We start from the raw sequence: 72,089 nt of genomic DNA, 5'->3' as shown, positions 1-72,089 counted from the left end.
ATATCTCGAAAACTACGCTTCTGATCAAAAAATATCATAGAACATAAATTGTACGAAACATAATTCTCTACAAAAAACGTCTCTTAACATTTTGCCATAGCTCGCTTCGTTTCCGAGATATTTGCAGATTCATCTCAAAGGAACGGGCCTGACGGACATATTTCGAGATATTTCTTCTTCTTGTTGTTCTTCTTCTGCACAGCTAAGCTGGAAGTGGCATTTGCAGCTCGCAATAGTGCAGAGTTATCTCAAAGAAAGGGGCCACGGTGTTTCTGTATCTCTATTATGTTGGTGCGGCTTCGGAACTTTCAAATATCTTGATATATCTCGAGAACTACGCATCTGATCAAAAAATATCATAGAACATAAAAAGTAGGAAACTTAATTCTCTACAAAAAAGGTCTCTTAAAATTTTGCCATAGCTCGCTTCGTTTCCGAGATATATGCAGATTTATCTCAAGGGAAGGGGCCTGACGGACATATTTCGAGATATTTCTTCTTCTTGTTGTTCTTCTTCTGCACAGCTAAGCTGGAAGTGGCATTTGCAGCTCGCAATAGTGCAGAGTTATCTCAAAGAAAGGGGCCACGGTGCTTCTGTATCTCTATTATGTTTGTGCGGCTTCGGAACTTTTAAATATCTTGATATATCTCGAGAACTACGCTTGTGATCAAAAAATATCATAGAACATAAAAAGTAGGAAACTTAATTCTCTACAAAAAAGGTCTCTTAATATTTTGCCATAGCTCGCTTCGTTTCCGAGATATTTGCAGATATATCTCAAGGGAAGGGGCCTGACGGACATATTTCGAGATATTTCTTCTTCTTGTTGTACTTCTTCTGCACAGCTAAGCTGGAAGTGGCATTTACAGCTCGCAATAGTGCAAAGTTATCTCAAAGAAAGGGGCCACGGTGTTTCTGTATCTCTATTATGTTGGTGCGGCTTCGGAACTTTTAAATATCTTGATATATCTCGAGAACTACGCATCTGATCAAAAAATATCATAGAACATAAAAAGTAGGAAACTTAATTCTCTACAAAAAAGGTCTCTTAACATTTTGCCATAGCTCGCTTCGTTTCCGAGATATTTGCAGATTTATCTCAAGGGAAGGGGCCTGACGGACATATTTCGAGATATTTCTTCTTCTTGTTGTTCTTCTTCTGCACAGCTAAGCTGGAAGTGGCATTTGCGGCTCGCACTGGTGCAGAGTTATCTCAAAGAAAGGGGCCACGGTGTTTCTGTATCTCTATTATGTTGGTGCGGCTTCGGAACTTTTAAATATCACGATATATCTCGAAAACTACGCTTCTGATCAAAAAATATCATAGAACATAAATTGTACGAAACATAATTCTCTACAAAAAACGTCTCTTAACATTTTGCCATAGCTCGCTTCGTTTCCGAGATATTTGCAGATTCAGCTCAAAGGAACGGGCCTGACGGACATATTTCGAGATATTTCTTCTTCTTGTTGTTCTTCTTCTGCACAGCTAAGCTGGAAGTGGCATTTGCAGCTCGCAATAGTGCAGAGTTATCTCAAAGAAAGGGGCCACGGTGTTTCTGTATCTCTATTATGTTGGTGCGGCTTCGGAACTTTCAAATATCTTGATATATCTCGAGAACTACGCATCTGATCAAAAAATATCATAGAACATAAAAAGTAGGAAACTTAATTGTCTACAAAAAAGGTCTCTTAACATTTTGCCATAGCTCGCTTCGTTTCCGAGATATATGCAGATTTATCTCAAGGGAAGGGGCCTGACGGACATATTTCGAGATATTTCTTCTTCTTGTTGTTCTTCTTCTGCACAGCTAAGCTGGAAGTGGCATTTGCAGCTCGCAATAGTGCAGAGTTATCTCAAAGAAAGGGGCCACGGTGTTTCTGTATCTCTATTATGTTGGTGCGGCTTCGGAACTTTTAAATATTATGATATATCTCGAGAACTACGCATCTGATCAAAAAATATCATAGAACATAAATTGTAGGAAACATAATTCTCTACAAAAAAGGTCTCTTAACATTTTGCCATAGCTCGCTTCGTTTCCGAGATATTTGCACATTTATCTCAAGGGAAGGGGCCTAACGGACATATTTCGAGATATTTCTTCTTCTTGTTGTTCTTCTTCTGCACAGCTAAGCTGGAAGTGGCATTTGCTGCTCGCACTAGTGCAGAGTTATCTCAAAGAAAGGGGCCACGGTGTTTCTGTATCTCTATTATGTTGGTGCGGCTTCGGAACTTTTAAATATCTCGATATATCTCGAAAACTACGCTTCTGATCAAAAAATATCATAGCACGTAAATTGTGGGAAACATAATTCTCTACAAAAAACGTCTCTTAACATTTTGCCATAGCTCGCTTCGTTTCCGAGATATTTGCAGATTTATCTCAAGGGAAGGGGCCTGACGGACATATTTCGAGATATTTCTTCTTCTTGTTGTTCTTCTTCTGCACAGCTAAGCTGGAAGTGGCATTTGCAGCTCGCAATAGTGCAGAGTTATCTCAAAGAGAGGGGCCACGGTGTTTCTGTATCTCTATTATGTTGGTGCGGCTTCGGAACTTTTAAATATCTTGATATATCTCGAGAACTACGCATCTGATCAAAAAATATCATAGAACATAAAAAGTAGAAAACTTAATTCTCTACAAAAAACGTCTCTTAACATTTTGCCATAGCTCGCTTCGTTTCCGAGATATTTGCAGATTGAGCTCAAAGGAACGGGCCTGACGGACATATTTCGAGATATTTCTTCTTCTTGTTGTTCTTCTTCTGCACAGCTAAGCTGGAAGTGGCATTTGCAGCTCGCAATAGTGCAGAGTAATCTCAAAGAAAGGGGCCACGGTGTTTCTGTATCTCTATTATGTTGGTGCGGCTTCGGAACTTTTAAATATCTTGATATATCTCGAGAACTACGCATCTGATCGAAAAATATCATAAAAGATAAAAAGTAGGAAACTTAATTCTCTACAAAAAAGGTCTCTTAACATTTTGCCATAGCTCGCTTCGTTTCCGAGATATTTGCAGATTTATCTCAAGGGAAGGGGCCTGACGGACATATTTCGAGATATTTCTTCTTCTTGTTGTTCTTCTTCTGCACAGCTAAGCTGGAAGTGGCATTTGCAGCTCGCAATAGTGCAGAGTTATCTCAAAGAAAGAGGCCACGGTGTTTCTGTACCTCTATTATGTTGGAGCGGCTTCGGAATTTTTAAATATCTCGATATATCTCGAAAACTACGCTTCTGATCAAAAAATATCATAGAAGATTAAAAGTAGGAAACTTAATTCTCTACAAAAAAGGTGTCTTAACATTTTGCCATAGCTCGCTTCGTTTCCGAGATATTTGCAGATTTATCTCAAGGGAAGGGGCCTGACGGACATATTTCGAGATATTTCTTCTTCTTGTCCTTCTTCTGCACAGCTAAGCTGGAAGTGGCATTTGCGGCTCGCACTAGTGCAGAGTTATCTCAAAGAAAGGGGCCACGGTGTTTCTGTATCTCTATTATGTTGGTGCGGCTTCGGAACTTTTAAATATCTCGATATATCTCGAAAACTACGCTTCTGATCAAAAAATATCATAGAACATAAATTGTAGGAAACATAATTCTCTACAAAAAACGTCTCTTAACATTTTGCCATAGCTCGCTTCGTTTCCGAGATATTTGCAGATTTATCTCAAGGGAAGGGGCCTGACGGACATATTTCGAGATATTTCTTCTTCTTGTTGTTCTTCTTCTGCACAGCTAAGCTGGAAGTGGCATTTGCGGCTCGCACTAGTGCAGAGTTATCTCAAAGAAAGGGGCCACGGTGTTTCTGTATCTCTATTATGTTGGTGCGGCTTCGGAACTTTTAAATATCTTGATATATCTCGAGAACTACGCATCTGATCAAAAAATATCATAGAACATAAAAAGTAGGAAACTTAATTCTCTACAAAAAAGGTCTCTTAACATTTTCCCATAGCTCGCTTCGTTTCCGAGATATTTGCAGATTTATCTCCAGGGAAGGGGCCTGACGGACATATTTCGAGATATTTCTTCTTCTTGTTGTTCTTCTTCTGCACAGCTAAGCTGGAAGTGGCATTTGCAGCTCGCAATAGTGCAGAGTAATCTCAAAGAAAGGGGCCACGGTGTTTCTGTATCTCTATTATGTTGGTGCGGCTTCGGAACTTTTAAATATCTTGATATATCTCGAGAACTACGCATCTGATCAAAAAATATCATAGAACATAAAAAGTAGGAAACTTAATTCTCTACAAAAAAGCTCTCTTAACATTTTGCCATAGCTCGCTTCGTTTCCGAGATATTTGCAGATTTATCTCAAGGGAAGGGGCCTGACGGACATATTTCGAGATATTTCTTCTTCTGCACAGCTAAGCTGGAAGTGGCATTTGCGGCTCGCACTAGTGCAGAGTTATCTCAAAGAAAGGGGCCACGGTGTTTCTGTATCTCTATTATGTTGGTGCGGCTTCGGAACTTTTAAATATCTTGATATATCTCGAGAACTACGCATCTGATCAAAAAATATCATAGAACATAAAAAGTAGGAAACTTAATTCTCTACAAAAAAGGTCTCTTAACATTTTGCCATAGCTCGCTCCGTTTCCGAGATATTTGCAGATTTATCTCAAGGGAAGGGGCCTGACGGACATATTTCGAGATATTTCTTCTTCTTGTCCTTCTTCTGCACAGCTAAGCTGGAAGTGGCATTTGTGGCTCGCACTAGTGCAGAGTTATCTCAAAGAAAGGGGCCACGGTGTTTCTGTATCTCTATTATGTTGGTGCGGCTTCGGAACTTTTAAATATCTCGATATATCTCGAAAACTACGCTTCTGATCAAAAAATATCATAGAACATAAATTGTAGGAAACATAATTCTCTACAAAAAACGTCTCTTAACATTTTGCCATAGCTCGCTTCGTTTCCGAGATATTTGCAGATTTATCTCAAGGGAAGGGGCCTGACGGACATATTTCGAGATATTTCTTCTTCTTGTTGTTCTTCTTCTGCACAGCTAAGCTGGAAGTGGCATTTGCGGCTCGCACTAGTGCAGAGTTATCTCAAAGAAAGGGGCCACGGTGTTTCTGTATCTCTATTATGTTGGTGCGGCTTCGGAACTTTTAAATATCTTGATATATCTCGAGAACTACGCATCTGATCAAAAAATATCATAGAACATAAAAAGTAGGAAACTTAATTCTCTACAAAAAAGGTCTCTTAATATTTTGCCATAGCTCGCTTCGTTTCCGAGATATTTGCAGATATATCTCAAGGGAAGGGGCCTGACGGACATATTTCGAGATATTTCTTCTTCTTGTTGTACTTCTTCTGCACAGCTAAGCTGGAAGTGGCATTTACAGCTCGCAATAGTGCAAAGTTATCTCAAAGAAAGGGGCCACGGTGTTTCTGTATCTCTATTATGTTGGTGCGGCTTCGGAACTTTTAAATATCTTGATATATCTCGAGAACTACGCATCTGATCAAAAAATATCATAGAACATAAAAAGTAGGAAACTTAATTCTCTACAAAAAAGGTCTCTTAACATTTTGCCATAGCTCGCTTCGTTTCCGAGATATTTGCAGATTTATCTCAAGGGAAGGGGCCTGACGGACATATTTCGAGATATTTCTTCTTCTTGTTGTTCTTCTTCTGCACAGCTAAGCTGGAAGTGGCATTTGCGGCTCGCACTGGTGCAGAGTTATCTCAAAGAAAGGGGCCACGGTGTTTCTGTATCTCTATTATGTTGGTGCGGCTTCGGAACTTTTAAATATCACGATATATCTCGAAAACTACGCTTCTGATCAAAAAATATCATAGAACATAAATTGTACGAAACATAATTCTCTACAAAAAACGTCTCTTAACATTTTGCCATAGCTCGCTTCGTTTCCGAGATATTTGCAGATTCAGCTCAAAGGAACGGGCCTGACGGACATATTTCGAGATATTTCTTCTTCTTGTTGTTCTTCTTCTGCACAGCTAAGCTGGAAGTGGCATTTGCAGCTCGCAATAGTGCAGAGTTATCTCAAAGAAAGGGGCCACGGTGTTTCTGTATCTCTATTATGTTGGTGCGGCTTCGGAACTTTCAAATATCTTGATATATCTCGAGAACTACGCATCTGATCAAAAAATATCATAGAACATAAAAAGTAGGAAACTTAATTGTCTACAAAAAAGGTCTCTTAACATTTTGCCATAGCTCGCTTCGTTTCCGAGATATATGCAGATTTATCTCAAGGGAAGGGGCCTGACGGACATATTTCGAGATATTTCTTCTTCTTGTTGTTCTTCTTCTGCACAGCTAAGCTGGAAGTGGCATTTGCAGCTCGCAATAGTGCAGAGTTATCTCAAAGAAAGGGGCCACGGTGTTTCTGTATCTCTATTATGTTGGTGCGGCTTCGGAACTTTTAAATATTATGATATATCTCGAGAACTACGCATCTGATCAAAAAATATCATAGAACATAAATTGTAGGAAACATAATTCTCTACAAAAAAGGTCTCTTAACATTTTGCCATAGCTCGCTTCGTTTCCGAGATATTTGCACATTTATCTCAAGGGAAGGGGCCTAACGGACATATTTCGAGATATTTCTTCTTCTTGTTGTTCTTCTTCTGCACAGCTAAGCTGGAAGTGGCATTTGCTGCTCGCACTAGTGCAGAGTTATCTCAAAGAAAGGGGCCACGGTGTTTCTGTATCTCTATTATGTTGGTGCGGCTTCGGAACTTTTAAATATCTCGATATATCTCGAAAACTACGCTTCTGATCAAAAAATATCATAGCACATAAATTGTGGGAAACATAATTCTCTACAAAAAACGTCTCTTAACATTTTGCCATAGCTCGCTTCGTTTCCGAGATATTTGCAGATTTATCTCAAGGGAAGGGGCCTGACGGACATATTTCGAGATATTTCTTCTTCTTGTTGTTCTTCTTCTGCACAGCTAAGCTGGAAGTGGCATTTGCAGCTCGCAATAGTGCAGAGTTATCTCAAAGAGAGGGGCCACGGTGTTTCTGTATCTCTATTATGTTGGTGCGGCTTCGGAACTTTTAAATATCTTGATATATCTCGAGAACTACGCATCTGATCAAAAAATATCATAGAAGATAAAAAGTAGGAAACTTATTTCTCTACAAAAGGGTCTCTTAACATTTTGCCATAGCTCGCTTCGTTTCCGAGATATTTGCAGATATATCTCAAGGGAAGGGCCCTGACGGACATATTTCGAGATATTTCTTCTTCTTGTTGTTCTTCTTCTGCACAGCTAAGCTGGAAGTGGCATTTGCAGCTCGCAATAGTGCAGAGTTATCTCAAAGAAGGGGGCCACGGTGTTTCTGTATCTCTATTATGTTGGTGCGGCTTCGGAACTTTTAAATATCTTGATATATCTCGAGAACTACGCATCTGATCAAAAAATATCATAGAACATAAAAAGTAGGAAACTTAATTCTCTACAAAAAAGGTCTCTTAACATTTTGCCATAGCTTGCTTCGTTTCCGAGATATTTGCAGATTTATCTCCAGGGAAGGGGCCTGACGGACATATTTCGAGATATTTCTTCTTCTTGTTGTTCTTCTTCTGCACAGCTAAGCTGGAAGTGGCATTTGCAGCTCGCAATAGTGCAGAGTTATCTCAAAGAAAGGGGCCACGGTGTTTCTGTATCTCTATTATGTTGGTGCGGCTTCGGAACTTTTAAATATCTTGATATATCTCGAGAACTACGCATCTGATCAAAAAATATCATAGAACATAAAAAGTAGAAAACTTAATTCTCTACAAAAAACGTCTCTTAACATTTTGCCATAGCTCGCTTCGTTTCCGAGATATTTGCAGATTGAGCTCAAAGGAACGGGCCTGACGGACATATTTCGAGATATTTCTTCTTCTTGTTGTTCTTCTTCTGCACAGCTAAGCTGGAAGTGGCATTTGCAGCTCGCAATAGTGCAGAGTAATCTCAAAGAAAGGGGCCACGGTGTTTCTGTATCTCTATTATGTTGGTGCGGCTTCGGAACTTTTAAATATCTTGATATATCTCGAGAACTACGCATCTGATCGAAAAATATCATAAAAGATAAAAAGTAGGAAACTTAATTCTCTACAAAAAAGGTCTCTTAACATTTTGCCATAGCTCGCTTCGTTTCCGAGATATTTGCAGATTTATCTCAAGGGAAGGGGCCTGACGGACATATTTCGAGATATTTCTTCTTCTTGTTGTTCTTCTTCTGCACAGCTAAGCTGGAAGTGGCATTTGCAGCTCGCAATAGTGCAGAGTTATCTCAAAGAAAGAGGCCACGGTGTTTCTGTACCTCTATTATGTTGGAGCGGCTTCGGAATTTTTAAATATCTCGATATATCTCGAAAACTACGCTTCTGATCAAAAAATATCATAGAAGATTAAAAGTAGGAAACTTAATTCTCTACAAAAAAGGTGTCTTAACATTTTGCCATAGCTCGCTTCGTTTCCGAGATATTTGCAGATTTATCTCAAGGGAAGGGGCCTGACGGACATATTTCGAGATATTTCTTCTTCTGCACAGCTAAGCTGGAAGTGGCATTTGCGGCTCGCACTAGTGCAGAGTTATCTCGAAGAAAGGGGCCACGGTGTTTCTGTATCTCTATTATGTTGGTGCGGCTTCGGAACTTTTAAATATATTGATATATCTCGAGAACTACGCATCTGATCAAAAAATATCATAGAAGATAAAAAGTAGGAAACTTAATTCTCTACAAAAAAGGTCTCTTAACATTTTGCCATAGCTCGCTCCGTTTCCGAGATATTTGCAGATTTATCTCAAGGGAAGGGGCCTGACGGACATATTTCGAGATATTTCTTCTTCTTGTCCTTCTTCTGCACAGCTAAGCTGGAAGTGGCATTTGCGGCTCGCACTAGTGCAGAGTTATCTCAAAGAAAGGGGCCACGGTGTTTCTGTATCTCTATTATGTTGGTGCGGCTTCGGAACTTTTAAATATCTCGATATATCTCGAAAACTACGCTTCTGATCAAAAAATATCATAGAACATAAATTGTAGGAAACATAATTCTCTACAAAAAACGTCTCTTAACATTTTGCCATAGCTCGCTTCGTTTCCGAGATATTTGCAGATTTATCTCAAGGGAAGGGGCCTGACGGACATATTTCGAGATATTTCTTCTTCTTGTTGTTCTTCTTCTGCACAGCTAAGCTGGAAGTGGCATTTGCGGCTCGCACTAGTGCAGAGTTATCTCAAAGAAAGGGGCCACGGTGTTTCTGTATCTCTATTATGTTGGTGCGGCTTCGGAACTTTTAAATATCTTGATATATCTCGAGAACTACGCATCTGATCAAAAAATATCATAGAACATAAAAAGTAGGAAACTTAATTCTCTACAAAAAAGGTCTCTTAACATTTTCCCATAGCTCGCTTCGTTTCCGAGATATTTGCAGATTTATCTCCAGGGAAGGGGCCTGACGGACATATTTCGAGATATTTCTTCTTCTTGTTGTTCTTCTTCTGCACAGCTAAGCTGGAAGTGGCATTTGCAGCTCGCAATAGTGCAGAGTAATCTCAAAGAAAGGGGCCACGGTGTTTCTGTATCTCTATTATGTTGGTGCGGCTTCGGAACTTTTAAATATCTTGATATATCTCGAGAACTACGCATCTGATCAAAAAATATCATAGAACATAAAAAGTAGGAAACTTAATTCTCTACAAAAAAGCTCTCTTAACATTTTGCCATAGCTCGCTTCGTTTCCGAGATATTTGCAGATTTATCTCAAGGGAAGGGGCCTGACGGACATATTTCGAGATATTTCTTCTTCTGCACAGCTAAGCTGGAAGTGGCATTTGCGGCTCGCACTAGTGCAGAGTTATCTCAAAGAAAGGGGCCACGGTGTTTCTGTATCTCTATTATGTTGGTGCGGCTTCGGAACTTTTAAATATCTTGATATATCTCGAGAACTACGCATCTGATCAAAAAATATCATAGAACATAAAAAGTAGGAAACTTAATTCTCTACAAAAAAGGTCTCTTAACATTTTGCCATAGCTCGCTCCGTTTCCGAGATATTTGCAGATTTATCTCAAGGGAAGGGGCCTGACGGACATATTTCGAGATATTTCTTCTTCTTGTCCTTCTTCTGCACAGCTAAGCTGGAAGTGGCATTTGTGGCTCGCACTAGTGCAGAGTTATCTCAAAGAAAGGGGCCACGGTGTTTCTGTATCTCTATTATGTTGGTGCGGCTTCGGAACTTTTAAATATCTCGATATATCTCGAAAACTACGCTTCTGATCAAAAAATATCATAGAACATAAATTGTAGGAAACATAATTCTCTACAAAAAACGTCTCTTAACATTTTGCCATAGCTCGCTTCGTTTCCGAGATATTTGCAGATTTATCTCAAGGGAAGGGGCCTGACGGACATATTTCGAGATATTTCTTCTTCTTGTTGTTCTTCTTCTGCACAGCTAAGCTGGAAGTGGCATTTGCGGCTCGCACTAGTGCAGAGTTATCTCAAAGAAAGGGGCCACGGTGTTTCTGTATCTCTATTATGTTGGTGCGGCTTCGGAACTTTTAAATATCTTGATATATCTCGAGAACTACGCATCTGATCAAAAAATATCATAGAACATAAAAAGTAGGAAACTTAATTCTCTACAAAAAAGGTCTCTTAACATTTTGCCATAGCTCGCTCCGTTTCCGAGATATTTGCAGATTTATCTCAAGGGAAGGGGCCTGACGGACATATTTCGAGATATTTCTTCTTCTTGTCCTTCTTCTGCACAGCTAAGCTGGAAGTGGCATTTGTGGCTCGCACTAGTGCAGAGTTATCTCAAAGAAAGGGGCCACGGTGTTTCTGTATCTCTATTATGTTGGTGCGGCTTCGGAACTTTTAAATATCTCGATATATCTCGAAAACTACGCTTCTGATCAAAAAATATCATAGAACATAAATTGTAGGAAACATAATTCTCTACAAAAAACGTCTCTTAACATTTTGCCATAGCTCGCTTCGTTTCCGAGATATTTGCAGATTTATCTCAAGGGAAGGGGCCTGACGGACATATTTCGAGATATTTCTTCTTCTTGTTGTTCTTCTTCTGCACAGCTAAGCTGGAAGTGGCATTTGCGGCTCGCACTAGTGCAGAGTTATCTCAAAGAAAGGGGCCACGGTGTTTCTGTATCTCTATTATGTTGGTGCGGCTTCGGAACTTTTAAATATCTTGATATATCTCGAGAACTACGCATCTGATCAAAAAATATCATAGAACATAAAAAGTAGGAAACTTAATTCTCTACAAAAAAGGTCTCTTAACATTTTGCCATAGCTCGCTTCGTTTCCGAGATATTTGCAGATTTATCTCCAGGGAAGGGGCCTGACGGACATATTTCGAGATATTTCTTCTTCTTGTTGTTCTTCTTCTGCACAGCTAAGCTGGAAGTGGCATTTGCAGCTCGCACTAGTGCAGAGTTATCTCAAAGAAAGGGGCCACGGTGTTTCTGTATCTCTATTATGTTGGTGCGGCTTCGGAACTTTTAAATATCTCGATATATCTCGAAAACTACGCTTCTGATCAAAAAATATCATAGAACATAAAAAGTAGGAAACTTAATTCTCTACAAAAAAGGTCTCTTAACATTTTGCCATAGCTCGCTTCGTTTCCGAGATATTTGCAGATTTATCTCAAGGGAAGGGGCCTGACGGACATATTTCGAGATATTTCTTCTTCTTGTTGTTCTTCTTCTGCACAGCTAAGCTGGAAGTGGCATTTGCGGCTCGCACTAGTGCAGAGTTATCTCAAAGAAAGGGGCCACGGTGTTTCTGTATCTCTATTATGTTGGTGCGGCTTCGGAACTTTTAAATATCTTGATATATCTCGAGAACTACGCATCTGATCAAAAAATATCATAGAACATAAATTGTAGGAAACATAATTCTCTACAAAAAACGTCTCTTAACATTTTGCCATAGCTCGCTTCGTTTCCGAGATATTTGCAGATTTATCTCAAGGGAAGGGGCCTGACGGACATATTTCGAGATATTTCTTCTTCTTGTTGTTCTTCTTCTGCACAGCTAAGCTGGAAGTGGCATTTGCGGCTCGCACTAGTGCAGAGTTATCTCGAAGAAAGGGGCCACGGTGTTTCTGTATCTCTATTATGTTGGTGCGGCTTGGGAACTTTTAAATATCTTGATATATCTCGAGAACTACGCATCTGATCAAAAAATATCATAGAACATAAAAAGTAGGAAACTTAATTCTCTACAAAAAAGGTCTCTTAACATTTTGCCATAGCTCGCTTCGTTTCCGAGATATTTGCAGATTTATCTCAAGGGAAGGGGCCTGACGGACATATTTCGAGATATTTCTTCTTCTTGTTGTTCTTCTTCTGCACAGCTAAGCTGGAAGTGGCATTTGCGGCTCGCACTAGTGCAGAGTTATCTCGAAGAAAGGGGCCACGGTGTTTCTGTATCTCTATTATGTTGGTGCGGCTTGGGAACTTTTAAATATCTTGATATATCTCGAGAACTACGCATCTGATCAAAAAATATCATAGAACATAAAAAGTAGGAAACTTAATTCTCTACAAAAAAGGTCTCTTAACATTTTGCCATAGCTCGCTTCGTTTCCGAGATATTTGCAGATTTATCTCAAGGGAAGGGGCCTGACGGACATATTTCGAGATATTTCTTCTTCTTGTTGTTCTTCTTCTGCACAGCTAAGCTGGAAGTGGCATTTGCGGCTCGCACTAGTGCAGAGTTATCTCGAAGGAAGGGGCCACGGTGTTTCTGTATCTCTATTATGTTGGTGCGGCTTCGGAACTTTTAAATATCTTGACATATCTCGAGAACTACGCATCTGATCAAAAAATATCATAGAACATAAAAAGTAGGAAACTTAATTCTCTACAAAAAAGGTCTCTTAACATTTTGCCATAGCTCGCTTCGTTTCCGAGATATTTGCAGATTTATCTCAAGGGAAGGGGCCTGACGGACATATTTCGAGATATTTCTTCTTCTTGTTGTTCTTCTTCTGCACAGCTAAGCTGGAAGTGGCATTTGCGGCTCGCACTAGTGCAGAGTTATCTCGAAGGAAGGGGCCACGGTGTTTCTGTATCTCTATTATGTTGGTGCGGCTTCGGAACTTTTAAATATCTTGATATATCTCGAGAACTACGCATCTGATCAAAAAATATCATAGAACATAAAAAGTAGCAAACTTAATTCTCTACAAAAAAGGTCTCTTAACATTTTGCCATAGCTCGCTTCGTTTCCGAGATATTTGCAGATTTATCTCAAGGGAAGGGGCCTGACGGACATATTTCGAGATATTTCTTCTTCTTGTTGTTCTTCTTCTGCACAGCTAAGCTGGAAGTGGCATTTGCAGCTCGCAATAGTGCAGAGTTATCTCAAAGAAGGGGGCCACGGTGTTTCTGTATCTCTATTATGTTGGTGCGGCTTCGGAACTTTTAAATATCTTGATATATCTCGAGAACTACGCATCTGATCAAAAAATATCATAGAAGATAAACAGTAGGAAACTTAATTGTCTACAAAAAAGGTCTCTTAATATTTTGCCATAGCTCGCTTCGTTTCCCAGATATTTGCAGATTTATCTCAAGGGAAGGGGCCTGACGGACATATTTCGAGATATTTCTTCTTCTTGTTGTTCTTCTTCTGCACAGCTAAGCTCGAAGTGGCATTTGCGGCTCGCACTAGTGCAGAGTTCTCTCAAAGAAAGGGGCCACGGTGTTTCTGTATCTCTATTATGTTGGTGCGGCTTCGGAACTTTTAAATATCTTGATATATCTCGAGAACTACGCATCTGATCAAAAAATATCATACAACATAAAAAGTAGGAAACTTAATTCTCTACAAAAAAGGTCTCTTAACATTTTGCCATAGCTCGCTTCGTTTCCGAGATATTTGCAGATTTATCTCAAGGGAAGGGGCCTGACGGACATATTTCGAGATATTTCTTCTTCTTGTTGTTCTTCTTCTGCACAGCTAAGCTGGAAGTGGCATTTGCGGCTCGCACTAGTGCAGAGTTATCTCAAAGAAAGGGGCCACGGTGTTTCTGTATCTCTATTATGTTGGTGCGGCTTCGGAACTTTTAAATATCTCGATATATCTCGAAAACTACGCTTCTGATCAAAAAATATCATAGCACATAAAGTGTAGGAAACATAGTTCTTTACAAAAAACGTCTCTTAACATTTTGCCATAGCTCGCTTCGTTTCCGAGATATTTGCAGATTTATCTCAAGGGAAGGGGCCTGACGGACATATTTCGAGATATTTCTTCTTCTTGTTGTTCTTCTTCTGCACAGCTAAGCTGGAAGTGGCATTTGCGGCTCGCACTAGTGCAGAGTTATCTCAAAGAAAGGGGCCACGGTGTTTCTGTATCTCTATTATGTTGGTGCGGCTTCGGAACTTTTAAATATCTCGATATATCTCGAAAACTACGCTTCTGATCAAAAAATATCATAGAACATAAATTGTAGGAAACATAATTCTGTACAAAAAACGTCTCTTAACATTTTGCCATAGCTCGCTTGGTTTCCGAGATATTTGCAGATTTATCTCAAGGGAAGGGGCCTGACGGACATATTTCGAGATATTTCTTCTTCTTGTTGTCCTTCTTCTGCACAGCTAAGCTGGAAGTGGCATTTGCGGCTCGCACTAGTGCAGAGTTATCTCAAAGAAAGGGGCCACGGTGTTTCTGTATCTCTATTATGTTGGTGCGGCTTCGGAACTTTTAAATATCTCGATATATCTCGAAAACTACGCTTCTGATCAAAAAATATCATAGAACATAAATTGTAGGAAACATAATTCTCTACAAAAAACGTCTCTTAACATTTTGCCATAGCTCGCTTCGTTTCCGAGATATTTGCAGATTCAGCTCAAAGGAACGGGCCTGACGGACATATTTCGAGATATTTCTTCTTCTTGTTGTTCTTCCTCTGCACAGCTAAGCTGGAAGTGGCATTTGCAGCTCGCAATAGTGCAGAGTTATCTCAAAGAGAGGGGCCACGGTGTTTCTGTGTCTCTATTATGTTGGTGCGGCTTCGGAACTTTTAAATATCTTGATATATCTCGAGAACTACGCATCTGATCAAAAAATATCATAGAACATAAAAAGTACGAAACTTAATTCTCTACAAAAAAGGTCTCTTAACATTTTGCCATAGCTCGTTTCGTTTCCGAGATATTTGCAGATTTATCTCAAGTGAAGGGGCCTGACGGACATATTTCGAGATATTTCTTCTTCTTGTTGTCCTTCTTCTGCACAGCTAAGCTGGAAGTGGCATTTGTGGCTCGCACTAGTGCAGAGTTATCTCAAAGAAAGGGGCCACGGTGTTTCTGTATCTCTATTATGTTGGTGCGGCTTCGGAACTTTTAAATATCTCGATATATCTCGAAAACTACGCTTCTGATCAAAAAATATCATAGAACATAAATTGTAGGAAACATAATTCTCTACATAAAACGTCTCTTAACATTTTGCCATAGCTCGCTTGGTTTCCGAGATATTTGCAGATTCAGCTCAAAGGAACGGGCCTGACGGACATATTTCGAGATATTTCTTCTTCTTGTTGTTCTTCTTCTGCACAGCTAAGCTGGAAGTGGCATTTGCGGCTCGCACTAGTGCAGAGTGAACTCAAAGAAAGGGGCCACGGTGTTTCTGTATCTCTATTATGTTGGTGCGGCTTCGGAACTTTTAAATATCACGATATATCTCGAAAACTACGCTTCTGATCAAAAAATATGATAGAACATAAATTGTAGGAAACACAATTCTCTACAAAAAACGTCTCTTAACATTTTGCAATAGCTCGCTTCGTTTCCGAGTTATTTGCAGATTTATCTCAAGGGAAGGGGCCTGACGGACATATTTCGAGATATTTCTTCTTCTTGTTGTTCTTCTTCTGCACAGCTAAGCTGGAAGTGGCATTTGCAGCTCGCAATAGTGCAGAATTATCTCAAAGAAAGGGGCCACGGTGTTTCTGTATCTCTATTATGTTGGTGTGGCTTCGGAACTTTTAAATATCTTGATATATCTCGAGAACTACGCATCTGATCAAAAAATATCATAGAACATAGAAAGTAGGAAACTTAATTCTCTACAAAAAAGGTCTCTTAACATTTTGCCATAGCTCGCTTCGTTTCCGAGATATTTGCAGATTTATCTCAAGGGAAGGGGCCTGACGGACATATTTCGAGATATTTCTTCTTCTTGTTGTTCTTCTTCTGCACAGCTAAGCTGGAAGTGGCATTTGCAGCTCGCAATAGTGCAGAGTTATCTCAAAGAAAGGGGCCACGGTGTTTCTGTATCTCTATTATGTTGGTGCGGCTTCGGAACTTTTAAATATCTTGATATATCTCGAGAACTACGCATCTGATCAAAAAATATCATAGAACATAGAAAGTAGGAAACTTAATTCTCTACAAAAAAGGTCTCTTAACATTTTGCCATAGCTCGCTTCGTTTCCGAGATATTTGCAGATTTATCTCAAGGGAAGGGGCCTGACGGACATATTTCGAGATATTTCTTCTTCTTGTTGTTCTTCTTCTGCACAGCTAAGCTGGAAGTGGCATTTGCGGCTCGCACTAGTGCAGAGTGAACTCAAAGAAAGGGGCCACGGTGTTTCTGTATCTCTATTATGTTGGTGCGGCTTCGGAACTTTTAAATATCACGATATATCTCGAAAACTACGCTTCTGATCAAAAAATATGATAGAACATGAATTGTAGGAAACACAATTCTCTACAAAAAACGTCTCTTAACATTTTGCCATAGCTCGCTTCGTTTCCGAGATATTTGCAGATTTATCTCAAGGGAAGGGGCCTGACGGACATATTTCGAGATATTTCTTCTTCTTGTTGTTCTTCTTCTGCACAGCTAAGCTGGAAGTGGCATTTGCAGCTCGCAATAGTGCAGAGTTATCTCAAAGAAAGGGGCCACGCTGTTTCTGTATCTCTATTATGTTGGTGCGGCTTCGGAACTTTTAAATATCTTGATATATCTCGAGAACTACGCATCTGATCCAAAAATATCATAGAACATAACTTGTAGGAGACATAATTCTCTACAAAAAAGGTCTCTTAACATTTTGCCATAGCTCGCTTCGTTTCCGAGATATTTGCAGATATATCTCAAGGGAAGGGGCCTGACGGACATATTTCGAGATATTTCTTCTTCTTGTTGTTCTTCTTCTGCACAGCTAAGCTGGAAGTGGCATTTGCAGCTCGCAATAGTGCAGAGTTATCTCAAAGAAAGGGGCCACGGTGTTTCTGTATCTCTATTATGTTGGTGCGGCTTCGGAACTTTTAAATATCTTGATATATCTCGAGAACTACGCATCTGATCAAAAAATATCATAGAACATAGAAAGTAGGAAACTTAATTCTCTACAAAAAAGGTCTCTTAACATTTTGCCATAGCTCGCTTCGTTTCCGAGATATTTGCAGATTTATCTCAAGGGAAGGGGCCTGACGGACATATTTCGAGATATTTCTTCTTCTTGTTGTTCTTCTTCTGCACAGCTAAGCTGGAAGTGGCATTTGCAGCTCGCAATAGTGCAGAATTATCTCAAAGAAAGGGGCCACGGTGTTTCTGTATCTCTATTATGTTGGTGCGGCTTCGGAACTTTTAAATATCTTGATATATCTCGAGAACTACGCATCTGATCAAAAAATATCATAGAACATAGAAAGTAGGAAACTTAATTCTCTACAAAAAAGGTCTCTTAACATTTTGCCATAGCTCGCTTCGTTTCCGAGATATTTGCAGATTTATCTCAAGGGAAGGGGCCTGACGGACATATTTCGAGATATTTCTTCTTCTTGTTGTTCTTCTTCTGCACAGCTAAGCTGGAAGTGGCATTTGCAGCTCGCAATAGTGCAGAGTTATCTCAAAGAAAGGGGCCACGGTGTTTCTGTATCTCTATTATGTTGGTGCGGCTTCGGAACTTTTAAATATCTTGATATATCTCGAGAACTACGCATCTGATCAAAAAATATCATACAACATAGAAAGTAGGAAACTTAATTCTCTACAAAAAAGGTCTCTTAACATTTTGCCATAGCTCGCTTCGTTTCCGAGATATTTGCAGATTTATCTCAAGGGAAGGGGCCTGACGGACATATTTCGAGATATTTCTTCTTCTTGTTGTTCTTCTTCTGCACAGCTAAGCTGGAAGTGGCATTTGCGGCTCGCACTAGTGCAGAGTTATCACAAAGAAAGGGGCCACGGTGTTTCTGTATCTCTATTATGTTGGTGCGGCTTCGGAACTTTTAAATATCACGATATATCTCGAAAACTACGCTTCTGATCAAAAAATATCATAGAACATAAATTGTAGGAAACATAATTCTCTACAAAAAACGTCTCTTAAGATTTTGCCATAGCTTGTTTCGTTTCCGAGATATTTGCAGATTTATCTCAAGGAAAGGGGCCTGACGGACATATTTCGAGATATTTCTTCTTCTTGTTGTTCTTCTTCTGCACAGCTAAGCTGGAAGTGGCATTTGCAGCTCGCAATAGTGCAGAGTTATCTCAAAGAAAGGGGCCACGGTGTTTCTGTATCTCTATTATGTTGGTGTGGCTTCGGAACTTTTAAATATCTTGATATATCTCGAGAACTACGCATCTGATCAAAAAATATCATAGAACATAGAAAGTAGGAAACTTAATTCTCTACAAAAAAGGTCTCTTAACATTTTGCCATAGCTCGCTTCGTTTCCGAGATATTTGCAGATTTATCTCAAGGGAAGGGGCCTGACGGACATATTTCGAGATATTTCTTCTTCTTGTTGTTCTTCTTCTGCACAGCTAAGCTGGAAGTGGCATTTGCAGCTCGCAATAGTGCAGAGTTATCTCAAAGAAAGGGGCCACGGTGTTTCTGTATCTCTATTATGTTGGTGCGGCTTCGGAACTTTTAAATATCTTGATATATCTCGAGAACTACGCATCTGATCAAAAAATATCATAGAACATAGAAAGTAGGAAACTTAATTCTCTACAAAAAAGGTCTCTTAACATTTTGCCATAGCTCGCTTCGTTTCCGAGATATTTGCAGATTTATCTCAAGGGAAGGGGCCTGACGGACATATTTCGAGATATTTCTTCTTCTTGTTGTTCTTCTTCTGCACAGCTAAGCTGGAAGTGGCATTTGCGGCTCGCACTAGTGCAGAGTGAACTCAAAGAAAGGGGCCACGGTGTTTCTGTATCTCTATTATGTTGGTGCGGCTTCGGAACTTTTAAATATCACGATATATCTCGAAAACTACGCTTCTGATCAAAAAATATGATAGAACATGAATTGTAGGAAACACAATTCTCTACAAAAAACGTCTCTTAACATTTTGCCATAGCTCGCTTCGTTTCCGAGATATTTGCAGATTTATCTCAAGGGAAGGGGCCTGACGGACATATTTCGAGATATTTCTTCTTCTTGTTGTTCTTCTTCTGCACAGCTAAGCTGGAAGTGGCATTTGCAGCTCGCAATAGTGCAGAGTTATCTCAAAGAAAGGGGCCACGCTGTTTCTGTATCTCTATTATGTTGGTGCGGCTTCGGAACTTTTAAATATCTTGATATATCTCGAGAACTACGCATCTGATCAAAAAATATCATAGAACATAACTTGTAGGAGACATAATTCTCTACAAAAAAGGTCTCTTAACATTTTGCCATAGCTCGCTTCGTTTCCGAGATATTTGCAGATATATCTCAAGGGAAGGGGCCTGACGGACATATTTCGAGATATTTCTACTTCTTGTTGTTCTTCTTCTGCACAGCTAAGCTGGAAGTGGCATTTGCAGCTCGCAATAGTGCAGAGTTATCTCAAAGAAAGGGGCCACGGTGTTTCTGTATCTCTATTATGTTGGTGCGGCTTCGGAACTTTTAAATATCTTGATATATCTCGAGAACTACGCATCTGATCAAAAAATATCATAGAACATAGAAAGTAGGAAACTTAATTCTCTACAAAAAAGGTCTCTTAACATTTTGCCATAGCTCGCTTCGTTTCCGAGATATTTGCAGATTTATCTCAAGGGAAGGGGCCTGACGGACATATTTCGAGATATTTCTTCTTCTTGTTGTTCTTCTTCTGCACAGCTAAGCTGGAAGTGGCATTTGCAGCTCGCAATAGTGCAGAATTATCTCAAAGAAAGGGGCCACGGTGTTTCTGTATCTCTATTATGTTGGTGCGGCTTCGGAACTTTTAAATATCTTGATATATCTCGAGAACTACGCATCTGATCAAAAAATATCATAGAACATAGAAAGTAGGAAACTTAATTCTCTACAAAAAAGGTCTCTTAACATTTTGCCATAGCTCGCTTCGTTTCCGAGATATTTGCAGATTTATCTCAAGGGAAGGGGCCTGACGGACATATTTCGAGATATTTCTTCTTCTTGTTGTTCTTCTTCTGCACAGCTAAGCTGGAAGTGGCATTTGCAGCTCGCAATAGTGCAGAGTTATCTCAAAGAAAGGGGCCACGGTGTTTCTGTATCTCTATTATGTTGGTGCGGCTTCGGAACTTTTAAATATCTTGATATATCTCGAGAACTACGCATCTGATCAAAAAATATCATACAACATAGAAAGTAGGAAACTTAATTCTCTACAAAAAAGGTCTCTTAACATTTTGCCATAGCTCGCTTCGTTTCCGAGATATTTGCAGATTTATCTCAAGGGAAGGGGCCTGACGGACATATTTCGAGATATTTCTTCTTCTTGTTGTTCTTCTTCTGCACAGCTAAGCTGGAAGTGGCATTTGCGGCTCGCACTAGTGCAGAGTTATCACAAAGAAAGGGGCCACGGTGTTTCTGTATCTCTATTATGTTGGTGCGGCTTCGGAACTTTTAAATATCACGATATATCTCGAAAACTACGCTTCTGATCAAAAAATATCATAGAACATAAATTGTAGGAAACATAATTCTCTACAAAAAACGTCTCTTAAGATTTTGCCATAGCTTGTTTCGTTTCCGAGATATTTGCAGATTTATCTCAAGGAAAGGGGCCTGACGGACATATTTCGAGATATTTCTTCTTCTTGTTGTTCTTCTTCTGCACAGCTAAGCTGGAAGTGGCATTTGCAGCTCGCAATAGTGCAGAGTTATCTCAAAGAAAGGGGCCACGGTGTTTCTGTATCTCTATTATGTTGGTGTGGCTTCGGAACTTTTAAATATCTTGATATATCTCGAGAACTACGCATCTGATCAAAAAATATCATAGAACATAGAAAGTAGGAAACTTAATTCTCTACAAAAAAGGTCTCTTAACATTTTGCCATAGCTCGCTTCGTTTCCGAGATATTTGCAGATTTATCTCAAGGGAAGGGGCCTGACGGACATATTTCGAGATATTTCTTCTTCTTGTTGTTCTTCTTCTGCACAGCTAAGCTGGAAGTGGCATTTGCAGCTCGCAATAGTGCAGAGTTATCTCAAAGAAAGGGGCCACGGTGTTTCTGTATCTCTATTATGTTGGTGCGGCTTCGGAACTTTTAAATATCTTGATATATCTCGAGAACTACGCATCTGATCAAAAAATATCATAGAACATAGAAAGTAGGAAACTTAATTCTCTACAAAAAAGGTCTCTTAACATTTTGCCATAGCTCGCTTCGTTTCCGAGATATTTGCAGATTTATCTCAAGGGAAGGGGCCTGACGGACATATTTCGAGATATTTCTTCTTCTTGTTGTTCTTCTTCTGCACAGCTAAGCTGGAAGTGGCATTTGCGGCTCGCACTAGTGCAGAGTGAACTCAAAGAAAGGGGCCACGGTGTTTCTGTATCTCTATTATGTTGGTGCGGCTTCGGAACTTTTAAATATCACGATATATCTCGAAAACTACGCTTCTGATCAAAAAATATGATAGAACATGAATTGTAGGAAACACAATTCTCTACAAAAAACGTCTCTTAACATTTTGCCATAGCTCGCTTCGTTTCCGAGATATTTGCAGATTTATCTCAAGGGAAGGGGCCTGACGGACATATTTCGAGATATTTCTTCTTCTTGTTGTTCTTCTTCTGCACAGCTAAGCTGGAAGTGGCATTTGCAGCTCGCAATAGTGCAGAGTTATCTCAAAGAAAGGGGCCACGCTGTTTCTGTATCTCTATTATGTTGGTGCGGCTTCGGAACTTTTAAATATCTTGATATATCTCGAGAACTACGCATCTGATCAAAAAATATCATAGAACATAACTTGTAGGAGACATAATTCTCTACAAAAAAGGTCTCTTAACATTTTGCCATAGCTCGCTTCGTTTCCGAGATATTTGCAGATATATCTCAAGGGAAGGGGCCTGACGGACATATTTCGAGATATTTCTTCTTCTTGTTGTTCTTCTTCTGCACAGCTAAGCTGGAAGTGGCATTTGCAGCTCGCAATAGTGCAGAGTTATCTCAAAGAAAGGGGCCACGGTGTTTCTGTATCTCTATTATGTTGGTGCGGCTTCGGAACTTTTAAATATCTTGATATATCTCGAGAACTACGCATCTGATCAAAAAATATCATAGAACATAGAAAGTAGGAAACTTAATTCTCTACAAAAAAGGTCTCTTAACATTTTGCCATAGCTCGCTTCGTTTCCGAGATATTTGCAGATTTATCTCAAGGGAAGGGGCCTGACGGACATATTTCGAGATATTTCTTCTTCTTGTTGTTCTTCTTCTGCACAGCTAAGCTGGAAGTGGCATTTGCAGCTCGCAATAGTGCAGAATTATCTCAAAGAAAGGGGCCACGGTGTTTCTGTATCTCTATTATGTTGGTGCGGCTTCGGAACTTTTAAATATCTTGATATATCTCGAGAACTACGCATCTGATCAAAAAATATCATAGAACATAGAAAGTAGGAAACTTAATTCTCTACAAAAAAGGTCTCTTAACATTTTGCCATAGCTCGCTTCGTTTCCGAGATATTTGCAGATTTATCTCAAGGGAAGGGGCCTGACGGACATATTTCGAGATATTTCTTCTTCTTGTTGTTCTTCTTCTGCACAGCTAAGCTGGAAGTGGCATTTGCAGCTCGCAATAGTGCAGAGTTATCTCAAAGAAAGGGGCCACGGTGTTTCTGTATCTCTATTATGTTGGTGCGGCTTCGGAACTTTTAAATATCTTGATATATCTCGAGAACTACGCATCTGATCAAAAAATATCATACAACATAGAAAGTAGGAAACTTAATTCTCTACAAAAAAGGTCTCTTAACATTTTGCCATAGCTCGCTTCGTTTCCGAGATATTTGCAGATTTATCTCAAGGGAAGGGGCCTGACGGACATATTTCGAGATATTTCTTCTTCTTGTTGTTCTTCTTCTGCACAGCTAAGCTGGAAGTGGCATTTGCGGCTCGCACTAGTGCAGAGTTATCACAAAGAAAGGGGCCACGGTGTTTCTGTATCTCTATTATGTTGGTGCGGCTTCGGAACTTTTAAATATCACGATATATCTCGAAAACTACGCTTCTGATCAAAAAATATCATAGAACATAAATTGTAGGAAACATAATTCTCTACAAAAAACGTCTCTTAAGATTTTGCCATAGCTTGTTTCGTTTCCGAGATATTTGCAGATTTATCTCAAGGAAAGGGGCCTGACGGACATATTTCGAGATATTTCTTCTTCTTGTTGTTCTTCTTCTGCACAGCTAAGCTGGAAGTGGCATTTACAGCTCGCAATAGTGCAGAGTTATCTCAAAGAAAGGGGCCACGGTGTTTCTGTATCTCTATTATGTTGGTGCGGCTTCGGAACTTTTAAATATCTTGATATATCTCGAGAACTACGCATCTGATCAAAAAATATCAGAGAACATAAAAAGTAGGAAACTTAATTCTCTACAAAAAAGGTCTCTTAATATTTTGCCATAGCTCGCTTCGTTTCCGAGATATTTGCAGATTTATCTCAAGGGAAGGGGCCTGACGGACATATTTCGAGATATTTCTTCTCCTTGTTGTTCTTCTTCTGCACAGCTAAGCTGGAAGTGGCATTTGCAGCTCGCAATAGTGCAGAGTTATCTCAAAGAAAGGGGCCACGGTGTTTCTGTATCTCTATTATGTTGGTGCGGCTTCGGAACTTTTAAATATCTTGATATATCTCGAGAACTACGCATCGGATCAAAAAATATCATACAACATAGAAAGTAGGAAACTTAATTCTCTACAAAAAAGGTCTCTTAACATTTTGCCATAGCTCGCTTCGTTTCCGAGATATTTGCAGATATATCTCAAGGGAAGGGGCCTGACGGACATATTTCGAGATATTTCTTCTTCTTGTTGTTCTTCTTCTGCACAGCTAAGCTGGAAGTGGCATTTGCGGCTCGCACTAGTGCAGAGTGAACTCAAAGAAAGGGGCCACGGTGTTTCTGTATCTCTATTATGTTGGTGCGGCTTCGGAACTTTTAAATATCTTGATATATCTCGAGAACTACGCATCTGATCAAAAAATATCATAGAACATAGAAAGTAGGAAACTTAATTCTCTACAAAAAAGGTCTCTTAACATTTTGCCATAGCTCGCTTCGTTTCCGAGATATTTGCAGATTTATCTCAAGGGAAGGGGCCTGACGGACATATTTCGAGATATTTCTTCTTCTTGTTGTTCTTCTTCTGCACAGCTAAGCTGGAAGTGGCATTTGCAGCTCGCAATAGTGCAGAATTATCTCAAAGAAAGGGGCCACGGTGTTTCTGTATCTCTATTATGTTGGTGCGGCTTCGGAACTTTTAAATATCTTGATATATCTCGAGAACTACGCATCTGATCAAAAAATATCATACAACATAGAAAGTAGGAAACTTAATTCTCTACAAAAAAGGTCTCTTAACATTTTGCCATAGCTCGCTTCGTTTCCGAGATATTTGCAGATTTATCTCAAGGGAAGGGGCCTGACGGACATATTTCGAGATATTTCTTCTTCTTGTTGTTCTTCTTCTGCACAGCTAAGCTGGAAGTGGCATTTGCAGCTCGCAATAGTGCAGAGTTATCTCAAAGAAAGGGGCCACGGTGTTTCTGTATCTCTATTATGTTGGTGCGGCTTCGGAACTTTTAAATATCTTGATATATCTCGAGAACTACGCATCTGATCAAAAAATATCATAGAACATAGAAAGTAGGAAACTTAATTCTCTACAAAAAAGGTCTCTTAACATTTTGCCATAGCGCGCTTCGTTTCCGAGATATTTGCAGATTTATCTCAAGGGAAGGGGCCTGACGGACATATTTCGAGATATTTCTTCTTCTTGTTGTTCTTCTTCTGCACAGCTAAGCTGGAAGTGGCATTTGCGGCTCGCACTAGTGCAGAGTTATCACAAAGAAAGGGGCCACGGTGTTTCTGTATCTGTATTATGTTGGTGCGGCTTCGGAACTTTTAAATATCACGATATATCTCGAAAACTACGCTTCTGATCAAAAAATATCATAGAACATAAATTGTAGGAAACATAATTCTCTACAAAAAACGTCTCTTAACATTTTGCCATAGCTTGTTTCGTTTCCGAGATATTTGCAGATTTATCTCAAGGAAAGGGGCCTGACGGACATATTTCGAGATATTTCTTCTTCTTGTTGTTCTTCTTCTGCACAGCTAAGCTGGAAGTGGCATTTACAGCTCGCAATAGTGCAGAGTTATCTCAAAGAAAGGGGCCGCGGTGTTTCTGTATCTCTATTATGTTGGTGGGGCTTCGGAACTTTTAAATATCTTGATATATCTCGAGAACTACGCATCTGATCAAAAAATATCATAGAACATAAAAAGTAGGAAACTTAATTCTCTACAAAAAAGGTCTCTTAATATTTTGCCATAGCTCGCTTCGTTTCCGAGATATTTGCAGATTTATCTCAAGGGAAGGGGCCTGACGGACATATTTCGAGATATTTCTTCTCCTTGTTGTTCTTCTTCTGCACAGCTAAGCTGGAAGTGGCATTTGCAGCTCGCAATAGTGCAGAGTTATCTCAAAGAAAGGGGCCACGGTGTTTCTGTATCTCTATTATGTTGGTGCGGCTTCGGAACTTTTAAATATCTTGATATATCTCGAGAACTACGCATCTGATCAAAAAATATCATAGAACATAAAAGGTAGGAAACTTAATTCTCTACAAAAAAGGTCTCTTAACATTTTGCCATAGCTCGCTTCGTTTCCGAGATATTTGCAGATTTATCTCAAGGGAAGGGGCCTGACGGACATATTTCGAGATATTTCTTCTTCTTGTTGTTCTTCTTCTGCACAGCTAAGCTGGAAGTGGCATTTGCAGCTCGCAATAGTGCAGAGTTATCTCAAAGAAAGGGGCCACGGTGTTTCTGTATCTCTATTATGTTGGTGCGGCTTCGGAACTTTTAAATATCTTGATATATCTCGAGAACTACGCATCTGATCAAAAAATATCATAGAACATGGAAAGTAGGAAACTTAATTCTCTATAAAAAAGGTCTCTTAACATTTTGCCATAGCTCGCTTCGTTTCCGAGATATTTGCAGATTTATCTCAAGGGAAGGGGCCTGACGGACATATTTCGAGATATTTCTTCTTCTTCTTGTTCTTCTTCTGCACAGCTAAGCTGGAAGTGGCATTTGCGGCTCGCACTAGTGCAGAGTGAACTCAAAGAAAGGGGCCACGGTGTTTCTGTATCTCTATTATGTTGGTGCGGCTTCGGAACTTTTAAATATCACGATATATCTCGAAAACTACGCTTCTGATCAAAAAATATGATAAAACATAAATTGTAGGAAACACAATTCTCTACAAAAAAGGTCTCTTAACATTTTGCCATAGCTCGCTTCGTTTCCGAGATATTTGCAGATTTATCTCAAGGGAAGGGGCCTGACGGACATATTTCGAGATATTTCTTCTTCTTGTTGTTCTTCTTCTGCACAGCTAAGCTGGAAGTGGCATTTGCAGCTCGCAATAGTGCAGAGTTATCTCAAAGAAAGGGGCCACGGTGTTTCTGTATCTCTATTATGTTGGTGCGGCTTCGGAACTTTTAAATATTATGATATATCTCGAGAACTACGCATCTGATCAAAAAATATCATACAACATAAAAAGTAGGAAACTTAATTCTCTACAAAAAAGGTCTCTTAACATTTTGCCATAGCTCGCTTCGTTTCCGAGATATTTGCAGATTTATCTCAAGGGAAGGGGCCTGACGGACATATTTCGAGATATTTCTTCTTCTTCTTGTTCTTCTTCTACACAGCTAAGCTGGAAGTGGCATTTGCAGCTCGCAATAGTGCAGAGTTATCTCAAAGAAAGGGGCCACGGTGTTTCTGTATCTCTATTATGTTGGTGCGGCTTCGGAACTTTTAAATATCTTGATATATCTCGAGAACTACGCATCTGATCAAAAAATATCATACAACATAAAAAGTAGGAAACTTAATTCTCTACAAAAAAGGTCTCTTAACATTTTGCCATAGCTCGCTTCGTTTCCGAGATATTTGCAGATTTATCTCAAGGGAAGGTGCCTGACGGACATATTTCGAGATATTTCTTCTTCTTGTTGTTCTTCTTCTGCACAGCTAAGCTGGAAGTGGCATTTGCAGGTCGCAATAGTGCAGAGTTATCTCAAAGAAAGGGGCCACGGTGTTTCTGTATCTCTATTATGTTGGTGCGGCTTCGGAACTTTTAAATATCTCGATATATCTCGAAAACTACGCTTCTGATCAAAAAATATCATAGAACATAAATTGTAGGAAACATAATTCTCTACAAAAAAGGTCTCTTAACATTTTGCCATAGCTCGCTTCGTTTCCGAGATATTTGCAGATTTATCTCAAGGGAAGGGGCCTGACGGACATATTTCGAGATATTTCTTCTTCTTGTTGTTCTTCTTCTGCACAGCTAAGCTGGAAGTGGCATTTGCAGGTCGCAATAGTGCAGAGTTATCTCAAAGAAAGGGGCCACGGTGTTTCTGTATCTCTATTATGTTGGTGCGGCTTCGGAACCTTTAAATATCTCGATATATCTCGAAAACTACGCTTCTGATCAAAAAATATCATAGAACTTAAAAAGTAGGAAACGTAATTCTCTACAAAAAAGGTCTCTTAACATTTTGCCATAGCTCGCTTCGTTTCCGAGATATTTGCAGATTTATCTCAAGGGAAGGGGCCTGACGGACATATTTCGAGATATTTCTTCTTCTTGTTGTTCTTCTTCTGCACAGCTAAGCTGGAAGTGGCATTTGCAGCTCGCAATAGTGCAGAGTTATCTCAAAGAAAGGGGCCACGGTGTTTCTGTATCTCTATTATGTTGGTGCGGCTTCGGAACTTTTAAATATCTTGATATATCTCGAGAACTACGCATCTGATCAAAAAATATCATAGAACATAAAAGGTAGGAAACGTAATTCTCTACAAAAAAGGTCTCTTAACATTTTGCCATAGCTCGCTTCGTTTCCGAGATATTTGCAGATTTATCTCAAGGGAAGGGGCCTGACGGACATATTTCGAGATATTTCTTCTTCTTGTTGTTCTTCTTCTGCACAGCTAAGCTGGAAGTGGCATTTGCAGGTCGCAATAGTGCAGAGTTATCTCAAAGAAAGGGGCCACCGTGTTTCTGTATCTCTATTATGTTGGTGCGGCTTCGGAACCTTTAAATATCTCGATATATCTCGAAAACTACGCTTCTGATCAAAAAATATCATAGAACTTAAAAAGTAGGAAACGTAATTCTCTAAAAAACAGGTCTCTTAACATTTTGCCATAGCTCGCTTCGTTTCCGAGATATTTGCAGATTTATCTCAAGGGAAGGGGCCTGACGGACATATTTCGAGATATTTCTTCTTCTTGTTGTTCTTCTTCTGCACAGCTAAGCTGGAAGTGGCATTTGCAGCTCGCAATAGTGCAGAGTTATCTCAAAGAAAGGGGCCACGGTGTTTCTGTATCTCTATTATGTTGGTGCGGCTTCGGAACTTTTAAATATCTTGATATATCTCGAGAACTACGCATCTGATCAAAAAATATCATAGAACATAAAAGGTAGGAAACGTAATTCTCCACAAAAAAGGTCTTTTAACATTTTGCCATAGCTCGGATTGTTTGCGAGATATTTGGAGATTTAGCTCACGGGAAGGGGCCTGACGTACATATTCCGAGATATTTCTTGATCTTGTTGTGCTTCTTCTGCACAGCTAAGCTGGAACTGGCATTTGCTGCTCGCAAAAGTGCAGAGTTATCTCAAAGAAAGGGGCCACGGTGTTTCTGTATCTCTATTATGTTGGTGCGGCTTCGGAACTTTTAAATATCTTGATATATCTCGAGAACTACGCATCTGATCAAAAAATATCATAGAACATAAAAAGTAGGAAACTTAATTCTCTACAAAAAAGGTCTCTTAACATTTTGCCATAGCTCGCTTCGTTTCCGAGATATTTGCAGATTTATCTCCAGGGAAGGGGCCTGACGGACATATTTCGAGATATTTCTTCTTCTTGTTGTTCTTCTTCTGCACAGTTAAGCTGGAAGTGGCATTTGCGGCTCGCACTAGTGCAGAGTTATCTCAAAGAAAGGGGCCACGGTGTTTCTGTATCTCTATTATGTTGGTGCGGCTTCGGAACTTTTAAATATCTCGATATATCTCGAAAACTACGCTTCTGATCAAAAAATATCATAGAACATAAATTGTAGGAAACATAATTCTCTACAAAAAACGTCTCTTAACATTTTGCCATGGCTCACTTCGTTTCCGAGATATATGCAGATTTATCTCAAGGGAAGGGGCCTGACGGACATATTTCGAGATATTTCTTCTTCTTGTTGTTCTTCTTCTGCACAGCTAAACTGGAAGTGGCATTTCCAGCTCGCAATAGTGCAGAGTTATCTCAAAGAAAGGGGCCACGGTGTTTCTGTATCTCTATTATGTTGGTGCGGCTTCGGAACTTTTAAATATCTTGATATATCTCGAGAACTACGCATCTGATCAAAAAATATCATAGAACATAAAAAGTAGGAAACTTAATTCTCTACAAAAAAGGTCTCTTAACATTTTGCCATAGCTCGCTTCGTTTCCGAGATATTTGCAGATTTATCTCCAGGGAAGGGGCCTGACGGACATATTTCGAGATATTTCTTCTTCTTGTTGTTCTTCTTCTGCACAGCTAAGCTGGAAGTGGCATTTGCAGCTCGCAATAGTGCAGAGTTATCTCAAAGAAAGGGGCCACGGTGTTTCTGTATCTCTATTATGTTGGTGCGGCTTCGGAACTTTTAAATATCTTGATATATCTCGAGAACTACGCATCTGATCAAAAAATATCATACAACATAAAAAGTAGGAAACTTAATTCTCTACAAAAAAGGTCTCTTAACATTTTGCCATAGCTCGCTTCGTTTCCGAGATATTTGCAGATTTATCTCAAGGGAAGGTGCCTGACGGACATATTTCGAGATATTTCTTCTTCTTGTTGTTCTTCTTCTGCACAGCTAAGCTGGAAGTGGCATTTGCAGGTCGCAATAGTGCAGAGTTATCTCAAAGAAAGGGGCCACGGTGTTTCTGTATCTCTATTATGTTGGTGCGGCTTCGGAACTTTTAAATATCTCGATATATCTCGAAAACTACGCTTCTGATCAAAAAATATCATAGAACATAAATTGTAGGAAACATAATTCTCTACAAAAAAGGTCTCTTAACATTTTGCCATAGCTCGCTTCGTTTCCGAGATATTTGCAGATTTATCTCAAGGGAAGGGGCCTGACGGACATATTTCGAGATATTTCTTCTTCTTGTTGTTCTTCTTCTGCACAGCTAAGCTGGAAGTGGCATTTGCAGGTCGCAATAGTGCAGAGTTATCTCAAAGAAAGGGGCCACGGTGTTTCTGTATCTCTATTATGTTGGTGCGGCTTCGGAACCTTTAAATATCTCGATATATCTCGAAAACTACGCTTCTGATCAAAAAATATCATAGAACTTAAAAAGTAGGAAACGTAATTCTCTACAAAAAAGGTCTCTTAACATTTTGCCATAGCTCGCTTCGTTTCCGAGATATTTGCAGATTTATCTCAAGGGAAGGGGCCTGACGGACATATTTCGAGATATTTCTTCTTCTTGTTGTTCTTCTTCTGCACAGCTAAGCTGGAAGTGGCATTTGCAGCTCGCAATAGTGCAGAGTTATCTCAAAGAAAGGGGCCACGGTGTTTCTGTATCTCTATTATGTTGGTGCGGCTTCGGAACTTTTAAATATCTTGATATATCTCGAGAACTACGCATCTGATCAAAAAATATCATAGAACATAAAAGGTAGGAAACGTAATTCTCTACAAAAAAGGTCTCTTAACATTTTGCCATAGCTCGCTTCGTTTCCGAGATATTTGCAGATTTATCTCAAGGGAAGGGGCCTGACGGACATATTTCGAGATATTTCTTCTTCTTGTTGTTCTTCTTCTGCACAGCTAAGCTGGAAGTGGCATTTGCAGGTCGCAATAGTGCAGAGTTATCTCAAAGAAAGGGGCCACCGTGTTTCTGTATCTCTATTATGTTGGTGCGGCTTCGGAACCTTTAAATATCTCGATATATCTCGAAAACTACGCTTCTGATCAAAAAATATCATAGAACTTAAAAAGTAGGAAACGTAATTCTCTAAAAAACAGGTCTCTTAACATTTTGCCATAGCTCGCTTCGTTTCCGAGATATTTGCAGATTTATCTCAAGGGAAGGGGCCTGACGGACATATTTCGAGATATTTCTTCTTCTTGTTGTTCTTCTTCTGCACAACTAAGCTGGAAGTGGCATTTGCAGCTCGCAATAGTGCAGAGTTATCTCAAAGAAAGGGGCCACGGTGTTTCTGTATCTCTATTATGTTGGTGCGGCTTCGGAACTTTTAAATATCTTGATATATCTCGAGAACTACGCATCTGATCAAAAAATATCATAGAACATAAAAGGTAGGAAACGTAATTCTCCACAAAAAAGGTCTTTTAACATTTTGCCATAGCTCGGATTGTTTGCGAGATATTTGGAGATTTAGCTCACGGGAAGGGGCCTGACGTACATATTCCGAGATATTTCTTGATCTTGTTGTGCTTCTTCTGCACAGCTAAGCTGGAAGTGGCATTTGCTGCTCGCAAAAGTGCAGAGTTATCTCAAAGAAAGGGGCCACGGTGTTTCTGTATCTCTATTATGTTGGTGCGGCTTCGGAACTTTTAAATATCTTGATATATCTCGAGAACTACGCATCTGATCAAAAAATATCATAGAACATAAAAAGTAGGAAACTTAATTCTCTACAAAAAAGGTCTCTTAACATTTTGCCATAGCTCGCTTCGTTTCCGAGATATTTGCAGATTTATCTCCAGGGAAGGGGCCTGACGGACATATTTCGAGATATTTCTTCTTCTTGTTGTTCTTCTTCTGCACAGCTAAGCTGGAAGTGGCATTTGCGGCTCGCACTAGTGCAGAGTTATCTCAAAGAAAGGGGCCACGGTGTTTCTGTATCTCTATTATGTTGGTGCGGCTTCGGAACTTTTAAATATCTCGATATATCTCGAAAACTACGCTTCTGATCAAAAAATATCATAGAACATAAATTGTAGGAAACATAATTCTCTACAAAAAACGTCTCTTAACATTTTGCCATGGCTCACTTCGTTTCCGAGATATATGCAGATTTATCTCAAGGGAAGGGGCCTGACGGACATATTTCGAGATATTTCTTCTTCTTGTTGTTCTTCTTCTGCACAGCTAAACTGGAAGTGGCATTTCCAGCTCGCAATAGTGCAGAGTTATCTCAAAGAAAGGGGCCACGGTGTTTCTGTATCTCTATTATGTTGGTGCGGCTTCGGAACTTTTAAATATCTTGATATATCTCGAGAACTACGCATCTGATCAAAAAATATCATAGAACATAAAAAGTAGGAAACTTAATTCTCTACAAAAAAGGTCTCTTAACATTTTGCCATAGCTCGCTTCGTTTCCGAGATATTTGCAGATTTATCTCCAGGGAAGGGGCCTGACGGACATATTTCGAGATATTTCTTCTTCTTGTTGTTCTTCTTCTGCACAGCTAAGCTGGAAGTGGCATTTGCAGCTCGCAATAGTGCAGAGTTATCTCAAAGAAAGGGGCCACGGTGTTTCTGTATCTCTATTATGATGGTGCGGCTTCGGAACTTTTAAATATCTTGATATATCTCGAGAACTACGCATCTGATCAAAAAATATCATAGAACATAAAAAGTAGGAAACTTAATTTTCTACAAAAAAGGTCTCTTAACATTTTGCCATAGCTCGCTTCGTTTCCGAGATATTTGCAGATTTATCTCAAGGGAAGGGGCCTGACGGACATATTTCGAGATATTTCTTCTTCTTGTTGTTCTTCTTCGTGCACAGCTAAGCTGGAAGTGGCATTTGCGGCTCGCACTAGTGCAGAGTTATCTCAAAGAAAGGGGCCACGGTGTTTCTGAATCTCTATTATGTTGGTGCGGCTTCGGAACTTTTAAATATCTCGATATATCTCGAAAACTGCGCTTCTGATCAAAAAATATCATAGAACATAAATTGTAGGAAACATAATTCTCTACAAAAAACGTCTCTTAACATTTTGCCATAGCTCGCTTCGTTTCCGAGATATTTGCAGATTCAGCTCAAAGGAACGGGCCTGACGGACATATTTCGAGATATTTCTTCTTCTTGTTGTTCTTCTTCTGCACAGCTAAGCTGGAAGTGGCATTTGCAGCTCGCAATAGTGCAGAGTAATCTCAAAGAAAGGGGCCACGGTGTTTCTGTATCTCTATTATGTTGGTGCGGCTTCGGAACTTTTGAATATCTTGATATATCTCGAGAACTACGCATCTGATCGAAAAATATCATAGAAGATAAAAAGTAGGAAACTTAATTCTCTACAAAAAAGGTCTCTTAACATTTTGCCATAGCTCGCTTCGTTTCCGAGATATTTGCAGATATATCTCAAGGGAAGGGGCCTGACGGACATATTTCGAGATATTTCTTCTTCTTGTTGTTCTTCTTCTGCACAGCTAAGCTGGAAGTGGCATTTGCAGCTCGCAATAGTGCAGAGTTATCTCAAAGAAGGGGGCCACGGTGTTTCTGTATCTCTATTATGTTGGTGCGGCTTCGGAACTTTTAAATATCATGATATATCTCGAGAACTACGCATCTGCTCAAAAAATATCATAGAACATAAATAGTAGGAAACTTAATTCTCTACAAAAAGGTCCCTCAACATTTTGCCATAGCTCGCTTCGTTTCCGAGATATTTGCACATTTATCTCAAGGGAAGGGGCCTAACGGACATATTTCGAGATATTTCTTCTTCTTGTTGTTCTTCTTCTGCACAGCTAAGCTGGAAGTGGCATTTGCAGCTCGCAATAGTGCAGAGTTATCTCAAAGAAACGGGCCACGGTGTTTCTGTATCTCTATTATGTTGGTGCGGCTTCGGAACTTTTAAATATCTTGATATATCTCGAGAACTACGCATCTGATCAAAAAATATCATAGAACATAAAAAGTAGGAAACTTAATTCTCTACAAAAAAGGTCTCTTAACATTTTGCCATAGCTCGCTTCGTTTCCGAGATATTTGCAGATTTATCTCAAGGGAAGGGGCCTGACGGACATATTTCGAGATATTTCTTCTTCTTGTTGTTCTTCTTCTGCACAGTTAAGCTGGAAGTGGCATTTGCGGCTCGCACTAGTGCAGAGTTATCTCAAAGAAAGGGGCCACGGTGTTTCTGTATCTCTATTATGTTGGTGCGGCTTCGGAACTTTTAAATATCTTGATATATCTCGAGAACTACGCATCTGATCAAAAAATATCATAGAACATAAAAAGTAGGAAACTTAATTCTCTACAAAAAAGGTCTCTTAACATTTTGCCATAGCTCGCTTCGTTTCCGAGATATTTGCAGATTTATCTCCAGGGAAGGGGCCTGACGGACATATTTCGAGATATTTCTTCTTCTTGTTGTTCTTCTTCTGCACAGCTAAGCTGGAAGTGGCATTTGCAGCTCGCAATAGTGCAGAGTTATCTCAAAGAAAGGGGCCACGGTGTTTCTGTATCTCTATTATGTTGGTGCGGCTTCGGAACTTTTAAATATCTTGATATATCTCGAGAACTACGCATCTGATCAAAAAATATCATAGAACATAAAAAGTAGGAAACTTAATTCTCTACAAAAAAGGTCTCTTAACATTTTGCCATAGCTCGCTTCGTTTCCGAAATATTTGCAGATTTATCTCAAGGGAAGGGGCCTGACGGACATATTTCGAGATATTTCTTCTTCTTGTTGTTCTTCTTCTGCACAGCTAAGCGGGAAGTGGCATTTGCGGCTCGCACTAGTGCAGAGTTATCTCAAAGAAAGGGGCCACGGTGTTTCTGAATCTCTATTATGTTGGTGCGGCTTCGGAACTTTTAAATATCTCGATATATCTCGAAAACTACGCTTCTGATCAAAAAATATCATACAACATAAATTGTAGGAAACATAATTCTCTACAAAAAACGTCTCTTAACATTTTGCCATAGCTCGCTTCGTTTCCGAGATATTTGCAGATTCAGCTCAAAGGAACGGGCCTGACGGACATATTTCGAGATATTTCTTCTTCTTGTTGTTCTTCTTCTGCACAGCTAAGCGGGAAGTGGCATTTGCGGCTCGCACTAGTGCAGAGTTATCTCAAAGAAAGGGGCCACGGTGTTTCTGTATCTCTATTATGTTGGTGCGGCTTCGGAACTTTTAAATATCTTGATATATCTCGAGAACTACGCATCTGATCAAAAAATATCATAGAACATAAAAAGTAGGAAACTTAATTCTCTACAAAAAAGGTCTCTAAACATTTTGCCATAGCTCGCTTCGTTTCCGAGATATTTGCAGATTTATCTCCAGGGAAGGGGCCTGACGGACATATTTCGAGATATTTCTTCTTCTTGTTGTTCTTCTTCTGCACAGCTAAGCTGGAAGTGGCATTTGCAGCTCGCAATAGTGCAGAGTTATCTCAAAGAAAGGGGCCACGGTGTTTCTGTATCTCTATTATGTTGGTGCGGCTTCGGAACTTTTAAATATCTTGATATATCTCGAGAACTACGCATCTGATCAAAAAATATCATAGAACATAAAAAGTAGGAAACTTAATTCTCTACAAAAAAGGTCTCTTAACATTTTGCCATAGCTCGCTTCGTTTCCGAGATATTTGCAGATTTATCTCAAGGGAAGGGGCCTGACGGACATATTTCGAGATATTTCTTCTTCTTGTTGTTCTTCTTCTGCACAGTTAAGCTGGAAGTGGCATTTGCGGCTCGCACTAGTGCAGAGTTATCTCAAAGAAAGGGGCCACGGTGTTTCTGTATCTCTATTATGTTGGTGCGGCTTCGGAACTTTTAAATATCTTGATATATCTCGAGAACTACGCATCTGATCAAAAAATATCATAGAACATAAAAAGTAGGAAACTTAATTCTCTACAAAAAAGGTCTCTTAACATTTTGCCATAGCTCGCTTCGTTTCCGAGATATTTGCAGATTTATCTCAAGGGAAGGGGCCTGACGGACATATTTCGAGATATTTCTTCTTCTTGTTGTTCTTCTTCTGCACAGTTAAGCTGGAAGTGGCATTTGCGGCTCGCACTAGTGCAGAGTTATCTCAAAGAAAGGGGCCACGGTGTTTCTGTATCTCTATTATGTTGGTGCGGCTTCGGAACTTTTAAATATCTTGATATATCTCGAGAACTACGCATCTGATCAAAAAATATCATAGAACATAAAAAGTAGGAAACTTAAGTCTCTACAAAAAAGGTCTCTTAACATTTTGCCATAGCTCGCTTCGTTTCCGAGATATTTGCAGATTTATCTCAAGGGAAGGGGCCTGACGGACATATTTCGAGATATTTCTTCTTCTTGTTGTTCTTCTTGTGCACAGCTAAGCTGGAAGTGGCATTTGCGGCTCGCACTAGTGCAGAGTTATCTCAAAGAAAGGGGCCACGGTGTTTCTGTATCTCTATTATGTTGGTGCGGCTTCGGAACTTTTAAATATCTTGATATATCTCGAGAACTACGCATCTGATCAAAAAATATCATAGAACATAAAAAGTAGGAAACTTAATTCTCTACAAAAAAGGTCTCTTAACATTTTGCCATAGCTCGCTTCGTTTCCGAGATATTTGCAGATTTATCTCCAGGGAAGGGGCCTGACGGACATATTTCGAGATATTTCTTCTTCTTGTTGTTCTTCTTCTGCACAGCTAAGCTGGAAGTGGCATTTGCAGCTCGCAATAGTGCAGAGTTATCTCAAAGAAAGGGGCCACGGTGTTTCTGTATCTCTATTATGTTGGTGCGGCTTCGGAACTTTTAAATATCTTGATATATCTCGAGAACTACGCATCTGATCAAAAAATATCATAGAACATAAAAAGTAGGAAACTTAATTCTCTACAAAAAAGGTCTCTTAACATTTTGCCATAGCTCGCTTCGTTTACGAGATATTTGCAGATTCAGCTCAAAGGAACGGGCCTGACGGACATATTTCGAGATATTTCTTCTTCTTGTTGTTCTTCTTCTGCACAGCTAAGCTGGAAGTGGCATTTGCAGCTCGCAATAGTGCAGAGTAATCTCAAAGAAAGGGGCCACGGTGTTTCTGTATCTCTATTATGTTGGTGCGGCTTCGGAACTTTTAAATATCTTGATATATCTCGAGAACTACGCATCTGATCAAAAAATACCGTAGGACATAAAAAGTAGGAAACTTAATTCTCTACAAAAAAGGTCTCTTAACATTTTGCCATAGCTCGCTTCGTTTCCGAGATATTTGCAGATTTATCTCAAGGGAAGGGGCCTGACGGACATATTTCGAGATATTTCTTCTTCTTGTTGTTCTTCTTCTGCACAGCTAAGCTGGAAGTGGCATTTGCGGCTCGCACTAGTGCAGAGTTATCTCAAAGAAAGGGGCCACGGTGTTTCTGTATCTCTATTATGTTGGTGCGGCTTCGGAACTTTTAAATATCTCGATATATCTCGAAAACTACGCTTCTGATCAAAAAATATCATAGAACATAAAAAGTAGGAAACTTAATTCTCTACAAAAAAGGTCTCTTAACATTCTGCCATAGCTCGCTTCGTTTCCGAGATATTTGCAGATTGATCTCAAGGGAAGGGGCCTGACGGACATATTTCGAGATATTTCTTCTTCTTGTTGTTCTTCTTCTGCACAGCTAAGCTGGAAGTGGCATTTGCGGCTCGCACTAGTGCAGAGTTATCTCAAAGAAAGGGGCCACGGTGTTTCTGTATCTCTATTATGTTGGTGCGGCTTCGGAACTTTTAAATATCTTGATATATCTCGAGAACTACGCATCTGATCAAAAAATATCATAGAACATAAATTGTAGGAAACATAATTCTCTACAAAAAAGGTCTCTTAACATTTTGCCATAGCTCGCTTCGTTTCCGAGATATTTGCAGATTTATCTCAAGGGAAGGGGCCTGACGGACATATTTCCAGATATTTCTTCTTCTTGTTGTTCTTCTTCTGCACAGCTAAGCTGGAAGTGGCATTTGCGGCTCGCACTAGTGCAGAGTTATCTCAAAGAAAGGGGCCACGGTGTTTCTGTATCTCTATTATGTTGGTGCGGCTTCGGAACTTTTAAATATCTTGATATATCTCGAGAACTACGCATCTGATCAAAAAATATCATAGAACATAAAAAGTAGGAAACTTAATTCTCTACAAAAAAGGTCTCTTAACATTTTGCCATAGCTCGCTTCGTTTCCGAGATATTTGCAGATTTATCTCAAGGGAAGGGGCCTGACGGACATATTTCGAGATATTTCTTCTTCTTGTTGTTCTTCTTCTGCACAGCTAAGCTGGAAGTGGCAATTGCGGCTCGCACTAGTGCAGAGTTATCTCGAAGAAAGGGGCCACGGTGTTTCTGTATCTCTATTATGTTGGTGCGGCTTCGGAACTTTTAAATATCTTGATATATCTCGAGAACTACGCATCTGATCAAAAAATATCATAGAACATAAAAAGTAGGAAACTTAATTCTCTACAAAAAAGGTCTCTTAACATTTTGCCATAGCTCGCTTCGTTTCCGAGATATTTGCAGATTTATCTCAAAGGAACGGGCCTGACGGACATATTTCGAGATATTTCTTCTTCTTGTTGTTCTTCTTCTGCACAGCTAAGCTGGAAGTGGCATTTGCAGCTCGCAATAGTGCAGAGTAGTCTCAAAGAAAGGGGCCACGGTGTTTCTGTATCTCTATTATGTTGGTGCGGCTTCGGAACTTTTAAATATCTTGATATATCTCGAGAACTACGCATCTGCTCAAAAAATATCATACAACATAAAAAGTAGGAAACTTAATTCTCTACAAAAAAGGTCTCTTAACATTTTGCCATAGCTCGCTTCGTTTCCGAGATATTTGCAGATTTATCTCAAGGGAAGGGGCCTGACGGACATATTTCGAGATATTTCTTCTTCTTGTTGTTCTTCTTCTGCACAGCTAAGCTGGAAGTGGCATTTGCGGCTCGCACTAGTGCAGAGTTATCTCGAAGAAAGGGGCCACGGTGTTTCTGTATCTCTATTATGTTGGTGCGGCTTCGGAACTTTTAAATATCTTGATATATCTCGAGAACTACGCATCTGATCAAAAAATATCATAGAACATAGAAAGTAGGAAACTTAATTCTCTACAAAAAAGGTCTCTTAACATTTTGCCATAGCTCGCTTCGTTTCCGAGATATTTGCAGATTTATCTCAAGGGAAGGGGCCTGACGGACATATTTCGAGATATTTCTTCTTCTTGTTGTTCTTCCTCTGCACAGCTAAGCTGGAAGTGGCATTTGCAGCTGGCAATAGTGCAGAGTAATCTCAAAGAAAGGGGCCACGGTGTTTCTGTATCTCTATTATGTTGGTGCGGCTTCGGAACTTTTAAATATCTTGATATATCTCGAGAACTACGCATCTGATCAAAAAATATCATAGAACATAAAAAGTAGGAAACTTAATTCTCTACAAAAAAGGTCTCTTAACATTTTGCCATAGCTCGCTTCGTTTCCGAGATATTTGCAGATTTATCTCAAGGGAAGGGGCCTGACGGACATATTTCGAGATATTTCTTCTTCTTGTTGTTCTTCTTCTGCACAGCTAAGCTGGAAGTGGCATTTGCGGCTCGCACTAGTGCAGAGTTATCTCGAAGAAAGGGGCCACGGTGTTTCTGTATCTCTATTATGTTGGTGCGGCTTCGGAACTTTTAAATATCTTGATATATCTCGAGAACTACGCATCTGATCAAAAAATATCATACAACATAAAAAGTAGGAAACTTAATTCTCTACAAAAAAGGTCTCTTAACATTTTGCCATAGCTCGCTTCGTTTCCGAGATATTTGTAGATTTATCTCAAGGGAAGGGGCCTGACGGACATATTTCGAGATATTTCTTCTTCTTGTTGTTCTTCTTCTGCACAGCTAAGCTGGAAGTGGCATTTGCAGCTCGCAATAGTGCAGAGTTAGCTCAAAGAAGGGGGCCACGGTGTTTCTGTATCTCTATTATGTTGGTGCGGCTTCGGAACTTTTAAATATCTTGATATATCTCGAGAACTACGCATCTGATCAAAAAATATCATAGAAGATAAACAGTAGGAAACTTAATTCTCTACAAAAAAGGTCTCGTAACATTTTGCCATAGCTCGCTTCGTTTCCGAGATATTTGCCGATTTATCTCAAGGGAAGGGGCCTGACGGACATATTTCGAGATATTTCTTCTTCTTGTTGTTCTTCTTCTGCACAGCTAAGCTGGAAGTGGCATCTGCGGCTCGCACTAGTGCAGAGTTATCTCAAAGAAAGGGGCCACGGTGTTTCTGTATCTCTATTATGTTGGTGCGGCTTCGGAACTTTTAAATATCTTGATATATCTCGAGAACTACGCATCTGATCAAAAAATATCATAGAACATAAATTGTAGCAAACATAATTCTCTACAAAAAACGTCTCTAAACATTTTGCCATAGCTCGCTTCGTTTCCGAGATATTTGCAGATATATCTCAAGGGAAGGGGCCTGACGGACATATTTCGAGATATTACTTCTTCTTGTTGTTCTTCTTCTGCACAGCTAAGCTGGAAGTGGCATTTGCAGCTCGCACTAGTGCAGAGTTATCTCAAAGAAAGGGGCCACGGTGTTTCTGTATCTCTATTATGTTGGTGCGGCTTCGGAACTTTTAAATATCTCGATATATCTCGAAAACTACGCTTCTGCTCAAAAAATATCATAGAACATAAATTGTAGGAAACATAATTCTCTACAAGAAACGTCTCTTAACATTTTGCCATAGCTCGCTTCGTTTCCGAGATATTTGCAGATTCAGCTCAAAGGAACGGGCCTGACGGACATATTTCGAGATATTTCTTCTTCTTGTTGTTCTTCTTCTGCACAGCTAAGCTGGAAGTGGCATTTGCGGCTCGCAATAGTGCAGAGTAATCTCAAAGAAAGGGGCCACGGTGTTTCTGTATCTCTATTATGTTGGTGCGGCTTCGGAACTTTTAAATATCTTGATATATCTCGAGAACTACGCATCTGATCAAAAAATATCATAGAACATAAAAAGTAGGAAACTTAATTCTCTACAAAAAAGGTCTCTTAACATTTTGCCATAGCTCGCTTCGTTTCCGAGATATTTGCAGATTTATCTCAAGGGAAGGGGCCTGACGGACATATTTCGAGATATTTCTTCTTCTTGTTGTTCTTCTTCTGCACAGCTAAGCTGGAAGTGGCATTTGCGGCTCGCACTAGTGCAGAGTTATCTCGAAGAAAGGGGCCACGGTGTTTCTGTATCTCTATTATGTTGGTGCGGCTTCGGAACTTTTAAATATCTCGATATATCTCGAGAACTACGCATCTGATCAAAAAATATCATAGAAGATAAACAGTAGGAAACTTAATTCTCTACAAAAAAGGTCTCTTAACATTTTGCCATAGCTCGCTTCGTTTCCGAGATATTTGCAGATTTATCTCAAGGGAAGGGGCCTGACGGACATATTTCGAGATATTTCTTCTTCTTGTTGTTCTTCTTCTGCACAGCTAAGCTGGAAGTGGCATCTGCGGCTCGCACTAGTGCAGAGTTATCTCAAAGAAAGGGGCCACGGTGTTTCTGTATCTCTATTATGTTGGTGCGGCTTCGGAACTTTTAAATATCTTGATATATCTCGAGAACTACGCATCTGATCAAAAAATATCATAGAACATAAATTGTAGCAAACATAATTCTCTACAAAAAACGTCTCTTAACATTTTGCCATAGCTCGCTTCGTTTCCGAGATATTTGCAGATATATCTCAAGGGAAGGGGCCTGACGGACATATTTCGAGATATTACTTCTTCTTGTTGTTCTTCTTCTGCACAGCTAAGCTGGAAGTGGCATTTGCAGCTCGCACTAGTGCAGAGTTATCTCAAAGAAAGGGGCCACGGTGTTTCTGTATCTCTATTATGTTGGTGCGGCTTCGGAACTTTTAAATATCTCGATATATCTCGAAAACTACGCTTCTGCTCAAAAAATATCATAGAACATAAATTGTAGGAAACATAATTCTCTACAAGAAACGTCTCTTAACATTTTGCCATAGCTCGCTTCGTTTCCGAGATATTTGCAGATTCAGCTCAAAGGAACGGGCCTGACGGACATATTTCGAGATATTTCTTCTTCTTGTTGTTCTTCTTCTGCACAGCTAAGCTGGAAGTGGCATTTGCGGCTCGCAATAGTGCAGAGTAATCTCAAAGAAAGGGGCCACGGTGTTTCTGTATCTCTATTATGTTGGTGCGGCTTCGGAACTTTTAAATATCTTGATATATCTCGAGAACTACGCATCTGATCAAAAAATATCATAGAACATAAAAAGTAGGAAACTTAATTCTCTACAAAAAAGGTCTCTTAACATTTTGCCATAGCTCGCTTCGTTTCCGAGATATTTGCAGATTTATCTCAAGGGAAGGGGCCTGACGGACATATTTCGAGATATTTCTTCTTCTTGTTGTTCTTCCTCTGCACAGCTAAGCTGGAAGTGGCATTTGCAGCTGGCAATAGTGCAGAGTAATCTCAAAGAAAGGGGCCACGGTGTTTCTGTATCTCTATTATGTTGGTGCGGCTTCGGAACTTTTAAATATCTTGATATATCTCGAGAACTACGCATCTGATCAAAAAATATCATAGAACATAAAAAGTAGGAAACTTAATTCTCTACAAAAAAGGTCTCTTAACATTTTGCCATAGCTCGCTTCGTTTCCGAGATATTTGCAGATTTATCTCAAGGGAAGGGGCCTGACGGACATATTTCGAGATATTTCTTCTTCTTGTTGTTCTTCTTCTGCACAGCTAAGCTGGAAGTGGCATTTGCGGCTCGCACTAGTGCAGAGTTATCTCGAAGAAAGGGGCCACGGTGTTTCTGTATCTCTATTATGTTGGTGCGGCTTCGGAACTTTTAAATATCTTGATATATCTCGAGAACTACGCATCTGATCAAAAAATATCATACAACATAAAAAGTAGGAAACTTAATTCTCTACAAAAAAGGTCTCTTAACATTTTGCCATAGCTCGCTTCGTTTCCGAGATATTTGTAGATTTATCTCAAGGGAAGGGGCCTGACGGACATATTTCGAGATATTTCTTCTTCTTGTTGTTCTTCTTCTGCACAGCTAAGCTGGAAGTGGCATTTGCAGCTCGCAATAGTGCAGAGTTAGCTCAAAGAAGGGGGCCACGGTGTTTCTGTATCTCTATTATGTTGGTGCGGCTTCGGAACTTTTAAATATCTTGATATATCTGGAGAACTACGCATCTGATCAAAAAATATCATAGAAGATAAACAGTAGGAAACTTAATTCTCTACAAAAAAGGTCTCGTAACATTTTGCCATAGCTCGCTTCGTTTCCGAGATATTTGCCGATTTATCTCAAGGGAAGGGGCCTGACGGACATATTTCGAGATATTTCTTCTTCTTGTTGTTCTTCTTCTGCACAGCTAAGCTGGAAGTGGCATTTGCGGCTCGCACTAGTGCAGAGTTATCTCAAAGAAAGGGGCCACGGTGTTTCTGTATCTCTATTATGTTGGTGCGGCTTCGGAACTTTTAAATATCTTGATATATCTCGAGAACTACGCATCTGATCAAAAAATATCATAGAACATAAATTGTAGCAAACATAATTCTCTACAAAAAACGTCTCTTAACATTTTGCCATAGCTCGCTTCGTTTCCGAGATATTTGCAGATATATCTCAAGGGAAGGGGCCTGACGGACATATTTCGAGATATTACTTCTTCTTGTTGTTCTTCTTCTGCACAGCTAAGCTGGAAGTGGCATTTGCAGCTCGCACTAGTGCAGAGTTATCTCAAAGAAAGGGGCCACGGTGTTTCTGTATCTCTATTATGTTGGTGCGGCTTCGGAACTTTTAAATATCTCGATATATCTCGAAAACTACGCTTCTGCTCAAAAAATATCATAGAACATAAATTGTAGGAAACATAATTCTCTACAAGAAACGTCTCTTAACATTTTGCCATAGCTCGCTTCGTTTCCGAGATATTTGCAGATTCAGCTCAAAGGAACGGGCCTGACGGACATATTTCGAGATATTTCTTCTTCTTGTTGTTCTTCTTCTGCACAGCTAAGCTGGAAGTGGCATTTGCGGCTCGCAATAGTGCAGAGTAATCTCAAAGAAAGGGGCCACGGTGTTTCTGTATCTCTATTATGTTGGTGCGGCTTCGGAACTTTTAAATATCTTGATATATCTCGAGAACTACGCATCTGATCAAAAAATATCATAGAACATAAAAAGTAGGAAACTTAATTCTCTACAAAAAAGGTCTCTTAACATTTTGCCATAGCTCGCTTCGTTTCCGAGATATTTGCAGATTTATCTCAAGGGAAGGGGCCTGACGGACATATTTCGAGATATTTCTTCTTCTTGTTGTTCTTCTTCTGCACAGCTAAGCTGGAAGTGGCATTTGCGGCTCGCACTAGTGCAGAGTTATCTCGAAGAAAGGGGCCACGGTGTTTCTGTATCTCTATTATGTTGGTGCGGCTTCGGAACTTTTAAATATCTCGATATATCTCGAGAACTACGCATCTGATCAAAAAATATCATAGAAGATAAACAGTAGGAAACTTAATTCTCTACAAAAAAGGTCTCTTAACATTTTGCCATAGCTCGCTTCGTTTCCGAGATATTTGCAGATTTATCTCAAGGGAAGGGGCCTGACGGACATATTTCGAGATATTTCTTCTTCTTGTTGTTCTTCTTGTGCACAGCTAAGCTGGAAGTGGCATTTGCGGCTCGCACTAGTGCAGAGTTATCTCAAAGAAAGGGGCCACGGTGTTTCTGTATCTCTATTATGTTGGTGCGGCTTCGGAACTTTTAAATATCTCGATATATCTCGAAAACTACGCTTCTGATCAAAAAATATCATAGAACATAAAAAGTAGGAAACTTAATTCTCTACAAAAAAGGTCTCTTAACATTTTGCCATAGCTCGCTTGGTTTCCGAGATATTTGCCGATTTATCTCAAGGGAAGGGGCCTGACGGACATATTTCGAGATATTTCTTCTTCTTGTTGTTCTTCTTCTGCACAGCTAAGCTGGAAGTGGCATTTGCGGCTCGCACTAGTGCAGAGTTATCTCAAAGAAAGGGGCCACGGTGTTTCTGTATCTCTATTATGTTGGTGCGGCTTCGGAACTTTTAAATATCTTGATATATCTCGAGAACTACGCATCTGCTCAAAAAATATCATAGAACATAAATAGTAGGAAACTTAATTCTCTACAAAAAGGTCCCTCAACATTTTGCCATAGCTCGCTTCGTTTCCGAGATATTTGCACATTTATCTCAAGGGAAGGGGCCTAACGGACATATTTCGAGATATTTCTTCTTCTTGTTGTTCTTCTTCTGCACAGCTAAGCTGGAAGTGGCATTTGCGGCTCGCACTAGTGCAGAGTTATCTCGAAGAAAGGGGCCACGGTGTTTCTGTATCTCTATTATGTTGGTGCGGCTTCGGAACTTTTAAATATCTTGATATATCTCGAGAACTACGCATCTGATCAAAAAATATCGTAGAACGTAAAAAGTAGCAAACTTAATTCTCTACAAAAAAGGTCTCTTAACATTTTGCCATAGCTCGCTTCGTTTCCGAGATATTTGCAGATTTATCTCAAGGGAAGGGGCCTGACGGACATATTTCGAGATATTTCTTCTTGTTGTTCTTCTTCTGCACAGCTAAGCTGGAAGTGGCATTTGCGGCTCGCACTAGTGCAGAGTTATCTCAAAGAAAGGGGCCACGGTGTTTCTGTATCTCTATTATGTTGGTGCGGCTTCGGAACTTTTAAATATCTCGATATATCTCGAAAACTACGCTTCTGATCAAAAAATATCATAGAACATAAATTGTAGGAAACATAATTCTCTACAAGAAACGTCTCTTAACATTTTGCCATAGCTCGCTTCGTTTCCGAGATATTTGCAGATTCAGCTCAAAGGAACGGGCCTGACGGACATATTTCGAGATATTTCTTCTTCTTGTTGTTCTTCTTCTGCACAGCTAAGCTGGAAGTGGCATTTGCAGCTCGCAATAGTGCAGAGTAATCTCAAAGAAAGGGGCCACGGTGTTTCTGTATCTCTATTATGTTGGTGCGGCTTCGGAACTTTTAAATATCTTGATATATCTCGAGAACTACGCATCTGATCAAAAAATATCATAGAACATAAAAAGTAGGAAACTTAATTCTCTACAAAAAAGGTCTCTTAACATTTTGCCATAGCTCGCTTCGTTTCCGAGATATTTGCAGATTTATCTCCAGGGAAGGGGCCTGACGGACATATTTCGAGATATTTCTTCTTCTTGTTGTTCTTCTTCTGCACAGCTAAGCTGGAAGTGGCATTTGCAGCTCGCAATAGTGCAGAGTAATCTCAAAGAAAGGGGCCACGGTGTTTCTGTATCTCTATTATGTTGGTGCGGCTTCGGAACTTTTAAATATCTTGATATATCTCGAGAACTACGCATCTGATCAAAAAATATCATAGAACATAAAAAGTAGGAAACTTAATTCTCTACAAAAAAGGTCTCTTAACATTTTGCCATAGCTCGCTTCGTTTCCGAGATATTTGCAGATTTATCTCCAGGGAAGGGGCCTGACGGACATATTTCGAGATATTTCTTCTTCTTGTTGTTCTTCTTCTGCACAGCTAAGCTGGAAGTGGCATTTGCAGCTCGCAATAGTGCAGAGTTATCTCAAAGAAAGGGGCCACGGTGTTTCTGTATCTCTATTATGTTGGTGCGGCTTCGGAACTTTTAAATATCTTGATATATCTCGAGAACTACGCAACTGATCAAAAAATATCATAGAACATAAAAAGTAGGAAACTGAATTCTCTACAAAAAAGGTCTCTTAACATTTTGCCATAGCTCGCTTCGTTTCCGAGATATTTGCAGATTTATCTCAAGGGAAGGGGCCTGACGGACATATTTCGAGATATTTCTTCTTCTTGTTGTTCTTCTTCTGCACAGCTAAGCTGGAAGTGGCATTTGCAGCTCGCAATAGTGCAGAGTTATCTCAAAGAAAGGGGCCACGGTGTTTCTGTATCTCTATTATGTTGGTGCGGCTTCGGAACTTTTAAATATCTTGATATATCTCGAGAACTACGCATCTGATCAAAAAATATCATAGAACATAAAAAGTAGGAAACTGAATTCTCTACAAAAAAGGTCTCTTAACATTTTGCCATAGCTCGCTTCGTTTCCGAGATATTTGCAGATTTATCTCAAGGGAAGGGGCCTGACGGACATATTTCGAGATATTTCTTCTTCTTGTTGTTCTTCTTCTGCACAGCTAAGCTGGAAGTGGCATTTGCGGCTCGCACTAGTGCAGAGTTATCTCAAAGAAAGGGGCCACGGTGTTTCTGTATCTCTATTATGTTGGTGCGGCTTCGGAACTTTTAAATATCTTGATATATCTCGAGAACTACGCATCTGATCAAAAAATATCATAGAACATAAATTGTAGGAAACATAATTCTCTACAAAAAACGTCTCTTAACATTTTGCCATAGCTCGCTTCGTTTCCGAGATATTTGCAGATTCAGCTCAAAGGAACGGGCCTGACGGACATATTTCGAGATATTTCTTCTTCTTGTTGTTCTTCTTCTGCACAGCTAAGCTGGAAGTGGCATTTGCAGCTCGCAATAGTGCAGAGTAGTCTCAAAGAAAGGGGCCACGGTGTTTCTGTATCTCTATTATGTTGGTGCGGCTTTGGAACTTTTAAATATCTTGATATATCTCGAGAACTACGCATCTGATCAAAAAATATCATAGAACATAAAAAGTAGGAAACTTAATTCTCTACAAAAAAGGTCTCTTAACATTTTGCCATAGCTCGCTTCGTTTCCGAGATATTTGCAGATTTATCTCCAGGGAAGGGGCCTGACGGACATATTTCGAGATATTTCTTCTTCTTGTTGTTCTTCTTCTGCACAGCTAAGCTGGAAGTGGCATTTGCAGCTCGCAATAGTGCAGAGTTATCTCAAAGAAAGGGGCCACGGTGTTTCTGTATCTCTATTATGTTGGTGCGGCTTCGGAACTTTTAAATATCTTGATATATCTCGAGAACTACGCATCTGATCAAAAAATATCATAGAACATAAAAAGTAGGAAACTTAATTCTCTACAAAAAAGGTCTCTTAACATTTTGCCATAGCTCGCTTCGTTTACGAGATATTTGCAGATTCAGCTCAAAGGAACGGGCCTGACGGACATATTTCGAGATATTTCTTCTTCTTGTTGTTCTTCTTCTGCACAGCTAAGCTGGAAGTGGCATTTGCAGCTCGCAATAGTGCAGAGTAATCTCAAAGAAAGGGGCCACGGTGTTTCTGTATCTCTATTATGTTGGTGCGGCTTCGGAACTTTTAAATATCTTGATATATCTCGAGAACTACGCATCTGATCAAAAAATACCGTAGGCCATAAAAAGTAGGAAACTTAATTCTCTACAAAAAAGGTCTCTTAACATTTTGCCATAGCTCGCTTCGTTTCCGAGATATTTGCAGATTTATCTCAAGGGAAGGGGCCTGACGGACATATTTCGAGATATTTCTTCTTCTTGTTGTTCTTCTTCTGCACAGCTAAGCTGGAAGTGGCATTTGCGGCTCGCACTAGTGCAGAGTTATCTCAAAGAAAGGGGCCACGGTGTTTCTGTATCTCTATTATGTTGGTGCGGCTTCGGAACTTTTAAATATCTCGATATATCTCGAAAACTACGCTTCTGATCAAAAAATATCATAGAACATAAAAAGTAGGAAACTTAATTCTCTACAAAAAAGGTCTCTTAACATTCTGCCATAGCTCGCTTCGTTTCCGAGATATTTGCAGATTGATCTCAAGGGAAGGGGCCTGACGGACATATTTCGAGATATTTCTTCTTCTTGTTGTTCTTCTTCTGCACAGCTAAGCTGGAAGTGGCATTTGCGGCTCGCACTAGTGCAGAGTTATCTCAAAGAAAGGGGCCACGGTGTTTCTGTATCTCTATTATGTTGGTGCGGCTTCGGAACTTTTAAATATCTTGATATATCTCGAGAACTACGCATCTGATCAAAAAATATCATAGAACATAAATTGTAGGAAACATAATTCTCTACAAAAAACGTCTCTTAACATTTTGCCATAGCTCGCTTCGTTTCCGAGATATTTGCAGATTCAGCTCAAAGGAACGGGCCTGACGGACATATTTCGAGAGATTTCTTCTTCTTGTTGTTCTTCTTCTGCACAGCTAAGCTGGAAGTGGCATTTGCAGCTCGCAATAGTGCAGAGTAATCTCAAAGAAAGGGGCCACGGTGTTTCTGTATCTCTATTATGTTGGTGCGGCTTCGGAACTTTTAAATATCTTGATATATCTCGAGAACTACGCATCTGATCAAAAAATATCATAGAACATAAAAAGTAGGAAACTTAATTCTCTACAAAAAAGGTCTCTTAACATTTTGCCATAGCTCGCTTCGTTTCCGAGATATTTGCAGATTTATCTCAAGGGAAGGGGCCTGACGGACATATTTCGAGATATTTCTTCTTCTTGTTGTTCTTCTTCTGCACAGCTAAGCTGGAAGTGGCATTTGCGGCTCGCACTAGTGCAGAGTTATCTCGAAGAAAGGGGCCACGGTGTTTCTGTATCTCTATTATGTTGGTGCGGCTTCGGAACTTTTAAATATCTTGATATATCTCGAGAACTACGCATCTGCTCAAAAAATATCATAGAACATAAAAAGTAGGAAACTTAATTCTCTACAAAAAAGGTCTCTTAACATTTTGCCATAGCTCGCTTCGTTTCCGAGATATTTGCAGATTTATCTCAAGGGAAGGGGCCTGACGGACATATTTCGAGATATTTCTTCTTCTTGTTGTTCTTCTTCTGCACAGCTAAGCTGGAAGTGGCATTTGCGGCTCGCACTAGTGCAGAGTTATCTCGAAGAAAGGGGCCACGGTGTTTCTGTATCTCTATTATGTTGGTGCGGCTTCGGAACTTTTAAATATCTTGATATATCTCGAGAACTACGCATCTGATCAAAAAATATCATAGAACATAGAAAGTAGGAAACGTAATTCTCTACAAAAAAGGTCTCTTAATATTTTGCCATAGCTCGCTTCGTTTCCGAGATATTTGCAGATTTATCTCAAGGGAAGGGGCCTGACGGACATATTTCGAGATATTTCTTCTTCTTGTTGTTCTTCCTCTGCACAGCTAAGCTGGAAGTGGCATTTGCAGCTGGCAATAGTGCAGAGTAATCTCAAAGAAAGGGGCCACGGTGTTTCTGTATCTCTATTATGTTGGTGCGGCTTCGGAACTTTTAAATATCTTGATATATCTCGAGAACTACGCATCTGATCAAAAAATATCATAGAACATAAAAAGTAGGAAACTTAATTCTCTACAAGAAAGGTCTCTTAACATTTTGCCATAGCTCGCTTCGTTTCCGAGATATTTGCAGATTTATCTCAAGGGAAGGGGCCTGACGGACATATTTCGAGATATTTCTTCTTCTTGTTGTTCTTCTTCTGCACAGCTAAGCTGGAAGTGGCATTTGCGGCTCGCACTAGTGCAGAGTTATCTCGAAGAAAGGGGCCACGGTGTTTCTGTATCTCTATTATGTTGGTGCGGCTTCGGAACTTTTAAATATCTTGATATATCTCGAGAACTACGCATCTGATCAAAAAATATCATAGAACATAAAAAGTAGGAAACTTAATTCTCTACAAAAAAGGTCTCTTAACATTTTGCCATAGCTCGCTTCGTTTCCGAGATATTTGTAGATTTATCTCAAGGGAAGGGGCCTGACGGACATATTTCGAGATATTTCTTCTTCTTGTTGTTCTTCTTCTGCACAGCTAAGCTGGAAGTGGCATTTGCAGCTCGCAATAGTGCAGAGTTATCTCAAAGAAGGGGGCCACGGTGTTTCTGTATCTCTATTATGTTGGTGCGGCTTCGGAACTTTTAAATATCTTGATATATCTCGAGAACTACGCATCTGATCAAAAAATATCATAGAAGATAAACAGTAGGAAACTTAATTCTCTACAAAAAAGGTGTCTTAACATTTTGCCATAGCTCGCTTCGTTTCCGAGATATTTGCAGATTTATCTCAAGGGAAGGGGCCTGACGGACATATTTCGAGATATTTCTTCTTCTTGTTGTTCTTCTTGTGCACAGCTAAGCTGGAAGTGGCATTTGCGGCTCGCACTAGTGCAGAGTTATCTCAAAGAAAGGGGCCACGGTGTTTCTGTATCTCTATTATGTTGGTGCGGCTTCGGAACTTTCAAATATCTCGATATATCTCGAAAACTACGCTTCTGATCAAAAAATATCATAGAACATAAAAAGTAGGAAACTTAATTCTCTACAAAAAAGGTCTCTTATGATTTTGCCATAGCTCGCTTCGTTTCCGAGATATTTGCCGATTTATCTCAAGGGAAGGGGCCTGACGGACATATTTCGAGATATTTCTTCTTCTTGTTGTTCTTCTTCTGCACAGCTAAGCTGGAAGTGGCATTTGCGGCTCGCACTAGTGCAGAGTTATCTCAAAGAAAGGGGCCACGGTGTTTCTGTATCTCTATTATGTTGGTGCGGCTTCGGAACTTTTAAATATCTTGATATATCTCGAGAACTACGCATCTCATCAAAAAATATCATAGAACATAAATTGTAGCAAACATAATTCTCTACAAAAAACGTCTCTTAACATTTTGCCATAGCTCGCTTCGTTTCCGAGATATTTGCAGATATATCTCAAGGGAAGGGGCCTGACGGACATATTTCGAGATATTTCTTCTTCTTGTTGTTCTTCTTCTGCACAGCTAAGCTGGAAGTGGCATTTGCAGCTCGCAATAGTGCAGAGTTATCTCAAAGAAGGGGGCCACGGTGTTTCTGTATCTCTATTATGCTGGTGCGGCTTCGGAACTTTTAAATATCTTGATATATCTCGAGAACTACGCATCTGCTCAAAAAATATCATAGAACATAAATAGTAGGAAACTTAATTCTCTACAAAAAGGTCCCTCAACATTTTGCCATAGCTCGCTTCGTTTCCGAGATATTTGCACATTTATCTCAAGGGAAGGGGCCTAACGGACATATTTCGAGATATTTCTTCTTCTTGTTGTTCTTCTTCTGCACAGCTAAGCTGGAAGTGGCATTTGCGGCTCGCACTAGTGCAGAGTTATCTCAAAGAAAGGGGCCACGGTGTTTCTGTATCTCTATTATGTTGGTGCGGCTTCGGAACTTTTAAATATCTCGATATATCTCGAAAACTACGCTTCTGATCAAAAAATATCATAGAACATAAAAAGTAGGAAACTTAATTCTCTACAAAAAAGGTCTCTTAACATTCTGCCATAGCTCGCTTCGTTTCCGAGATATTTGCAGATTTATCTCAAGGGAAGGGGCCTGACGGACATATTTCGAGATATTTCTTCTTCTTGTTGTTCTTCTTGTGCACAGCTAAGCTGGAAGTGGCATTTGCGGCTCGCACTAGTGCAGAGTTATCTCAAAGAAAGGGGCCACGGTGTTTCTGTATCTCTATTATGTTGGTGCGGCTTCGGAACTTTCAAATATCTCGATATATCTCGAAAACTACGCTTCTGATCAAAAAATATCATAGAACATAAAAAGTAGGAAACTTAATTCTCTACAAAAAAGGTCTCTTATCATTTTGCCATAGCTCGCTTCGTTTCCGAGATATTTGCCGATTTATCTCAAGGGAAGGGGCCTGACGGACATATTTCGAGATATTTCTTCTTCTTGTTGTTCTTCTTCTGCACAGCTAAGCTGGAAGTGGCATTTGCGGCTCGCACTAGTGCAGAGTTATCTCAAAGAAAGGGGCCACGGTGTTTCTGTATCTCTATTATGTTGGTGCGGCTTCGGAACTTTTAAATATCTTGATATATCTCGAGAACTACGCATCTGCTCAAAAAATATCATAGAACATAAATAGTAGGAAACTTAATTCTCTACAAAAAGGTCCCTCAACATTTTGCCATAGCTCGCTTCGTTTCCGAGATATTTGCACATTTATCTCAAGGGAAGGGGCCTAACGGACATATTTCGAGATATTTCTTCTTCTTGTTGTTCTTCTTCTGCACAGCTAAGCTGGAAGTGGCATTTGCGGCTCGCACTAGTGCAGAGTTATCTCAAAGAAAGGGGCCACGGTGTTTCTGTATCTCTATTATGTTGGTGCGGCTTCGGAACTTTTAAATATCTCGATATATCTCGAAAACTACGCTTCTGATCAAAAAATATCATAGAACATAAAAAGTAGGAAACTTAATTCTCTACAAAAAAGGTCTCTTAACATTCTGCCATAGCTCGCTTCGTTTCCGAGATATTTGCAGATTGATCTCCAGGGAAGGGGCCTGACGGACATATTTCGAGATATTTCTTCTTCTTGTTGTTCTTCTTCTGCACAGCTAAGCTGGAAGTGGCATTTGCGGCTCGCACTAGTGCAGAGTTATCTCAAAGAAAGGGGCCACGGTGTTTCTGTATCTCTATTATGTTGGTGCGGCTTCGGAACTTTTAAATATCTTGATATATCTCGAGAACTACGCATCTGATCAAAAAATATCATAGAACATAAATTGTAGGAAACATAATTCTCTACAAAAAACGTCTCTTAACATTTTGCCATAGCTCGCTTCGTTTCCGAGATATTTGCAGATTCAGCTCAAAGGAACGGGCCTGACGGACATATTTCGAGAGATTTCTTCTTCTTGTTGTTCTTCTTCTGCACAGCTAAGCTGGAAGTGGCATTTGCAGCTCGCAATAGTGCAGAGTAATCTCAAAGAAAGGGGCCACGGTGTTTCTGTATCTCTATTATGTTGGTGCGGCTTCGGAACTTTTAAATATCTTGATATATCTCGAGAACTACGCATCTGATCAAAAAATATCATAGAACATAAAAAGTAGGAAACTTAATTCTCTACAAAAAGGTCTCTTAACATTTTGCCATAGCTCGCTTCGTTTCCGAGATATTTGCAGATTTATCTCAAGGGAAGGGGCCTGACGGACATATTTCGAGATATTTCTTCGTCTTGTTGTTCTTCTTCTGCACAGCTAAGCTGGAAGTGGCATTTGCGGCTCGCACTAGTGCAGAGTTATCTCGAAGAAAGGGGCCACGGTGTTTCTGTATCTCTATTATGTTGGTGCGGCTTCGGAACTTTTAAATATCTTGATATATCTCGAGAACTACGCATCTGCTCAAAAAATATCATAGAACATAAAAAGTAGGAAACTTAATTCTCTACAAAAAAGGTCTCTTAACATTTTGCCATAGCTCGCTTCGTTTCCGAGATATTTGCAGATTTATCTCAAGGGAAGGGGCCTGACGGACATATTTCGAGATATTTCTTCTTCTTGTTGTTCTTCTTCTGCACAGCTAAGCTGGAAGTGGCATTTGCGGCTCGCACTAGTGCAGAGTTATCTCGAAGAAAGGGGCCACGGTGTTTCTGTATCTCTATTATGTTGGTGCGGCTTCGGAACTTTTAAATATCTTGATATATCTCGAGAACTACGCATCTGATCAAAAAATATCATAGAACATAGAAAGTAGGAAACTTAATTCTCTACAAAAAAGGTCTCTTAACATTTTGCCATAGCTCGCTTCGTTTCCGAGATATTTGCAGATTTATCTCAAGGGAAGGGGCCTGACGGACATATTTCGAGATATTTCTTCTTCTTGTTGTTCTTCCTCTGCACAGCTAAGCTGGAAGTGGCATTTGCAGCTGGCAATAGTGCAGAGTAATCTCAAAGAAAGGGGCCACGGTGTTTCTGTATCTCTATTATGTTGGTGCGGCTTCGGAACTTTTAAATATCTTGATATATCTCGAGAACTACGCATCTGATCAAAAAATATCATAGAACATAAAAAGTAGGAAACTTAATTCTCTACAAAAAAGGTCTCTTAACATTTTGCCATAGCTCGCTTCGTTTCCGAGATATTTGCAGATTTATCTCAAGGGAAGGGGCCTGACGGACATATTTCGAGATATTTCTTCTTCTTGTTGTTCTTCTTCTGCACAGCTAAGCTGGAAGTGGCATTTGCGGCTCGCACTAGTGCAGAGTTATCTCGAAGAAAGGGGCCACGGTGTTTCTGTATCTCTATTATGTTGGTGCGGCTTCGGAACTTTTAAATATCTTGATATATCTCGAGAACTACGCATCTGATCAAAAAATATCATAGAACATAAAAAGTAGGAAACTTAATTCTCTACAAAAAAGGTCTCTTAACATTTTGCCATAGCTCGCTTCGTTTCCGAGATATTTGTAGATTTATCTCAAGGGAAGGGGCCTGACGGACATATTTCGAGATATTTCTTCTTCTTGTTGTTCTTCTTCTGCACAGCTAAGCTGGAAGTGGCATTTGCAGCTCGCAATAGTGCAGAGTTATCTCAAAGAAGGGGGCCACGGTGTTTCTGTATCTCTATTATGTTGGTGCGGCTTCGGAACTTTTAAATATCTTGATATATCTCGAGAACTACGCATCTGACCAAAAAATATCATAGAAGATAAACAGTAGGAAACTTAATTCTCTACAAAAAAGGTCTCTTAACATTTTGCCATAGCTCGCTTCGTTTCCGAGATATTTGCAGATTTATCTCAAGGGAAGGGGCCTGACGGACATATTTCGAGATATTTCTTCTTCTTGTTGTTCTTCTTGTGCACAGCTAAGCTGGAAGTGGCATTTGCGGCTCGCACTAGTGCAGAGTTATCTCAAAGAAAGGGGCCACGGTGTTTCTGTATCTCTATTATGTTGGTGCGGCTTCGGAACTTTCAAATATCTCGATATATCTCGAAAACTACGCTTCTGATCAAAAAATATCATAGAACATAAAAAGTAGGAAACTTAATTCTCTACAAAAAAGGTCTCTTATCATTTTGCCATAGCTCGCTTCGTTTCCGAGATATTTGCCGATTTATCTCAAGGGAAGGGGCCTGACGGACATATTTCGAGATATTTCTTCTTCTTGTTGTTCTTCTTCTGCACAGCTAAGCTGGAAGTGGCATTTGCGGCTCGCAATAGTGCAGAGTTATCTCAAAGAAAGGGGCCACGGTGTTTCTGTATCTCTATTATGTTGGTGCGGCTTCGGAACTTTTAAATATCTTGATATATCTCGAGAACTACGCATCTGATCAAAAAATATCATAGAACATAAAAAGTAGGAAACTTAATTCTCTACAAAAAAGGTCTCTTAACATTTTGCCATAGCTCGCTTCGTTTCCGAGATATTTGCAGATTTATCTCCAGGGAAGGGGCCTGACGGACATATTTCGAGATATTTCTTCTTCTTGTTGTTCTTCTTCTGCACAGCTAAGCTGGAAGTGGCATTTGCGGCTCGCAATAGTGCAGAGTTATCTCAAAGAAAGGGGCCACGGTGTTTCTGTATCTCTATTATGTTGGTGCGGCTTCGGAACTTTTAAATATCTTGATATATCTCGAGAACTACGCATCTGATCAAAAAATATCATAGAACATAAAAAGTAGGAAACTTAATTCTCTACAAAAAAGGTCTCTTAACATTTTGCCATAGCTCGCTTCGTTTCCGAGATATTTGCAGATTTATCTCAAGGGAAGGGGCCTGACGGACATATTTCGAGATATTTCTTCTTGTTGTTGTTCTTCTTCTGCACAGTTAAGCTGGAAGTGGCATTTGCGGCTCGCACTAGTGCAGAGTTATCTCAAAGAAAGGGGCCACGGTGTTTCTGTATCTCTATTATGTTGGTGCGGCTTCGGAACTTTTAAATATCTTGATATATCTCGAGAACTACGCATCTGATCAAAAAATATCATAGAACATAAATTGTAGCAAACATAATTCTCTACAAAAAACGTCTCTTAACATTTTGCCATAGCTCGCTTCGTTTCCGAGATATTTGCAGATATATCTCAAGGGAAGGGGCCTGACGGACATATTTCGAGATATTTCTTCTTCTTGTTGTTCTTCTTCTGCACAGCTAAGCTCGAAGTGGCATTTGCAGCTCGCAATAGTGCAGAGTTATCTCAAAGAAGGGGGCCACGGTGTTTCTGTATCTCTATTATGCTGGTGCGGCTTCGGAACTTTTAAATATCTTGATATATCTCGAGAAATACGCATCTGCTCAAAAAATATCATAGAACATAAATAGTAGGAAACTTAATTCTCTACAAAAAGGTCCCTCAACATTTTGCCATAGCTCGCTTCGTTTCCGAGATATTTGCACATTTATCTCAAGGGAAGGGGCCTAACGGACATATTTCGAGATATTTCTTCTTCTTGTTGTTCTTCTTCTGCACAGCTAAGCTGGAAGTGGCATTTGCGGCTCGCACTAGTGCAGAGTTATCTCGAAGAAAGGGGCCACGGTGTTTCTGTATCTCTATTATGTTGGTGCGGCTTCGGAACTTTTAAATATCTTGATATATCTCGAGAACTACGCATCTGATCAAAAAATATCATAGAAGATAAACAGTAGGAAACTTAATTCTCTACAAAAAAGGTCTCTTAACATTTTGCCATAGCTCGCTTCGTTTCCGAGATATTTGCAGATTTATCTCAAGGGAAGGGGCCTGACGGACATATTTCGAGATATTTCTTCTTCTTGTTGTTCTTCTTGTGCACAGCTAAGCTGGAAGTGGCATTTGCGGCTCGCACTAGTGCAGAGTTATCTCAAAGAAAGGGGCCACGGTGTTTCTGTATCGCTATTATGTTGGTGCGGCTTCGGAACTTTCAAATATCTCGATATATCTCGAAAACTACGCTTCTGATCAAAAAATATCATAGAACATAAAAAGTAGGAAACTTAATTCTCTACAAAAAAGGTCTCTTATCATTTTGCCATAGCTCGCTTCGTTTCCGAGATATTTGCCGATTTATCTCAAGGGAAGGGGCCTGACGGACATATTTCGAGATATTTCTTCTTCTTGTTGTTCTTCTTCTGCACAGCTAAGCTGGAAGTGGCATTTGCGGCTCGCACTAGTGCAGAGTTATCTCAAAGAAAGGGGCCACGGTGTTTCTGTATCTCTATTATGTTGGTGCGGCTTCGGAACTTTTAAATATCTTGATATATCTCGAGAACTACGCATCTGATCAAAAAATATCATAGAACATAAATTGTAGCAAACATAATTCTCTACAAAAAACGTCTCTTAACATTTTGCCATAGCTCGCTTCGTTTCCGAGATATTTGCAGATATATCTCAAGGGAAGGGGCCTGACGGACATATTTCGAGATATTTCTTCTTCTTGTTGTTCTTCTTCTGCACAGCTAAGCTGGAAATGGCATTTGCAGCTCGCAATAGTGCAGAGTTATCTCAAAGAAGGGGGCCACGGTGTTTCTGTATCTCTATTATGCTGGTGCGGCTTCGGAACTTTTAAATATCTTGATATATCTCGAGAACTACGCATCTGCTCAAAAAATATCATAGAACATAAATAGTAGGAAACTTAATTCTCTACAAAAAGGTCCCTCAACATTTTGCCATAGCTCGCTTCGTTTCCGAGATATTTGCACATTTATCTCAAGGGAAGGGGCCTAACGGACATATTTCGAGATATTTCTTCTTCTTGTTGTTCTTCTTCTGCACAGCTAAGCTGGAAGTGGCATTTGCGGCTCGCACTAGTGCAGAGTTATCTCAAAGAAAGGGGCCACGGTGTTTCTGTATCTCTATTATGTTGGTGCGGCTTCGGAACTTTTAAATATCTCGATATATCTCGAAAACTACGCTTCTGATCAAAAAATATCATAGAACATAAAAAGTAGGAAACTTAATTCTCTACAAAAAAGGTCTCTTAACATTCTGCCATAGCTCGCTTCGTTTCCGAGATATTTGCAGATTGATCTCAAGGGAAGGGGCCTGACGGACATATTTCGAGATATTTCTTCTTCTTGTTGTTCTTCTTCTGCACAGCTAAGCTGGAAGTGGCATTTGCGGCTCGCACTAGTGCAGAGTTATCTCAAAGAAAGGGGCCACGGTGTTTCTGTATCTCTATTATGTTGGTGCGGTTTCGGAACTTTTAAATATCTTGATATATCTCGAGAACTACGCATCTGATCAAAAAATATCATAGAACATAAATTGTAGGAAACATAATTCTCTACAAAAAACGTCTCTTAACATTTTGCCATAGCTCGCTTCGTTTCCGAGATATTTGCAGATTCAGCTCAAAGGAACGGGCCTGACGGACATATTTCGAGAGATTTCTTCTTCTTGTTGTTCTTCTTCTGCACAGCTAAGCTGGAAGTGGCATTTGCAGCTGGCAATAGTGCAGAGTAATCTCAAAGAAAGGGGCCACGGTGTTTCTGTATCTCTATTATGTTGGTGCGGCTTCGGAACTTTTAAATATCTTGATATATCTCGAGAACTACGCATCTGATCAAAAAATATCATAGAACATAGAAAGTAGGAAACGTAATTCTCTAGAAAAAAGGTCTCTTAATATTTTGCCATAGCTCGCTTCGTTTCCGAGATATTTGCAGATTTATCTCAAGGGAAGGGGCCTGACGGACATATTTCGAGATATTTCTTCTTCTTGTTGTTCTTCCTCTGCACAGCTAAGCTGGAAGTGGCATTTGCAGCTGGCAATAGTGCAGAGTAATCTCAAAGAAAGGGGCCACGGTGTTTCTGTATCTCTATTATGTTGGTGCGGCTTCGGAACTTTTAAATATCTTGATATATCTCGAGAACTACGCATCTGATCAAAAAATATCATAGAACATAAAAAGTAGGAAACTTAATTCTCTACAAAAAAGGTCTCTTAACATTTTGCCATAGCTCGCTTCGTTTCCGAGATATTTGCAGATTTATCTCAAGGGAAGGGGCCTGACGGACATATTTCGAGATATTTCTTCTTCTTGTTGTTCTTCTTCTGCACAGCTAAGCTGGAAGTGGCATTTGCGGCTCGCACTAGTGCAGAGTTATCTCGAAGAAAGGGGCCACGGTGTTTCTGTATCTCTATTATGTTGGTGCGGCGTCGGAACTTTTAAATATCTTGATATATCTCGAGAACTACGCATCTGATCAAAAAATATCATAGAACATAGAAAGTAGGAAACGTAATTCTCTACAAAAAAGGTCTCTTAATATTTTGCCATAGCTCGCTTCGTTTCCGAGATATTTGCAGATTTATCTCAAGGGAAGGGGCCTGACGGACATATTTCGAGATATTTCTTCTTCTTGTTGTTCTTCTTCTGCACAGCTAAGCTGGAAGTAGCATTTGCGGCTCGCACTAGTGCAGAGTTATCTCAAAGAAAGGGGCCACGGTGTTTCTGTATCTCTATTATGTTGGTGCGGCTTCGGAACTTTTAAATATCTCGATATATCTCGAAAACTACGCTTCTGATCAAAAAATATCATAGAACATAAATTGTAGGAAACATAATTCTCTACAAAAAACGTCTCTTAACATTTTGCCATAGCTCGCTTCGTTTCCGAGATATTTGCAGATTCAGCTCAAAGGAACGGGCCTGACGGACATATTTCGAGATATTTCTTCTTCTTGTTGTTCTTCTTCTGCACAGCTAAGCTGGAAGTGGCATTTGCAGCTCGCAATAGTGCAGAGTAATCTCAAAGAAAGGGGCCACGGTGTTTCTGTATCTCTATTATGTTGGTGCGGCTTCGGAACTTTTAAATATCTTGATATATCTCGAGAACTACGCATCTGATCAAAAAATATCATAGAACATAAAAAGTAGGAAACTTAATTCTCTACAAAAAAGGTCTCTTAACATTTTGCCATAGCTCGCTTCGTTTCCGAGATATTTGCAGATTTATCTCAAGGGAAGGGGCCTGACGGACATATTTCGAGATATTTCTTCTTCTTGTTGTTCTTCTTCTGCACAGTTAAGCTGGAAGTGGCATTTGCGGCTCGCACTAGTGCAGAGTTATCTCAAAGAAAGGGGCCACGGTGTTTCTGTATCTCTATTATGTTGGTGCGGCTTCGGAACTTTTAAATATCTTGATATATCTCGAGAACTACGCATCTGATCAAAAAATATCATAGAACATAAAAAGTAGGAAACTTAATTCTCTACAAAAAAGGTCTCTTAACATTTTGCCATAGCTCGCTTCGTTTCCGAGATATTTGCAGATTTATCTCCAGGGAAGGGGCCTGACGGACATATTTCGAGATATTTCTTCTTCTTGTTGTTCTTCTTCTGCACAGCTAAGCTGGAAGTGGCATTTGCAGCTCGCAATAGTTCAGAGTTATCTCAAAGAAAGGGGCCACGGTGTTTCTGTATCTCTATTATGTTGGTGCGGCTTCGGAACTTTTAAATATCTTGATATATCTCGAGAACTACGCATCTGATCAAAAAATATCATAGAACATAAAAAGTAGGAAACTTAATTCTCTACAAAAAAGGTCTCTTAACATTTTGCCATAGCTCGCTTCGTTTCCGAGATATTTGCAGATTTATCTCCAGGGAAGGGGCCTGACGGACATATTTCGAGATATTTCTTCTTCTTGTTGTTCTTCTTCTGCACAGCTAAGCTGGAAGTGGCATTTGCGGCTCGCAATAGTGCAGAGTTATCTCAAAGAAAGGGGCCACGGTGTTTCTGTATCTCTATTATGTTGGTGCGGCTTCGGAACTTTTAAATATCTTGATATATCTCGAGAACTACGCATCTGATCAAAAAATATCATAGAACATAAAAAGTAGGAAACTTAATTCTCTACAAAAAAGGTCTCTTAACATTTTGCCATAGCTCGCTTCGTTTCCGAGATATTTGCAGATTTATCTCCAGGGAAGGGGCCTGACGGACATATTTCGAGATATTTCTTCTTCTTGTTGTTCTTCTTCTGCACAGCTAAGCTGGAAGTGGCATTTGCAGCTCGCAATAGTTCAGAGTTATCTCAAAGAAAGGGGCCACGGTGTTTCTGTATCTCTATTATGTTGGTGCGGCTTCGGAACTTTTAAATATCTTGATATATCTCGAGAACTACGCATCTGATCAAAAAATATCATAGAACATAAAAAGTAGGAAACTTAATTCTCTACAAAAAAGGTCTCTTAACATTTTGCCATAGCTCGCTTCGTTTCCGAGATATTTGCAGATTTATCTCCAGGGAAGGGGCCTGACGGACATATTTCGAGATATTTCTTCTTCTTGTTGTTCTTCTTCTGCACAGCTAAGCTGGAAGTGGCATTTGCGGCTCGCAATAGTGCAGAGTTATCTCAAAGAAAGGGGCCACGGTGTTTCTGTATCTCTATTATGTTGGTGCGGCTCCGGAACTTTTAAATATCTTGATATATCTCGAGAACTACGCATCTGATCAAAAAATATCATAGAACATAAAAAGTAGGAAACTTAATTCTCTACAAAAAAGGTCTCTTAACATTTTGCCATAGCTCGCTTCGTTTCCGAGATATTTGCAGATTTATCTCCAGGGAAGGGGCCTGACGGACATATTTCGAGATATTTCTTCTTCTTGTTGTTCTTCTTCTGCACAGCTAAGCTGGAAGTGGCATTTGCAGCTCGCAATAGTTCAGAGTTATCTCAAAGAAAGGGGCCACGGTGTTTCTGTATCTCTATTATGTTGGTGCGGCTTCGGAACTTTTAAATATCTTGATATATCTCGAGAACTACGCATCTGATCAAAAAATATCATAGAACATAAAAAGTAGGAAACTTAATTCTCTACAAAAAAGGTCTCTTAACATTTTGCCATAGCTCGCTTCGTTTCCGAGATATTTGCAGATTTATCTCCAGGGAAGGGGCCTGACGGACATATTTCGAGATATTTCTTCTTCTTGTTGTTCTTCTTCTGCACAGCTAAGCTGGAAGTGGCATTTGCAGCTCGCAGTAGTGCAGAGTTATCTCAAAGAAAGGGGCCACGGTGTTTCTGAATCTCTATTATGTTGGTGCGGCTTCGGAACTTTTAAATATCTCGATATATCTCGAAAACTACGCTTCTGATCAAAAAATATCATACAACATAAATTGCAGGAAACATAATTCTCTACAAAAAACGTCTCTTAACATTTTGCCATAGCTCGCTTCGTTTCCGAGATATTTGCAGATTCAGCTCAAAGGAACGGGCCTGACGGACATATTTCGAGATATTTCTTCTTCTTGTTGTTCTTCCTCTGCACAGCTAAGCTGGAAGTGGCATTTGCAGCTCGCAATAGTGCAGAGTAATCTCAAAGAAAGGGGCCACGGTGTTTCTGTATCTCTATTATGTTGGTGCGTCTTCGGAACTTTTAAATATCTCGATATATCTCGAAAACTACGCTTCTGATCAAAAAATATCATAGAACATAAATTGTAGGAAACATAATTCTCTACAAAAAACGTCTCTTAACATTTTGCCATAGCTCGCTTCGTTTCCGAGATATTTGCAGATATATCTCAAGGGAAGGGGCCTGACGGACATATTTCGAGATATTTCTTCTTCTTGTTGTTCTTCTTCTGCACAGCTAAGCTGGAAGTGGCATTTGCGGCTCGCACTAGTGCAGAGTTATCTCGAAGAAAGGGGCCACGGTGTTTCTGTATCTCTATTATGTTGGTGCGGCTTCGGAACTTTTAAATATCTCGATATATCTCGAGAACTACGCATCTGATCAAAAAATATCATAGAAGATAAACAGTAGGAAACTTAATTCTCTACAAAAAAGGTCTCTTAACATTTTGCCATAGCTCGCTTCGTTTCCGAGATATTTGCAGATTTATCTCAAGGGAAGGGGCCTGACGGACATATTTCGAGATATTTCTTCTTCTTGTTGTTCTTCTTGTGCACAGCTAAGCTGGAAGTGGCATTTGCGGCTCGCACTAGTGCAGAGTTATCTCAAAGAAAGGGGCCACGGTGTTTCTGTATCTCTATTATGTTGGTGCGGCTTCGGAACTTTTAAATATCTCGATATATCTCGAAAACTACGCTTCTGATCAAAAAATATCATAGAACATAAAAAGTAGGAAACTTAATTCTCTACAAAAAAGGTCTCTTAACATTTTGCCATAGCTCGCTTCGTTTCCGAGATATTTGCCGATTTATCTCAAGGGAAGGGGCCTGACGGACATATTTCGAGATATTTCTTCTTCTTGTTGTTCTTCTTCTGCACAGCTAAGCTGGAAGTGGCATTTGCGGCTCGCACTAGTGCAGAGTTATCTCAAAGAAAGGGGCCACGGTGTTTCTGTATCTCTATTATGTTGGTGCGGCTTCGGAACTTTTAAATATCTTGATATATCTCGAGAACTACGCATCTGATCAAAAAATATCATAGAACATAAATTGTAGGAAACATAATTCTCTACAAAAAACGTCTCTTAACATTTTGCCATAGCTCGCTTCGTTTCCGAGATATTTGCAGATTCAGCTCAAAGGAACGGGCCTGACGGACATATTTCGAGATATTTCTTCTTCTTGTTGTTCTTCTTCTGCACAGCTAAGCTGGAAGTGGCATTTGCAGCTCGCAATAGTGCAGAGTAGTCTCAAAGAAAGGGGCCACGGTGTTTCTGTATCTCTATTATGTTGGTGCGGCTTTGGAACTTTTAAATATCTTGATATATCTCGAGAACTACGCATCTGATCAAAAAATATCATAGAACATAAAAAGTAGGAAACTTAATTCTCTACAAAAAAGGTCTGTTAACATTTTGCCATAGCTCGCTTCGTTTCCGAGATATTTGCAGATTTATCTCAAGGGAAGGGGCCTGACGGACATATTTCGAGATATTTCTTCTTCTTGTTGTTCTTCTTCTGCACAGCTAAGCTGGAAGTGGCATTTGCGGCTCGCACTAGTGCAGAGTTATCTCGAAGAAAGGGGCCACGGTGTTTCTGTATCTCTATTATGCTGGTGCGGCTTCGGAACTTTTAAATATCTTGATATATCTCGAGAAATACGCATCTGCTCAAAAAATATCATAGAACATAAATAGTAGGAAACTTAATTCTCTACAAAAAGGTCCCTCAACATTTTGCCATAGCTCGCTTCGTTTCCGAGATATTTGCACATTTATCTCAAGGGAAGGGGCCTAACGGACATATTTCGAGATATTTCTTCTTCTTGTTGTTCTTCTTCTGCACAGCTAAGCTGGAAGTGGCATTTGCGGCTCGCACTAGTGCAGAGTTATCTCGAAGAAAGGGGCCACGGTGTTTCTGTATCTCTATTATGTTGGTGCGGCTTCGGAACTTTTAAATATCTTGATATATCTCGAGAACTACGCATCTGATCAAAAAATATCATAGAACGTAAAAAGTAGCAAACTTAATTCTCTACAAAAAAGGTCTCTTAACATTTTGCCATAGCTCGCTTCGTTTCCGAGATATTTGCAGATATATCTCAAGGGAAGGGGCCTGACGGACATATTTCGAGATATTTCTTCTTCTTGTTGTTCTTCTTCTGCACAGCTAAGCTGGAAGTGGCATTTGCAGCTCGCAGTAGTGCAGAGTTATCTCAAAGAAAGGGGCCACGGTGTTTCTGAATCTCTATTATGTTGGTGCGGCTTCGGAACTTTTAAATATCTCGATATATCTCGAAAACTACGCTTCTGATCAAAAAATATCATACAACATAAATTGCAGGAAACATAATTCTCTACAAAAAACGTCTCTTAACATTTTGCCATAGCTCGCTTCGTTTCCGAGATATTTGCAGATTCAGCTCAAAGGAACGGGCCTGACGGACATATTTCGAGATATTTCTTCTTCTTGTTGTTCTTCCTCTGCACAGCTAAGCTGGAAGTGGCATTTGCAGCTCGCAATAGTGCAGAGTAATCTCAAAGAAAGGGGCCACGGTGTTTCTGTATCTCTATTATGTTGGTGCGTCTTCGGAACTTTTAAATATCTCGATATATCTCGAAAACTACGCTTCTGATCAAAAAATATCATAGAACATAAATTGTAGGAAACATAATTCTCTACAAAAAACGTCTCTTAACATTTTGCCATAGCTCGCTTCGTTTCCGAGATATTTGCAGATATATCTCAAGGGAAGGGGCCTGACGGACATATTTCGAGATATTTCTTCTTCTTGTTGTTCTTCTTCTGCACAGCTAAGCTGGAAGTGGCATTTGCGGCTCGCACTAGTGCAGAGTTATCTCGAAGAAAGGGGCCACGGTGTTTCTGTATCTCTATTATGTTGGTGCGGCTTCGGAACTTTTAAATATCTCGATATATCTCGAGAACTACGCATCTGATCAAAAAATATCATAGAAGATAAACAGTAGGAAACTTAATTCTCTACAAAAAAGGTCTCTTAACATTTTGCCATAGCTCGCTTCGTTTCCGAGATATTTGCAGATATATCTCAAGGGAAGGGGCCTGACGGACATATTTCGAGATATTTCTTCTTCTTGTTGTTCTTCTTGTGCACAGCTAAGCTGGAAGTGGCATTTGCGGCTCGCACTAGTGCAGAGTTATCTCAAAGAAAGGGGCCACGGTGTTTCTGTATCTCTATTATGTTGGTGCGGCTTCGGAACTTTTAAATATCTCGATATATCTCGAAAACTACGCTTCTGATCAAAAAATATCATAGAACATAAAAAGTAGGAAACTTAATTCTCTACAAAAAAGGTCTCTTAACATTTTGCCATAGCTCGCTTCGTTTCCGAGATATTTGCCGATTTATCTCAAGGGAAGGGGCCTGACGGACATATTTCGAGATATTTCTTCTTCTTGTTGTTCTTCTTCTGCACAGCTAAGCTGGAAGTGGCATTTGCGGCTCGCACTAGTGCAGAGTTATCTCAAAGAAAGGGGCCACGGTGTTTCTGTATCTCTATTATGTTGGTGCGGCTTCGGAACTTTTAAATATCTTGATATATCTCGAGAACTACGCATCTGATCAAAAAATATCATAGAACATAAATTGTAGGAAACATAATTCTCTACAAAAAACGTCTCTTAACATTTTGCCATAGCTCGCTTCGTTTCCGAGATATTTGCAGATTCAGCTCAAAGGAACGGGCCTGACGGACATATTTCGAGATATTTCTTCTTCTTGTTGTTCTTCTTCTGCACAGCTAAGCTGGAAGTGGCATTTGCAGCTCGCAATAGTGCAGAGTAGTCTCAAAGAAAGGGGCCACGGTGTTTCTGTATCTCTATTATGTTGGTGCGGCTTTGGAACTTTTAAATATCTTGATATATCTCGAGAACTACGCATCTGATCAAAAAATATCATAGAACATAAAAAGTAGGAAACTTAATTCTCTACAAAAAAGGTCTGTTAACATTTTGCCATAGCTCGCTTCGTTTCCGAGATATTTGCAGATTTATCTCAAGGGAAGGGGCCTGACGGACATATTTCGAGATATTTCTTCTTCTTGTTGTTCTTCTTCTGCACAGCTAAGCTGGAAGTGGCATTTGCGGCTCGCACTAGTGCAGAGTTATCTCGAAGAAAGGGGCCACGGTGTTTCTGTATCTCTATTATGTTGGTGCGGCTTCGGAACTTTTAAATATCTTGATATATCTCGAGAACTACGCATCTGATCAAAAAATATCATAGAACATAGAAAGTAGGAAACTTAATTCTCTACAAAAAAGGTCTCTTAACATTTTGCCATAGCTCGCTTCGTTTCCGAGATATTTGCAGATTTATCTCAAGGGAAGGGGCCTGACGGACATATTTCGAGATATTTCTTCTTCTTGTTGTTCTTCCTCTGCACAGCTAAGCTGGAAGTGGCATTTGCGGCTCGCACTAGTGCAGAGTTATCTCAAAGAAAGGGGTCACGGTGTTTCTGTATCTCTATTATGTTGGTGCGGCTTCGGAACTTTTAAATATCTTGATATATCTCGAGAACTACGCATCTGATCAAAAAATATCATAGAACATAAAAAGTAGGAAACTTAATTCTCTACAAAAAAGGTCTCTTAACATTTTGCCATAGCTCGCTTCGTTTCCGAGATATTTGCAGATTTATCTCCAGGGAAGGGGCCTGACGGACATATTTCGAGATATTTCTTCTTCTTGTTGTTCTTCTTCTGCACAGCTAAGCTGGAAGTGGCATTTGCGGCTCGCACTAGTGCAGAGTTATCTCAAAGAAAGGGGCCACGGTGTTTCTGTATCTCTATTATGTTGGTGCGGCTTCGGAACTTTTAAATATCCCGATATATCTCGAAAACTACGCTTCTGATCAAAAAATATCATAGAACATAAATAGTAGGAAACTTAATTCTCTACAAAAAGGTCCCTCAACATTTTGCCATAGCTCGCTTCGTTTCCGAGATATTTGCACATTTATCTCAAGGGAAGGGGCCTAACGGACATATTTCGAGATATTTCTTCTTCTTGTTGTTCTTCTTCTGCACAGCTAAGCTGGAAGTGGCATTTGCGGCTCGCACTAGTGCAGAGTTATCTCGAAGAAAGGGGCCACGGTGTTTCTGTATCTCTATTATGTTGGTGCGGCTTCGGAACTTTTAAATATCTTGATATATCTCGAGAACTACGCATCTGATCAAAAAATATCATAGAACGTAAAAAGTAGCAAACTTAATTCTCTACAAAAAAGGTCTCTTAACATTTTGCCATAGCTCGCTTCGTTTCCGAGATATTTGCAGATATATCTCAAGGGAAGGGGCCTGACGGACATATTTCGAGATATTTCTTCTTCTTGTTGTTCTTCTTCTGCACAGCTAAGCTGGAAGTGGCATTTGCAGCTCGCAGTAGTGCAGAGTTATCTCAAAGAAAGGGGCCACGGTGTTTCTGAATCTCTATTATGTTGGTGCGGCTTCGGAACTTTTAAATATCTCGATATATCTCGAAAACTACGCTTCTGATCAAAAAATATCATACAACATAAATTGCAGGAAACATAATTCTCTACAAAAAAGGTCTCTTAACATTTTGCCATAGCTCGCTTCGTTTCCGAGATATTTGCAGATTTATCTCCAGGGAAGGGGCCTGACGGACATATTTCGAGATATTTCTTCTTCTTGTTGTTCTTCTTCTGCACAGCTAAGCTGGAAGTGGCATTTGCGGCTCGCACTAGTGCAGAGTTATCTCAAAGAAAGGGGCCACGGTGTTTCTGTATCTCTATTATGTTGGTGCGGCTTCGGAACTTTTAAATATCCCGATATATCTCGAAAACTACGCTTCTGATCAAAAAATATCATAGAACATAAATAGTAGGAAACTTAATTCTCTACAAAAAGGTCCCTCAACATTTTGCCATAGCTCGCTTCGTTTCCGAGATATTTGCACATTTATCTCAAGGGAAGGGGCCTAACGGACATATTTCGAGATATTTCTTCTTCTTGTTGTTCTTCTTCTGCACAGCTAAGCTGGAAGTGGCATTTGCGGCTCGCACTAGTGCAGAGTTATCTCGAAGAAAGGGGCCACGGTGTTTCTGTATCTCTATTATGTTGGTGCGGCTTCGGAACTTTTAAATATCTTGATATATCTCGAGAACTACGCATCTGATCAAAAAATATCATAGAACGTAAAAAGTAGCAAACTTAATTCTCTACAAAAAAGGTCTCTTAACATTTTGCCATAGCTCGCTTCGTTTCCGAGATATTTGCAGATATATCTCAAGGGAAGGGGCCTGACGGACATATTTCGAGATATTTCTTCTTCTTGTTGTTCTTCTTCTGCACAGCTAAGCTGGAAGTGGCATTTGCAGCTCGCAGTAGTGCAGAGTTATCTCAAAGAAAGGGGCCACGGTGTTTCTGAATCTCTATTATGTTGGTGCGGCTTCGGAACTTTTAAATATCTCGATATATCTCGAAAACTACGCTTCTGATCAAAAAATATCATACAACATAAATTGCAGGAAACATAATTCTCTACAAAAAACGTCTCTTAACATTTTGCCATAGCTCGCTTCGTTTCCGAGATATTTGCAGATTCAGCTCAAAGGAACGGGCCTGACGGACATATTTCGAGATATTTCTTCTTCTTGTTGTTCTTCCTCTGCACAGCTAAGCTGGAAGTGGCATTTGCGGCTCGCACTAGTGCAGAGTTATCTCGAAGAAAGGGGCCACGGTGTTTCTGTATCTCTATTATGTTGGTGCGGCTTCGGAACTTTTAAATATCTCGATATATCTCGAGAACTACGCATCTGATCAAAAAATATCATAGAAGATAAACAGTAGGAAACTTAATTCTCTACAAAAAAGGTCTCTTAACATTTTGCCATAGCTCGCTTCGTTTCCGAGATATTTGCAGATTTATCTCAAGGGAAGGGGCCTGACGGACATATTTCGAGATATTTCTTCTTCTTGTTGTTCTTCTTGTGCACAGCTAAGCTGGAAGTGGCATTTGCGGCTCGCACTAGTGCAGAGTTATCTCAAAGAAAGGGGCCACGGTGTTTCTGTATCTCTATTATGTTGGTGCGGCTTCGGAACTTTTAAATATCTCGATATATCTCGAAAACTACGCTTCTGATCAAAAAATATCATAGAAGATAAACAGTAGGAAACTTAATTCTCTACAAAAAAGGTCTCTTAACATTTTGCCATAGCTCGCTTCGTTTCCGAGATATTTGCAGATTTATCTCAAGGGAAGGGGCCTGACGGACGTATTTCGAGATATTTCTTCTTCTTGTTGTTCTTCTTGTGCACAGCTAAGCTGGAAGTGGCATTTGCGGCTCGCACTAGTGCAGAGTTATCTCAAAGAAAGGGGCCACGGTGTTTCTGTATCTCTATTATGTTGGTGCGGCTTCGGAACTTTCAAATATCTCGATATATCTCGAAAACTACGCTTCTGATCAAAAAATATCATAGAACATAAAAAGTAGGAAACTTAATTCTCTACAAAAAAGGTCTCTTAACATTTTGCCATAGCTCTCTTCGTTTCCGAGATATTTGCAGATTTATCTCAAGGGAAGGGGCCTGACGGACATATTTCGAGATATTTCTTCTTCTTGATGTTCTTCTTCTGCACAGCTAAGCTGGAAGTGGCATTTGCAGCTCGCAATAGTGCAGAGTTATCTCAAAGAAAGGGGCCACGGTGTTTCTGTATCTCTATTATGTTGGTGCGGCTTCGGAACTTTTAAATATCTTGATATATCTCGAGAACTACGCATCTGATCAAAAAATATCATAGAACATAAAAAGTAGGAAACTCAATTCTCTACAAAAAAGGTCTCTTAACATTTTGCAATAGCTCGCTTCGTTTCCGAGATATTTGCAGATTTATCTCAAGGGAAGGGGCCTGACGGACATATTTCGAGATATTTCTTCTTCTTGTTGTTCTTCTTCTGCACAGCTAAGCTGGAAGTGGCATTTGCGGCTCGCACTAGTGCAGAGTTATCTCAAAGAAAGGGGCCACGGTGTTTCTGTATCTCTATTATGTTGGTGCTGCCTCGGAACTTTTAAATATCTTGATATATCTCGAGAACTACGCATCTGATCAAAAAATATCATACAACATAAAAAGTAGGAAACTTAATTCTCTACAAAAAAGTCTCGTAAGATTTTGCCATAGCTCGCTTCGTTTCCGAGATATTTGCAGATTTATCTCAAGGGAAGGGGCCTAACGGACATATTTCGAGATATTTCTTCTTCTTGTTGTTCTTCTTCTGCACAGCTAAGCTGGAAGTGGCATTTGCGGCTCGCACTAGTGCAGAGTTATCTCAAAGAAAGGGGCCACGGTGTTTCTGTATCTCTATTATGTTGGTGCGGCTTCGGAACTTTTAAATATCTTGATATATCTCGAGAACTACGCATCTGATCAAAAAATAT

The sequence above is a fragment of the Osmia lignaria genome, unplaced genomic scaffold, assembly GCF_051020975.1.
Source record: "Osmia lignaria lignaria isolate PbOS001 unplaced genomic scaffold, iyOsmLign1 scaffold0002, whole genome shotgun sequence".
In the NCBI taxonomy this organism is placed as follows: Eukaryota; Metazoa; Arthropoda; class Insecta; order Hymenoptera; family Megachilidae; genus Osmia; species Osmia lignaria.
This window is presented reverse-complemented; position numbering follows the sequence as displayed.